Source organism: Hylobates moloch, unplaced genomic scaffold (assembly GCF_009828535.3).
Source record: "Hylobates moloch isolate HMO894 unplaced genomic scaffold, HMol_V3 SCAFFOLD_10, whole genome shotgun sequence".
NCBI classification, from domain to species: Eukaryota; Metazoa; Chordata; class Mammalia; order Primates; family Hylobatidae; genus Hylobates; species Hylobates moloch.
Window position 1 is genome coordinate 37,218,352 of NW_026652285.1, and position 72,089 is coordinate 37,290,440.

The following is a 72,089-nucleotide window of genomic DNA, read 5'->3' on the forward strand; positions in this document are numbered from 1 at the left end:
TATTGTACAGATAGTGCACTTTTTTGGTTAATTACTAGGCATTTAATGTAAATGGGATTACTTTTTAAATTTCTTTTTCAGATTGTTCACTGTTAGCATATAAAAATGCTACTGATTTTTGTATGTTGATTATGTATCTTGTAACTTTACTGAATTTGTTTATCAGGTTCTAATCGATTTTTGGTGGAGTCTTTAGGTTTTTCCAAGTATAACATCAGATTATCTGCTAACAAGGATAATTTGATTTATTTCTTTCTGATTTGGATGCCTTTTATTTCTTTATCTTGTCTGATTGTTCTAATTAGAACTTCCAGTACTATGTTGAATAACAGTGGTGAAAATGGGCAACCTTGTCGTGATACGGATCTTAGACGAAAGGCTTTCAGATTTTTCCTTTCAGTATGATACTAACTGTGGGTCTGTCATATATGGCTTTTATTATTTTGAAGTATGTTCCTTCTATCCCCAGTTTTTTAAAGTTTTTTTTTATTATTATTGTGAAGGGTTGTAGAATGTTATTGAATGTGATTTCAGCATTAATTGAAATGATCACATATGTTTTCCTTCTTTCTATTGATATGATATATCATATTAGTTGATTTGCATATTTGGAACTATCCTTGCAACTCTGGTATAAATCCTACTTGATCATGATGATTGATCTTTTTAATGTGTTGTTGAATTCAGTTTCCTTGTATTTTGTAGAGGACTTTTGCATCAATATTCATTAGTGATACTGGTCTATAGTTTTCTTTGCTTGATGTGTTTTTATCTGATTCAGAGACTGGGGTAATACTGGTCTCACTGAATAAGTTTGAAATACTCCCTTCTCCTCTCTTTAAACGTGTGATAGAATTCAGCAACGAAGTCATCAGACCCCAGGCTTTTCTTTCCTGGAAGAATTTTTTTTTTTTTTTTTTTTTTTTGAGACGGAGTCTCTCTCTGTCGCCCAGGCTGGAGTGCAGTGGCGCAATCTCGGCTCACTACAAGCTCCGCCTCCCGGGTTCAAGCCATTCTCCTGCCTCAGCCTCTCCGAGTAGCTGGGACTACAGACGCCCGCCACCACGCCCGGCTAATTTTTTGTATTTTTTAGTAGAGACGGGGTTTCACCGTGGTCTCGATCTCCTGACCTCGTGATCCGCCCGCCTCAGCCTCCCAAAGTGCTGGGATTACAAGCGTGAGCCACCGCGCCCGGCACCTGGAAGAATTTTTGTTATGACTTCAATCTCATTATTTGTTACTGGTCTGTTTGTGTTTTTGATGTTTTCATGTTTTAATTTTGGCAGGTTTTATCTGTTTAGGAATGTATCAATTTCTTCTAGATTATTTAAATTTATAATTAATTAGTGCTTATAAGTAGCCACAATAATCCTTTGAATTTCTGGTTGTAATATCTCCTGTTTCAGCTCTGATTTTATTTATTTGCTCTTCTCTCTTTTTTTCTTACTTAGCCTGGCTAATGGTTTGTCAATTCTGTTTATATTTTCAAAAAAAAAAAAGTCTTCATTTCATTTATATTTTATATTGTTTTATTCATTTAAATTTCCTTTATTTCTTATCTGATCTTTATTATTTATTTTCTTCTACTAAATTTGGGCTTGTTTTCTCTTGATTTTCTAATTATTTAAGATGCTTGCTCATTGTTAATTTTAAATTTCTCTTCTTTTTTCATGTCAGTGTTTATATAGTTCTTAGTACTGCTTTCACTGTATTCCATAGGTTTTGGTATGTTGTATTTCCATTATCATTTATTTCAAGAAATTATTCAACTTCCTTCTTTTTTAATTTCTTCATTGGTCATAAAGGAGCATATTGTTTAATTTTCATATACTTGTATAATTTCCAAAATTCCTCATTATTGATTTCTAGTTTTATTCTATTATGTTCAGAGAAGACTTTTATATTATTTGAATTTTATTGAGTGTTTTAAGACTTGATTTGTGAATTAACATATCCTTTATCCTTGAGAATCATCCATGCGCTAAGGAAAATAATGTTTATACTTCAGCCATTTGATGAAATGTACTATAAGTATCTATTAGCTATATTTTGCCTATAGTGCAGAATAAGTCTGATGTTTCTTTGCTGATTTTCTGTATGGTTGATCTGTCCAATGTTGAAACTGGGGTGTTGAAGTTTCCAGCTAGTATTGTATTTAGCTTTAATAATATTTGCTTTGTATATGTAGGTGTTCCAGTGTTGGGTGCATATATATTTGAAATTGTTATATAGTCTTGCTGAATTGACCTCTTTATCATTATATAACTACCTTCTATGTCTCTTCTTATAGTTTTTAATCTTGAAAACTATTTTGTCTGATATAAGTGTAGCTACTTCTTTTGTTTGTTTGTTTGTTTCCACTCGAATGGAAGCTGTTTCTCTATCCCTTTATCTTTACAGGTGAAGTAGCTTTCTTGTAGGCAACAAATCACTGGGTCTTGGTTTGTTTGTTTGTTTGTTTGTTTTAATCCATTCAGCCACTCTATGTCTTTTAATTGGAGGGTTTAGTCCATTCACATTCAATGTTATTATTAAGTATGTACTTACTCCTGCCGTTTTGTTACTTGCTTTTTGGTTGCTTTGCGGTCTTCCTTCTTTCCTTTCTTTCTGTCTTCCCATAGTTAAGGTAATTTTCCCTGGTGGTATGATTTAATTTCTTGCTTTTTAGTTTTGTGTATTTTATATATATATATGTGTGTGTATATATATATATATACACACACACACATATACACACACACACATTTATTTAATTTGATGTTACCTTGAGACTTACAAGCACTATTATATAACCATTATTTTAAACTGATAACTGCAAAAACAAACTGAAAAATAGAAAAATAATAAAAACTTTACACCCTAACTTGTTCTCCATATATAGTATGTATGTATATGTGCATTTATATGTATATATGTGTATATATGTATATTTGTATTATGTCTTTAAAAGTTATCACAGTTTTTATTTTTAATTTTTTATGGTTTAGTTTTTCTACTTAAGAGTAGTTTACATACAGTTTACAGTAGCTCACACAACAGTTACAGTGTTATAGTATTCTGTATTTTTCTATCTACTTACAGTTACTAGTGAGTTTTTTACCTTAAGATGATTTATTATTTCTCATTAATGTCTTTTTCTTTGTGTTTGAAGTACTGCCTATAGCATTTCTTGGAGGACAGGTCTGCTGTTGACAAAATCGCTCAGCCTTTGCTTATCTGGAAAAGTCTTTATGTCTTCTTCATCTTCAAAAGATATTTTTGGTGGATATACTATTTTAGGATTTTTTTTTCCTTTAACCTTTTAACTGTATTATGCTACTCTGTCAGCCTGTAATGTTCCCACTAAAGATCTGCTGCCAGATGTATTGCAGTTTTATTTTACGTTATTTGTTTCATTTCTCTTACTGCTTTTGGGATCCTTTTTTTAAATCCTTGAATTTTGGAAGTTTGATTATTAAATGCCTTCAAGTTGTCTTCTTTGGTGTAAGTCTGTTTTGTGTTCTGTTACCTTTTTATAAATAAATGTTGATATTTTTCTCTTATGTTTGGGAACTTTTCTGTTATCATCACTTTGAGTAAACATTCTATCCCTATCTCTTTTTCTAACTCCTCTTTAAGGCCAATAACTCTTAGATTTGACCTTTGGAGCCTGTTTTCTGAATCTTGTCAGTGTTCTTCATTCTTTTTTACTCTTTTTATCATTTGTCTCCTCTGACTGCGTATTTTCAAATGGCCTGTTTTCAAGCTATTTTTTTCTTCTGCTTGATCCACCTTGCTATTAAATGACTCTGATTAATTCTTCAGTATGCCAATTGCATTTTTTAGCTCTATGATTTCTGCTTGATCCTTTTAAATTATTTGAACATCGTTGTTAAATTTACGTGATAGAATTCTGAATTTGTTTGGTGTGTTATCTTGAATTTCATTGAGTTTTCTCATCACAGCTATTTGAATTCTCTTTTTAAAAGGTTACATATCTGGACTTCTCCAAGATCGGTCCCTGGTACCTTATTTCCTTTATTTGGTGAGGGCATGTTTTCCTGGATGATGTTGATTCTAGTAGACTTTCTTTGGTGTCTCAGCTTTGAATTGGTAGGTATTTTAGACTTTACTGTCGGCCTTATTTGTAGGCATCCTTCTTTGGAAGGCTTTCCAAATATTTAAAGAAACTTGGGTGTTGTGATCTAAACCTAATCTTCTTTAGAGGGCACCCAAAGCTCAGTAACACTGTTTTTTCAGACTCATGGAATTACCTACTGCCTTGATGGTCTTGGGCCAGATCTGGGGGAATTCTCTGGATTACTAAGCAGAGACTCTCATTCTCTTTCATTACTTTCTCCCAAACATATAGAGTCCAAACAAACTCACAAATCCCTGAGGTCCACCTGCTCAGAGCCCAGCTCAGCACTAGGAATTGCCTAGGAGTTTCGGTCCGTGTGGCCTAGACTGCCTTTCAAGTTTATTTTATTTAGGCCCTGAGAGTACTTTAATCCATGGTGGCAAGGCTTGTCAAAACTCGGGTTCCAACAACTGGGATGAGTGATTCCTGTCTGGCTAGGGCTGCTCTAAATGCCCCCTCCATGCGTGGACTACACCTGAATTCAGCCTGGTTTTCCTTTCTACTGTGACAGGTCCTTACTGAGTTCAGTGCATAGTCTCCTAAGAGCTGGGGGTGGAGTGACACAAGCACCCTTGTGGCCACCACTACTGTGACTGCGCTGCGTCAGTTCTGAAACCAGTACAGCACTGGGTCTCATGCAAGACCTGATGTAATCAGTCCCTGGCTGCTGCCTATTTCCTTTCCACTATTCTATTCTCCTTCCACAGACAGCGAAGCCTCACCCCATGCCCACCACCACTGCAAGCCCACAGAGGTACTACCAGGCTACTGCTGATGTTCACTTAAGAACCAAGGGCTCTTATGTCAGTTTGTGCTTAATGCTGCCAGGCCAGGGACTCAGCCTTCAAGGCAATGGGCTCCCCTGTGGCCCAGGACATATCCACAAATGCTGGAATGGGGCTTGTGCCACCTCTCCACCAACCGGCAGCAGCATAGCTCCTGACTCCAAAAGAGACCTCTTCTGCTTGAGGAGAGGGGAAAGTAGAGTAAAAAAGACTTTTTCTTGCATTTGGATACCAGCTTAGCCACAGTAGGATAGAAAACTAGTCACGGCTGTGAGGTCCCTATTCCAGGTCTTCCTCTGGGTGACATACCTGGACATACACTGGGCGAGAAAAGAACCCAGTGTCTTGAAGGGAAGGACCCAGATTCATCACCTGCTGACTAAGGAGCTCTTAGGCCCTGAATAACCAACAGTAATACCCACATAGTATACCATGGGCCATGGGTGAGACTGTGAGATGAGTATATTCCCAGTTGTGATGGCTATGGTGAGAGACTCCATCTACTTCAGAAAAGCAGAGGGAAAAGTAAAGGGGCCTTTGTCTTTCACCTTTACTAGCTTACCCACAGTGGGATGGAGCAACAAGCAGGCTCTTGGGATCCCCAATTCTAGGTTTTGTCTCTTAGACAGCATTTCTGGACATCTCAGTTAGTGTCTCAGTGGGTCACATATCCCTGAGGTCCACCTGCTCGGAGCCCAGGGAGCCCAGCTCAGCACTAGGAATTGCCTAGGAGTTTCAGTCCTTGTGGCCTAGACTGCCTTTCAAGTTTATTTTATTTAGGCCCTGAGAGCACTTTAATCCATGGTGGCAAGGCTTGTCAAAACTCAGGTTCCAACAACTGGGATGAGTGATTCCTGTCTGGCTAGGGCTGCTCTAAATGCCCCCTCCATGTGTGGGCTACACCTGAGTTCAGGCTGGTTTTCCTTTCTACTGTGACAGGGTCTTACTGAGTTCAATGCATAGTCTCATAGTTGCTGCAATCTCCCTCTCCCAAGAGCAGACATTCTCTCTCTGCCCCACATGGCTTCTGCTTGGGGATCGAGAAAGTGTAACATCATGAATTCAAGACTGTCTTTCCTACCCTTTTCAGGGCCTTTTTTAGTCATATAAAGTTAAAACTAAGTACTGTGAGTGTTCATCTGATTTTTGGTTCTTATGAAGGTGTTTTTTTTTTTTTGTAGATAGTTGTTAAATTTGGTGTTCCTTTGCTGGGGACAATTGGAGGACTCTTTTCAGTCATTTTGCTCTGTCCCCCTGCTATTGAATACATTTAGTATTTATTGTTAAGTGCTTTGCTCCAGGAGATTTCAAAATCTTAGGATCAAAAGATATATAGGTAAAAATCTAGAAAATACTACTGCCTCTGAGTCTACATTGTCTCTGTATGATATAAATGAATGCATGAATGCATAATTAAATATACAATGAAATATAAATAAATAAAAATAACTTTGCCAGGTTTTGACTGTGTGCAATATTTTAAATAAAAAAAATTAAATTATTCACATTAAACTTAAAAGTTATTATAGGAATAAAATTGTTTGAAAATATCATCTGAGGCCAGGCATGGTGGCTTATGCCTGTAATCCCAGCACTTTGGGAGGCCAAGGCAGATGGATGACTTGAGGTCAGGAATTTGAGACCAGCCTGGCCAATATATATAAATAATACTCAACCAGTTACTGCTTTTAGAGAAAAATAAAGGTCTTTTGAAATTATAGTTGTCTGCATAGTGTTAACTTCATAATATATTTTCCATTATACTTACAATATCCAAAGTTTCTATACATTAATTATTAATTGAAAGTATATTTTTATTATCCAGTTTGGTTCAGGCTCCAGGCATGCTAGAATTTTTTTTTTTGAGACGGAGTCTTGCTCTCTCGCCCAGGCTGGAGTGCAGTGGCAAGCCTCGCCTCCCGGGTTCACACCATTCTCCTGCCTCAGCCTCCCGAGTAGCTGGGACTACAAGTGCCTGCCACCGCGCCTGGCTAATTTTTTGTATTTTTAGTAGAGATGGGGTTTCACTGTGTTAGCCAGGATGGTCCCGATCTCCTGACCTCGTGATCCGCCCGCCTTGGCCTCCCAAAGTGCTGGGATTACAGCCTGAGCCACTGCACCCGGCCTAGAATCTTAGCCACAAAGATTGATGAGGAATGAGAGATAGATGGAACTGGATGGAATTGGCTGGGCTGTTTTCAGCTTCTTAGACCCTGGAAGTATGTACTTAACAACTCAATGGTTCTAGAAAATTAATCCATTCAAAATGTAGACAAGATTAGTTAATTGGGAATATGGGAATAAAATATAGTTTCCTAGAGAAAGAGATTAGATTGGTGTATAACATACTAGGACACTCCTCCAGGGGTCTTAGATTCAGGCAGTAATTTTCACCTAGCAAAAACCTAAAACTCTGTATGAGAAAACTTCACAGAAGCCTAGTTTTATTGTTTGGGTCAATAAGGTGAGGAATAGGAGCAGGCTAATGACTTAGCAGCATGGGGCCATGCAGAGTCCTATACAAATATTATCAATTCCAAACCTAATGTGAAATGTCTTTCAAAGCTTCACCTACCGTGAGGCTAGAAATTCTAATATATTTTATACTCTGACCAGGATTTGTTCTAGAATCTATAGGGCTTAGCATTTGTGTAAAAGCCATCAGTGATGTATAAAGAATTGTGTACCAGGTCAGAGTGTGTCAGGAGTAGTCATACAAATAACATTGGGGTTTTGGAAGAGCATTATGAATTTAAAAACAGAAATTCACCTTGCTATTAAAAGTGGGTAGAGAAAAGGTGAAATTTTTGATAAATGCGTGGTTAAATTCTCAAGGACAGATGCTGGGAATAGTCTATTCATCAAAGCAAAAACTCATTTCTTTCCTCTTCCTTTTCTAATTTCCCCCTCCCCTTTACCCTCCTCCTCCTCCACTCTTTTTATTTTGATTTTGAAGAAAGAAACCAGAGGTTTCTGAATAATATTATGGCCTAAGAAACACTCTAAATAGATCAAATGCTCTCTTGTTAATGTACATGATTTAAGAACATAATAATGTTTTTTCTCTAGATTTCATTTGGAAGTTCATGACATCTAAATGTAAGCACAGTGTAATGCTTTAAATTATTATTACCATATATTACATCTAGCAGCCTAAATATTGCAAGGTTTAAAATTAAAAAATATTAAGTTTGCTTTATGTTCCCTGATTTTTTCATACTTAATGTGAATAAGGATGTCCTTTGTTATCTGTTTTCACATTCATATTCTTTATGCAAAAACATCACTTGTCATCAATCTAAGTACTCAGTATTAAAAAGCAGTCTGTATTTTCATAGTATACAGACTGCTTGTGACTTATAACAGTTGGGCTTAACTTTACCAGGGTTCAAAGTTGGTAATGCATTCAGTATGCTCCTGGACTTATCATGGGCCTGAATCTTGTGTTTGTAGTCCCATCATAATTCAGGGAGCACTTCTATTAATGTTATTATTAGAACATTAACATTTACAGTACTTTGTACTGAAACTTACAACTGAGCATTTCATTAACATTTACAATGATTCCTGTTGACTTTTTTTTCTGTTTCATTCTTTGTTATTTTTTATGGTGTATGTATCAGTTAAGACTCTCCAGAGAAAAGTATATATATATATAAAGATATATATATGCACACAACACACATATATATACTTTATATGCTCTTAAATCATGTGCATATATATATATATAAACTTAAGGAATATTTTCATGCAATTGAGGGGACAGGCAAGCTCAAAGTTCAAAATCTTCACAGCAGGCCTGCAAGCTGGAAACTCACGCAGGATTTAAACCTGCAGTCCTGAGACAGAAGTTCTCCTTCTTGGGAAACCTCAGTTTTTGCTTTTAAGGTGTCTTGACTGATTCAATGAAGCCCACCAACTTTATCAAGAATAACGTACTTAAAATCAACTGATTGTAGGTGTTAACCACATCCATAAAGTACTTTTCGCATCAACAGGTAGACTAGCGTTTGATTAAATAACTTAGTACTATAGCCTAGTGAAATAGGCAAGCAAAACTAACCATCGCTCTGTGCAAACTCCTTTTTGTCATAAAAGGTATGACATGAGAACAGTTTAGAACTTAGTGTGTTACATTAACAATTTTAGAATGTACTCACTCACCCTTTCAAGCATAGAGACTGCTGTAATTGCTTTGAAATGCAACCTTCAAACACAGTAGGGAAATATAGAATCCCAAACCTTCTTAGATACACCTAAATTATTCTCTCTTTAGAGTATAACAGGATAAAAATTATATATCCCTATAACCCCAATTCTCTCTAAGAAATAATATTTTTAAAGCTTAATGATATCAGAAGTCACACACACAAACATTAAGGTTGCATAACATGTGCCAGGTGTCTTTTATGGTAGAAATGATATTAAGGTAAAGCCAATAGTCTTTATACATTACTATCAGCTAATTATAAAATAGAACTAAATAAACAACTATTATCAGGATACAAATATAACTCAAAGGAAAAACTGTGTATAGGTCATCCTAGCACATCAGTTGGGGCTACCAAAATATGGTGAGTTGATTGAATGGCATGTAGAATAAAGGTGGCATTCTAGTTACAGAAAACTAGTTATGCATAATCTACAGATATGAGAAAACACAATACCCTGGAAAGCAGTTTAGTGTCACTGCTAGAACTGGGGACACTTTGAGGCATTGTTGGGAGAAGGGCCCTGCAAGGTTGATGGAGGTCATCCATACAAAGACTTTGCAGGTTCTGTTTAAGAAATAAAACTTACATTTTTTGGATTTGGGGTTTTATTTTTATTTTCTGTGGGCATTGCCACTAATTAGCTATGTAAAACATCTGTTACATTTTTGCATTACAGACACTTTTTGAAATGCAGGTAGAGAGCAATAATTATGCACATTTTTTTAAAGCTGGTAGGCTGGGCACGGTGGCTCATGCCTGTAATCTCAGCACTTTGGGAGGCTGAGGCAGGTGGATCATGAGGTCAAGAGATCGAGACCATCCTGGCTAACACAGGGAAACCCCATCTCTACTAAAAACACAAAAAATTAGCCGGGCATGATGGCAGGCGCCTGTAGTCCCAGCTACTCGGGAGGCTGAGGCAGGAGAATGGCTTGAACCTGGGAGGCAGAGCTTGCAGTGAGCCAAGATCACACCACTGCACTCCAGCCTGGGTGACAGAGCAAGACTCTGTCAAAAAAAAAAAAAAAAAAAAAGCTGGTATATGCTTTCCTACAATGAGGGTTATTTGATGTCATATGGCATTAAATGTAATTCTTTCTCTTTAAAGGTTGGTATCATATATTTATTATACCTTCTTAACCTGTATTGATACTACATTAAGGGGACCAGGTAATATTAATATATTACTGTTGCTTTTAAAAATGACAAGAATACATTTTGTTAGCAAGTCTAATATTTCTTCCTCACTCCAGTGATTTTTAGCTTTTTTCTTTCCATCAACTGATTTTCTTTTTTTAAAAGTAATTTTGTTAGAAGGAATTAATAAACTGTGCTGAGATCTAAATCACTAAGAGAAAACTCAACATTCACTTAGACAGTCATAGCATCTCACAGTCCCATCAAATGAAGTCATGTTGCACCTCTGCCATAGTAAAGAAACTGCCATTTGTGGAACAGAGTGTGATAACCACTGCACTCCAAGATGCTGCTTTAAGTCATGTGTACAAATGATATAAATCATTACTTGTACAAAACTAGAATTTTTGTAAGAAATAGACTTTTATTATTGAAATAGAAATTGAATATCAATTAATTACATATAAAAAGCTCTTTCACACATTAAGTCATTCTTCCTTCTCTTTTTTATTATTATACTTTAAGTTTTGAGATACATGTGCAGAACCTGCAGGTTTGTTACATAGGTATACATGTGCCATGGTGTTTTGTTGTACCCATCAACCCGTCATCTATGTTAGGTATTTTTCCTAATGCTATCCCTAACCTAGCTAGCCTCCCAGGCCCCAACAGGCCCCAGTGTGTGATGTTCCCCTTCCTGTTCATGTGTTCTCATTGTTCAACTCCCACTTATGAGTGAGAACATATGGTGTTTCATTTTCTGTTCCTGTGTTAGTTTGCTGAGAATGATGGTTTCCAGATTCATCCATGCCTAGCAAAGGACATGAGCTCATCCTTTTTTTTATGGATGCATAGTATTCCATGGTATATATATGCCACATTTTCTTTATCCAGTCTATCATTGATGGGCATTTAGGTTAGTTCCAAGTCTTTGCTATTGTGAATAGTGCTGCAATAAACATATGTGTGCATGTGTCTTTATAGTAGAATGATTTATAATCATTTGGGTATATACACAGTAATGGGATTGTTGGGTTAAATGATATTTCTGATCCTAGGTCCTTGAGGAATCACCGCACTGTCTTCCACAATGGTTGAACTAATTTATATTCCCACCAACAGTGTAAAAGCATTCCTATTTCTCCATGTCTTCTCCAGCATCTGTTGTTTCCTGACTTTTTAATGATCACCATTCTAACTGGTGTGAGATGGTGTCTCCTTGTGGTGTTGATTTGCATTTCTCTAATGACCAGTGATGATGAACTTTTTTTCCTATGTTTGTTGGCTGCATAACAAAGACACAGACTGGCAAATTGGATAAAGGGTCAAGACCCATTGGTATGCTGCATTCAGGAGATGCATCTCATGTGCAAAGACACACATAGGCTCAAAATAAAGGGATGGAGGAATATTTACCAAACAAATGGAAAGCAATAATAGCAGGGGTTGCAATCCTAGTCTGTGATAAAACAGACTGTAAACCAACAGAGATCAAAAAAGACAAAGAAGGGCATTACATAATGGTAAAGGGATCAATGCAACAAGAAGAGCTAACTATCCTAAATATATGTGCACCCAATACAGGAGCATCCAGATTCATAAACCAAGTTCTTAAGGACCTACATAGAGACTTAGGCTCCCACACAATAATAGTGGGAGACTTCAACACCCCACTGTCAATATTAGACAGATCAATGAGACAGAAAATTAACAAGGGTATTCAGGACTTGAACTCAGCTCTGGACCAAGTGGGCCAAATAAACATCTACAGAACTCTCCACCCCAAATTAACAGAATATACATTATTATCAGCATCACATCATACTTATTCTAAAGTTGACCACATAAAGAAGTAAAACACTCCTCAGCAAATGCAAAAGAATGAAAATAATAACAAACAGTGTCTCAGACCACAGTGCAATCAAATTAGAACTCAGGATTAAGAAACTCACTCAAAACCCCACAACTACATGGAAACTGAACAATCTGCTCCTGAATGACTACTGGGTAAATAAATAAATTAAGAAAGCTATAAATAAGTTATTTGAAACCAATGAAAACAAAGACACAACGTCCCAGAATCTCTGGGACACAGCTAAAGCAGTGTTTAGAGGGAAATTTATAGCACTAAATGGCCACAAGAGAAAGCAGGAAAGATCAAAAATCAACCTCTTAACATTGCAATTAAAAGAACTAGAGAAGAAGGAGCAAACAAATTCAAAAACTAGCAGAAGATAAGAAATAACTGAGATCAGAGCAGAACTGAAGGAGATAGAGACACAAAAAAAACCTTCAAAAAGTCAGTGAATCCAGGAGTTGTTTTTTTGAAAAGATCAACAAATGGATAGACTGCTAGGCAGACTAATAAAGAAGAAAAGAGAGAGAATCAAATAGACACAATGAAAAAAAAGATAAAGGGGATATCACCACTGATCTCACAGAAATACAAACTACCATCAGAGAATAGTGTAAACAGCTCTATGCAAATAAGCTAGAAAATCTAGAAGAAATGGATAAATTCCTGGATACATACACCCTCCCAAGACTAAACCAGAAAGAAGTAGAATCCCTGGATAGACTAATAACAAGTTCTGGAATTGAGGCAGTAATTCATAGCCTACCAACCAAAAAAAGCCCAGGACCAGATGGATTCACAGCCGAATTCTACCAGAGGTTGAAAGAGGAGCTGGTACCATTCCATCTGAAACTATTCCAAACAATAGAAAAAGACAGACTCCTCCCTAATCCATTTTATGAAGCCATCATCATCCTGATGCTAAAACCTGGCAGAGACACAACAAAAAAAGAAAATTTTAGGCCAATATCCCTGATGAACATTAATGCGAAAATCCTCAATAAAATATTGGCAACCTGAATCCAGCAGCACATCAAAAAGCTTATCCACCATGATCAAGTCGGCTTCATTCCTGAGATGCAAGGCTGGTTCAACATATGCAAATCAATAAATGGAATCCATCACATAAACAGAACCAAAGACCAAAAAACCACATGATTATCGCAATAGATGCAGAAAAGGCCTTTGATAAAATTCAACACCCCTTCATGCTAAAAACTCACAATAAAGTAGGTATTGATGGAATGTATCTCAAAATAATAAGAGCTATTTATGACAAACCCACAGCCAGTATCATACTGAATAGGCAAAAACTGGAAGCATTCCCTTTGAAAACTGGCACAAGACAAGGATGCTCTCTCTCATCACCTCTATTCAACATGGTATTGGAAGTTCTGGCCAGGGCCATCAGGCAAGAGAAAGAAATAAGGTGTATTCAAATAGGAAGAGAGGAAGTCAAATTATCTCTGTTTGCAGATGACATGATTGTATACTTAGAAAACCCCATCGTCTCTGACCAAAATCTCCTTAAGCTGATAAACAACTTCAGCAAAGTTTCAGGATACAAAATCAATGTGCAAAAATCACAAGCATTCCTATACATCAATAATAGAGAAACAAAGAGCCAAATCATAAGTGAACTCCCATTCACTATTGCTGCAAAGAGCATAAAATACCAGGAATACAACTTACAAGGGATGTGAAGGACCTCTTCAAAGAGAACTACAAACCACTGCTCAAGGAAATAAGAGAGTACACAAACAAATGGAAAAACATTCCATGCTCATAAATAGTAAGAATCAATATCGTGAAAATGGCCATACTGCCCAAAGTAATTTATACATTCAAAGCTATCCTCATCAAGCTACCATTGATTTTCTTCACAGAATTAGAAAAAACTACTTTAAATTTAATATGGAGCAAAAAATGAGCCCATATAGCCAAGACAATCCTAAGCAAAAAGAACAAAGCTGGAGGCATCACCCTACCTGACTTCAAACTATACTACAAGGTCAGTAACCAAACAGCATGGTACTGGTACCAAAACAGATATATATATACCAATGGAATGGAACAGAGGCCTCAGAAATAACACCACACATCTGCAACTATCTGATCTTTGACAAACCTGACAAAAACAAGCAATGGGGAAAGGATTCCCTATTTAATAAATGGTGCTGGAAAAACTGGCTAGCCATATGCAGAAAACTGAAACTGGACCCCTTCCTTACACCTTACACAAAAATTAACTCAAGATGGAGTAAAGACTTAAACGTAAGATCTAAGACCATAAAAACTCTGGAAGAAAGCCTAGGCAATATCATTCAGGATATAGGCATGGAAAAAGACTTCACGACTAAAACACCAAAAGCAGTGGCAGCAAAAGCCAAAATTGACAAATGGGATCTAACTAATCTAAAGAGCTTCTGCACAGCAAAGGAAACTATCATCAGAGTGAACAGGCAACCTACAGAATGGGAAAAAATTTTTTGCAAACAAATTTGCAAGAAAAAAACAACCCCATCAAAAAGTGGGCTATACGGGCTCCTTTTTTTTTTGTTTGTTCCATATGAAATTCATGAGCAGTCACTTCTTAAAAGAAGACATTTATGCAGTCTACCTATTTATTATTATTCTATTTCTTCCGCCTTCCCTTCCTTACTTTCTCCCTCTCTTTCCCTCCTTCCTTTTAACCCATTTTCTTCACCATGTCTTCCTTCTTCTTCTTCCTTTTATTCTTTCACGCCTTCTTCTTCTCTCACCAGCATACCACTGATTGAAATGTATCTTACCTTGTAAACTAGATGTAGAGCTTAACCTATAGCTAAGGAATATCTATAATTAAAATATTTAACAATATTTTTTTTCTAGTAAACACTGTGCTGTTAAGAATAACAACAAAAAAAGCAGCAGAGTATAAGTTGAATTTCATATCCAGATGTCTCAGGTTGTTAGAAGAGTGATTCTAGGAATTTATGCAACATTGTTAAAAAAATATAAAAAAATCTATATTATGTGTCCTTTACTTCCAGAAAAACATAATTAAACATTTTAGAAAAATTTCTCAATGGACTAAAGCAAAATGTTTTTGCTTTCCAAGATATTTTAATGTATTCTCATTTCCAAATCTATGACTGAATACACTAGTTATATAGATATTCCATGCATTTCATTTGTGCTAGCAGGAACAATTGTATGTGCTTTATTTCTAACATATTTTTCTCAAATTTCACTAGTTCAGGGTAACATGCACCCTCATCATCATCTTCATTACCAACATCATATTCACTGCCATATTTACAGTAGCTAATTTTAAGCATATTCTCATTTTTATGCACAGATTTCCACATTTATATTCTATATTTTACAAATAGAAGCTCAGTTTTAAATGTCCAATGGTTAAATGACTTGCTCAGTAAAACACAGCCAATAAATATAAATGCTGAATAGATTCAGGTCATGCTTATAAGTAATATGTTTTCCCTGTAATACCTATATCTTTTAATTAAAGTATAATGATAGCAGAAAAATAACTTCAGCCACATCAAAATTAAAAGTAATACCTTTTAAATACCATTACTAAACAAATTATTGCTTGATTTAAATATTTAAATATTTTTTCATAATTTTTGAGAATCTAACAATCATTTATTTTTAGATCCACTTCCCATTCCTTCTGTAATATATATGAAGACCTATAATGCATTGACCTTATTAATCTGAAGTCACTCAGATTTTTCTTAGTTTCCTTCCTTCAGTCCAACACTCTTACAATGGAAACAAATGAGTAAAGGGGCAGGGTGAATTGACAGATTCCTGTAAATTAGTTGATAAGACTATGCATTGGAATAATATGTGTAAAATTGCTCCTAAGTATCCAAAATGGATGGGTTCCAGAATCCCCTTCAGATACTAAAATCTGTGGATGTTCAAGTCCTTAATATAAAATGATAAGAGTATTTGCATATGGCCTATGCACATCTTTCGTATACTTTAAATAATATCTAGGCTACTTATAATATCTAATAAAATGTAAATGCTATTTAATTGGTGGTTATACAGCATTTTTAAAATTTGCATTATTTTTGTTGTTGTCATTTTTTTTTTCAAATACTTTTTTTTTTCTTTCTGGTTGGTTGAATTCACAGATGCAGAACTTGAAGATACAGAAGGCCATCTGCATGTGTGTGTGTCTCTGTGTGTGTAACTGAAATAATTTTTTTATATTTAACCAGAAAATTTCAACCTTTAGTCAATAGTTGGTATGATCCAATGTAGACTATATAAGGCTTGTACTTGTTAGAGATAGCAGGGCAGTATAAGTTTGCTTTATTCTATCTCCTTCATAGAGCTTTCAGTGTTCAACTCACTGTGATGCATTGAGTAATCCACAGCAATCATGATGGTGTCCTATATAGAATAATGAGTTGAACAGTTAATTCAAGTGAGACATAGTCTCTAACGCCCCTACAGTTCAGTTTAAAGAACATATATTTTTCTAATAGCATACATTTTTCTAATAACTTACAAAAAAACTTCTGCTAGAATGACATACTAGAGAAAATATGAAATACAAATTTGGGCAAGTGTGAGATTAATTCTGACCACTAGTCCTAGAAAAGCTAAAACAGAGAGGTCAGCTGTTGGGTAGTTCTTTAAAAACAGCCAAGTTTTTGCATGTATCCTATTATTTAAAAATAATAATATAATAAAATACTCACCGAAAACACCTAATGACTTGCAGTCATTTTCCAATAAAACAAAGTGGCCAAAATGTTTATGTAAGGTGATACACAGAAGACAAGACAGCAATTCAATCCACAGAGAGCTAATTCAGAACAAATACTCTGAGTGTCATTAGAATCAAATGAATCTCTAAAAGACAACAAAGCTACAGTGCATCAAACATTGTAATGAACAAACTTTTGTTTTGATGGCTTTTAGAGAGTCATTAAATATATAAATGTGAATTTCACTGGCAAATGAAATCATGCAGATTAACTAACCCTAGGCATATTATTAGGACTAACCAAGTTGAGTGGTGTATGTCGAATTCTCAGATACCCATATGTATATTAGAGGCTGCTATACAAAAAAACAGTCAAACACTTTAGCACAGTTCACAAATGACCACTTCTCTTTACTGCTTCATTAATATAACTGGAACTAGGACTATTTAGCTCCAGCCAAATGATTTCAAAGGGGCTGATTTTTTGAGTCCCTGGGAACAGCATTTCAAAGCAGAAGAGAGATGTGCAGGAAAAAAACATAACTACTGAGGCAGTTTGAATGACTTTCAAGCGAGAAAATTAAACTTTGATACTAATAAGGTGATTACTGAAGCCCTGCCTTCTTTAATTAGTGGTCCTATGGGCTGCATAGGACCTAGTAGGTTAGCATTATATGCAAAGAGGAAGAAGGATATTTTATTAAAACTTTGCACTTCAAATTAATGTTCTTTACCATAATATATAAACTATAAATACATTGACCTTGATGGGAGGGCTGGGCTTGATTAAAGAAATGTTTAACAGATAATGAGTAACATCCAATAGATGCAGATGCTTTGAAAAGTGCTTTTAGGACAACATACAGTTTTTATTATTTAATCCTTTATTCTTTATTTTAAAAATTTTTAAATAATATTTATTAAATTTATCTTGTACACAATGGATTATTGTGTTAGCAACTGTGGTAGCAGTTTCAATTTCCATTTCTTTCTCGTCCATATGTGTTTTCACCTTGTATTCCTCTAAAATATATTTAAAGTAATATATACATATTCTGCCATTGTATATATATTCATATATGCTCTTCAAAGAACTAACACACACTAATATATAAATATATATACTATAATATATTTATATATGGACTATAAGATAAATTATATATCAAATATTATGCAAATACATATAGTAATAAAATAACATATATATTACATATATTTACATTAATGTACTTTTAGAATGCAAGAATTATGAGGAAGATAGACTCGTAAGCAAATAAATGCAATGCAGAGTGATTATTGTTAGAAAATTACCAAAAGAGTGCACTAGAAGGGTCAAGGAATCTTTCTTGTGAGGACAAAATGAAATCCAGAGCTCATTTTGTAATGAAAGGTAAGTAAAAGTTCACCAGTGGCTAATGGATACAGATCTTATTTTTTCTCTCCCCAAAGGGAAAGCATATATAAAAGACCAGAGAGCATACATAAAGAAACAGCATGGCATTTGGAAAAAAAAATGCAGAAAGAAAATGAGTGAAAGTAACATCATATTGTTCTAAAGAGTAGCCTACTGGGAAAGTTGTAAAAGGTGTTGATTGCACTCTCACATGAACCTATAGTTTTTACTTTATCTCAAACCTTATTGGAGTCAATAAAAAAATTTAAATGAGGAGAGTTGCTGGAATATTTAGCGATATTATAGCCCTTTTATTAATTTTTAAATCAATTTATTCATTCAGTCTTTCAAAAAATATATTTTGAGTACATACTACATGGCTTAGACATCAGTCATTGGTTTAGTTATATATATCTGAATTTGATTTGTTGTTGTGAACAAAGGCATAGACAGTCATGGGAAATAGGGAAGTGATGTCATCAAGATGGCAGAATAGAAGTAACCTGTTCTTATCCCTCAATAACAAGATTTCTGCTCACACAAGGATCTAGAAGGAGACTTGAGTATATAACACAGCTCAGGAGTATGAGCTTCTTGACAAGCTCACCAGCCTCCATCACACAGCAAATTCCAAGGGGGCCCAGTGTCTGCTCTGGCCCCTCTAGCTGTAGTTTGTGAACTATCCCAGCTGTGCTGAGACCTGCTGGAAAACATATAACTGTATGGGGCAACAAAGCAACCTTTCTAGCCTCTGTCCCACAGAAGATCCTGAGGATCCCAATCTCAGGTTCAGCACCCCTGCTGCAATCAGTGAACTATTCTGTCTGTGCAGGGACTTACTGGGAGATGCACATCTGGTCACATTTACTCATATGCAGTCAAAGAACTACGTTATGTTGCAAAGAACTACCCTGCTTGAGCAGGAACTTGCTGGTTGATACATGCCTGTCTGAGACAATAAGATAGACACATCAGCCTCCTTCCCACAGCACATCCTGATGGGGGCTGGTCTCAAGTCCAGCCTGTCTAACTGCATTCAGAAATTCATTCTATCTGTGAAAAGTACTTCTGGGAGGCATGCCTATCCAGGAAACTGAAAGAGTCTTCTGGACTCAGGCACCTGACCCATATTTCCACACAGCCCCAGAACTCTTCTTGGTCTTCTGAAGTGCATTTGAGCCAGAAAGTCACATCAGCATTATAGCCATTGAAAGACTCACAGTGAGTTTGGGCTCAGAGTGTCCTCTAGGGCTTAAATGGCTGCAGTGGTCCTACATGCGGGGAACAAAACTGTCAGTTGGCTTAAATCCTTGGAAGGCTCTCTGAAGAATAGTAGGCACAAATAAAGCCAGATTGTGAAAACTAAAATAAGCACTTAGTTCATCAATGTGCAGATACCATCACACTTTCACAAGCATCAAGGATATTTAGAAAAATGTGATCTCACCAAAGAGATAAAGTAAGGTGCCTGAGACTGATTCCAAAGCAAGGAATATGTGATGTCACAAAGAAAAAAATCAAAATAGATGTTTTAAGGAAACTCAACAAACTTCAAGAATATACAGAGTATCAATTTGGAAATTAATCAGAGATATTTAACAAAAAGATTGACATTTTTAAAATCAAGCAAAAATCTTGGAGCTAAAAATACAATGATGGAAATAAAAAATGCAATAGAAAAACATCAATAGCTGAATTAATCAAATAGAAGAAAGAATCAGTAAACTAAAAGACAAACTATTTCAAAACACAGTCAGAGGCAAAAAAGAAAAAAAAGTAGTGAGCAAACTTATACTATCTATGGGACAACATCAAAAGAGTAAATATTCAGATTACTGGAGCTAAAGAGGTAACAGAAAAAGACAAATAGATAGCTTATTCAAAGAAATAATAACAGAAAACTTTTCAAACCTGGTGAAATGTGTAAATATCTAGGTATGGGAAGGTCAAAGATCACCAATCAGATTCAACCAAATAGAAATACCCAAAGATATACTATAATCAAACTCACAAATGTCAAAGACAAAGAAAGAACCCTGAAAGCTGCAAGAGAAAAGGATCAGATAACATACAAGTCAACTTCTCATAGAAATCTTGCAGGCTAGGATGGAGTGAGATAATATAATCAGAGCAGTAAAGAAAAAGTGTTGGACATCAAGAATATTGTACCCAGCATAACTATCCTTCAGAAATAAAGGATATAAAAAGACCTTCCCAGACAAACAAAAGCTAACATAATTTATTGCTTTCAGACATGTAATACAAGAACTACTAAAGGAATTTCCTCAGACCTAAAGAAAGAATGTGAATGTGATTGTTATACTAATATTGTCATCACAGTGTTTAAATAAATTACATCTTTAGCAAGAAGACTGAGAGACAAGACATTTAAACATTATCACAGGTAAAATATTTTTTAAGAGATAGGCTTTCTACAAATTTTGAACTACTGGGATAGAAGGGAGTTAATATACAGTTTATTTTTTTACTGTGTTTCTTTTTTGTGATGTAATTTGAGATGGCATCAGTTTTAAATACTTGTTATAACTCTATAATGTTTTGTTTAAGCATCATGGTAAATGAAAAACAGTAGAGGTAGCTATACTTAAATAAAATAGTCTTTGCATTAAAAAAACTGTATACAAAGACAAAAAACAGTAATTACATAGTTAACAAGGGGTAGATTCACCAATAGGATATAACAGTAGTAATTATATATACACCCAACAATGGAGCAACCAAATATATAAATCAAATATTAATGGATCTAAAGGGAGAAATAGACTGCAATACAATAACAGTAGGAAAATTTACCATCTCATTTTAGGTGATGGACACATTATCCAGGCAGACAATCAACAAAAACAAAAAAATCCAGGTTATCTGTACTCTAGACTAATGGGTCTAACAGATGTTTACAGAACGTTCCATGCAACTGCTACAGAATACACACTTCATCATCAGCACATGAAAACTTCTTTGGGATAGACCATATGTTAGTTCACAAAACAACTCTCAACAAATTCAAAAGGAGCAGAAACCATATCAAGTATCTTTTTGACTACAATGGAATAAAACTAAAAATTAATAAAAGACGAGCCTTAGAAAATGCCTATCACATGGAAATTAAACAACATGCTCCTGAATGACCAATAGGTCAATGAATAAATTAGGAAAAAAATTAAAAAATAGAAACAAATGAATATGAAAATATGAAAACACATGCCAGCATCTATGAGATAGAGCAGCTACAGTGGTACTAAAAAGGAATTTTGTAGCTATAAATGCCTACATTAAAAAAAATTAGACTTTAAATAAATGAGATTAAAAAATATAAAATTTCAGCAAAATGTTGATTTCTTGAAAAGATTAGCAAAATTGACTTTTAGCTACACAAATGAAGAAAAAATGAGAAAGACCCAAACAGATGAAATTAGAGAAAAAGGAAACATTACAAGTGATACTACAGATATACAAATGTTGTAGTCTCAGCAGTGCACCAAGATGGAAGGGTCTCGGCCTTGTCTGAGATAACACCCAAATTTATTTGTTTTACCTCCAAGAAGACGAAGGAGTGCAGACACAAAGGTGAGGTTACAGTGAAAGTTTAATAAGTGAAAGAAGAAAGCTCTCTGCCAGCAGAGCAGGGGGCCCAAATGGGGTGCCCCCTATAAGGCTGGGGTGTAGGATTTTTGTGGACTGGGAAGGGGAAGAAATGTGCTTAATCAGCAGGCTGTCTTGGAGAATGTGGGACTCAGCTTGGCCGGAGGCGTTGGCCCAGGACCAATCAGAAAGCTTGACTCAGATAGAGGCTGCTCAGCTTGGCCGGGGACCTATCAGGGGCTGAAGTGATGATTCATAGAGGCCTGACGTACAGTCCAAAAAAAGGGAAATAGAATGGCCACAGGAACCCACTGGAGCCCACTGTGCCCATCACCACAAAAGGAGAAGAAACTTTTTCCTGACAGCCCACTGACTATATAAAGGACAAAGGCATTTCTATGCCGGTCCTTGTTCCCTTATCTGAGTGAGCCAGAGGTCCGTGCTAGTTTTTATCCAAAATGGTGGGAGGTTTTTCTGTCTGTGCAGGCGTGGGCGTGTCTCCAAGCACAACACCCTGTAGAGTTGCCTCATTTGTGCCCGCAGCCTGAATTTTTTTTCCCAGGCTGCTTTTTATGTTATGTGGAGATGAGGCACTGACCTGTGGGCCGGCAGCTTTCAGGGGACTCTTTTGCTATCTACCTAAGGCAAGCTAAATAACTCCTTTCACAAGGACAATTAGAAACTTATGGATAATTTTACATGAGCAATTTAGAAAATTTAGAAGAAATGAATAAATTCCTACACACGTGTAATGTACCCAGATTGATTCAGGAAGAAATATTAAACCTGAACTGACCAATAATGAGTAACAAGGTTGAAGCAGTGACAAGAAGTCTCCCATCAAATAAAAGCCAAGCACCTGCTGAATTTACTACCGAATTCTACTGAACATGTAAAGAATAATTAATACCAGTTCTAGTTAAACTGTGTCAAAAATTTGAAGAGGAAGGAATACTTCCAAACTCATTCCACAAGGCCTCCATTGGCCTGATATCAAAACCTGACAAACAACAAACATAAAACAATAAACCAATATATCTGATAAACATGGATGCAAAAGTCCTCCAAAAAAATACTAGCAAATTTAATTCAATGACACATTAAAAGATCATTCATTTTGATCAAGTGGGATTCATTGCAGAGATCCAAAGGTGGCTCAACATGTGCAAATCAATAAAGGTGACATATCACATCAACAAAATCAAGGACAAAAACCAAATGATTATTTCGATTGATGCTGAAAAGCATTATATAAAATTTGATATCCCTTAATAATAAAAACTCTCAACAAACTGAGTATAGAAGGAACAGACCTCAACACAATGAAGGCTATGTATGACAAACCCAAAGCTAATATACTGAATGTGGAAAAATTGAAAGCCTTTCCACCAAAATCTGCAAGACAAGGATGTTCTCACTTTCACCATTGTTATTCAACAATGAAGTCTTGGCCAGAGCAATTAGAGAAGAAAAAGAAATAAAAGGCATCCAAATTAGAAAGCAGGAGGTTCAATTATCCTTCTTTGAATAAGATATGATCTTATATTTGGCAAAACCAAAATACTCTTAGAACTGATAAATTTAGCAATGTTGAAGGATACAAAATTAATATAAAATGTAGCATTTCTATATGCTAACAGTTATCGATCTGAAAAAAAAATCAAGAAAGGAATCATGTTTACAATAGCTACAAAAAACCCTAAGAATCAGTTCAACCAAAGAAGTGAAAGATTTTTGCAATTTATACAATTTTAAAAAATTATAAAACTTTGATGAAGGAGATTTAAGAGGGCACAAAAAATGAAAATCTATCCCATTCTCCTGAAGTGGAAGAATTAATATTGTTAAAATGTACTACCCAAAATTATCTACAAATTCAATACAATCTATATTAAAATACCAATAACATTCTTCAGGGAAATAAAGAGCAATCTTAAAATTTATATGAAACTACAAAAGACCCAACCAATATAAAAAGTAGCATTTCTATATGCTAACAGTGATCTATCTGAAAACAAGAAAGCAATTCCATTTTCAATAATTAAAAAAATCATATTGAAGAGATATGTGCACTGTTAGGTTTATTGCAGCACCATTCACAGTAGCCAAAATAGGAAATCAATCTAAGTGCCCATCAATAGACAAATGGATAAAGAAAATGTGGCATATATGCACAATGGAATATTATTCAGCCATAAAAAATATTGAAATCCTGTCATTTACAGAAACATGAGTGGAACTGGAGGTCATTACGTTAAGCAAAATAAGCCAGGCACAGAAACCGAAATATTGCATATTCTCACTCATATCTGGGAGGTAAAAAAGTAAATCTTATGGAAGTTGAGAGTACATTGGTGGTATCAGAAGCTGTTAAGGAAAAGAGGTGGGGGAGGGATATGAAGAGAATTTGGTTAATTGGTAAACAAATACAGTTAGAAAGAACAGGTTCTAATATTCTACAGTATGGTAAGGAAATCATAGTTACCAATAATTTATTATATATTTCAAAATAACAATAAATGGAAGAATTGTAAATTTTCCAACTAAAATGATAAATGTTTGAGGTAATATCCCAATGACCCTGATATGATCAATATACATTGCATATATGTATCACATGTACTGCCCAAATATTTATGACTATGCTATAGTAATAGAAAATGTGAAATACAAAAAAAAAAAACCGTCATAGGAAGTACAATAAGAAAGGACACAGACAGAGGTCCTAATACACAAACACATACACACAGACACACACACACACACAGACACACACACACATACACACACACACACACACACAGATCCTAATAATACATGCGAACCGATAGTCTTGGGTGGAGGGCACAGGGAAGCCATACATAGCCAAAATTGACTCAATGTTTTTCAAAAATATAATACAGTGCCATTAACTATAGGGACCATGTTATACAATAAAGCTCTTGAACTTATTCCTCCCGTTTAACTAATAACGATGTATCCTTTGATCAACATTTTTTCCAAACCTTTTCCTCCAATCACTCGAGCCTCTGGTAACCACTATTTTACTTTGTACTTCTATGAGATCAACTTCTCTGGATGCCACATGTAAATGAGATCATCCAATATTTGTGTTTCTGTGCCACATGTAAATGAGATCATCCAATGTTTGTGTTTCTGTGCCTGGCTAATTTCACTTATCCTAAAGCCCACCAAGTTCATCCACATTGTCTCAAATGACACAATTTATTCTTCTTTTTTTTTCCCCCATGGTGTAGTAAGATTTTATTGTGTATATATATTGCAGTTTTAATTCATTCTTTTGTTGATGGACACTTAGATTAATTTCATATTTTGGCTACTGTGAATAGTGTTGCAATGAACATGGGCATTCAGTTACCTCTTTTTGGAAACAGAGTCTCGCTCTGTTGCCCAGACTGGAGTGCAGCAGTGGAGTGATCTCGGCTCACTGCAACTGCAACTTCTGCCTCCCAGTTCAAGCGATTCTCCTGCCTCAGCCTCCTAAATAGCTGGGACTACAAGTGTGTGCCACAACACCCAGCTAACTTTTGTATTTTTAGTGGAGAGGTTTCCCCACATTGGCCAGGCTGGTCTCGAACTCCTGACCTCAAGTTATCCACCCACTTTGGCCTCCCAAAGTGCCGGGATTACAGGCATGAGCCCCCAGGGGTGCCAGGCCAGATACTGATTTTATTTATTTTGTCTGTATACCCAGTAGTGGGATTGCTGGATTATATAGTATTTCTACTTTTAATCTTTTGAGAGTAGATGTTAAGTGTTCTCAGCACACAAATAATAACCATGTGGGGTACATTTTTAATTACTAAATTTAACCATTTCACAATATACATGTACTTTAAAACATACTGTTTTATACTATAAACAAAATTTTATCTTTCAGTTAAAACAAACAAAAACAAAATAGCATAAACCTGGAAACTACACATATACCCATCATCAGTAGAATGATCAAATAAGTTGTGGTGTATTCATAAAATTGAAGACAAGAAAGTAGTAAGAATGAATAGTCTCCAAATATATACAAAACTGTGAATCAATTCCATAAATATAATGTTAAAAGAGAAGTCCACAGAAAGTACACACTGGGATTCCGTTTATATAAAGCACAAAAACAGATAAAATAAATCTGTACTGTTGGAAGTGGGATAGTAGTTGCCTGGGGGTAGTAACTGGAAAGGAACATGAATGTTGGGACATGGTCCTGGTGTGCTGGTAATGTTCTATTTCTTGATTTTGTTTCTGGTTGCACAATTGTGCTCATTTATAAAAAAATACTTATCTGTACAATTATGATATATGTGATTTATTTATATTTCAAATAAAAAAAACCCTTTTGCTTTGAAAAAAAGCCAAAATTGAACTCTCCCCCAAACTGAAGATTAATGCATTCTAGGCTAAAATATCTGTGTTTTACATCAACCCATATCTGAATTATAGAGACTGAACATGGCTACTGGAAAGAAATGGTGAAATGAGGAAAAAGAATAACCAACACTGGCAAAATTTATATGTTGGGAGCACAAACTCTGAGGCTTTTCATTAAGTTGGAGTAATGAATTTAAACTGTAGCTACTCGGTAAGATTTAAGGGGCTAAGTTTATAAACTCCTGAAAATTGTTCTCTTCTATTACACAGCATAAAATAGATTATCTTAATAATCACATCATCTCATAATCACTTACAATTTTTAAAATTCTTAAAATCTCACTTTCACGCCTTGATACACACACACATTCACACACACACGCCATATTCATTCAGGCAATCCAAGCAAATTCAAGAAAGGAATGAGCAGAAGTCATAGACAACTTGGCAAAGGGATTATATAGATTTTATGTTCATATCTTGTTTTGTTTCCTTAGTATGCATACAAGTGATCCACAAATTTAAAAGTCGCAAAAGAGTAGAGATGGAAAATAAGATTTTTCTTCTTTTCTGTGTTCAATTCCCCGTGTTGGATGTTGTATCTGTTACTGTTTCCCCTCATTATTTCACCATATTTTAGGTAGATAAAAGTCTAAATATCTCTGTTTTTTAAATACAGAAAATACTCTAGATCTTGAATGTCCCAATGTGTAAATTTTGGAGATAATGTATAGCACCTTTGTTTTTCACTTTTCCCGATATCTGTGTAACCAGTCTTGTGTCAATGGACATTTCAAATGTCCCCAATTTTTGCTATTAATATTAAAATTAATAGCAAAATTATAATAATATTAAATAATATAAATATAAAATAATATTCAAATAATAGTGAGTTATATCAAGCTAGAAGAATTTTTATCTTTCATATATTTAAAAGTATATTTTCATATAAATTTAAACCAAAGAAAAAGAAATCATTATACCAAAAAGATACCTGCGCTCATATGTTTATTGAAGTACTATTCACAATAGCAAAATATGGAATCAACCTAAGTGCTCATTAATGAATGATTGAATAAAGAACATATAGTATATGTATAAAAACAATGCCATAAAAAACAATGAATTCCTGTCTTTTGAAGCAACTTTGATGAAACTAGAGGCCATTATCTGAAGTGAAATAACTTAGAAACAGAAAGTCAAATACTGTGTGTACTCGCTTACATGTGGGAGCTAAATAATGTGTACATATGGACATAGAGAGTGGAATGATAGAGATGAGAGACATTGAATGGTGAGAGGGTGGGAGGGGTATGAGAGATAATAAATTACTTAATAGGCACAATGTACACTATTCAGGTGATGGCTACACTAAAAGCCCAGACTTCACTACTACACAATGTCCTTGTAACAAAAACCACACTTGTACCCACTAAATCTATAATTAAGAAAAATTTTTAAAAAGCTTTAAAAATATTTCAAAAATAGATACACTTAACTACATTTATAGGAAAAAAATTGTAACTCTGCTAACTTGAAAGCATCTATCCTAAACAATTTGCCTGTGCTTTTATCAATGATGGTATAGACTGAATTTTGTCCCCTAAAAATTTATATATTAATTTTTTAACACTCAACGTGATAAAATTTGAGATGAGGTCTTTTGGTGATAATTAGGTTTAGATGAGGTCATGAGGGTGCAGCCCTCATTAAAGGAGTAGTGCCTTTATGAGACAAAATCCCAGAGAGCTTGCTGTTGTGTAAAAACAAGTGAGGTACTGTAAACAGGAAAGACCTTACCAGAAAAGGCCCTGACTCAGACTCAACTCAGAATTTGAAAAAAAAAATATATATATATATATATATATATATATATATCTATTTTGGTGACACCACTTAGTGTATAGCATCTTCTTATGAGCCTGCACTGACTATTAAAAATTACCTTCTCCACTGTCTAGTGAATCTTATCCCCTATACTAATCCGAGAAATTAGTTGTGGGAATATTCCACTCAATTTTTGCAAACCCGTTTTTTTTCTCTCTACTATGTCATTCTAATCAGATTACAGATTTGGGAAACAATTTATTAACATAAAATCATTTTTGGACTCTCATTTTTCTGCTATTATTGAAAACAAAACTCACGTTAAATCAATATTCTTTTTTATTTGTCTGCTAACATTTTAAACAAATTATAGTTCAACGTATTATTTATGTGAAATACTTATATGAGGGTCATATGTTACCTGCATTTAAAACTAATGTAATGAACCTAAATCTAATTACATAAAATATGCTACATCCATTGCTAAAATACTTGAAACTTCTTTGAATATTGTAATATTTAGTCTTTGTTACAATACATTTTCATTTTCAGTCTTTGCTAAAATTAATATAATACACTTTAAAATTTTTATGAATAAACAAATATATTCCTAAATAAAGTTGTCAATTGGTATGTCAATACTTACACTTTCTACTTGACCTCATAAATAATATCTGTTTGTATCATGAATTCTGTTTCGTAAAAAGCACATATTGAGAAACTTCAGGGTTTTATTTTTAATGCCATTCAGTTTCAATAGAAAAACTATTGCCCAACATTTATTTACATAAGTCATTGTCTCCGTATTCGATCAATAAAATATCATGATATCCCTCTGGATTTCAGAACCATAACATGTGCTTATACATAATTACATATATAAATATATTATACATATTATATATGTATATATATTATTAATTTGTAGCTGTTCTCTAATAGTGAGACTATTAGTTCATTGAGGTCAGAGATAGTGTTGTCTGTGTTATACATTCTATATTCAGTTAAATTTAGTAAAAAGTTGCTTTATCTATATTTCAGTTTTAATTTGAAGGACTCATTTTTAATTATTTGCTTAATTTTTCTCTTCTTAGTCTCAAGGGATAAATTGAGGATAAAAGCTATTTTGGTCAAGACATTCTGGAATCATCTCTCCTCAGTAATAATAAGCTCCTTATATTTTAAGTTTCTGTGTTGCTTAAGTGGGTTGCCACTGAGCCTGCAGTGAGTCTCTTTTATTCTCCTTTTACCTTTTCTTAATTAGCTTTCTTAAAAGTAAAAGATATGGAAATATAGATGTCTTACCATTTCTAGGACTCTTGTATACATCCTCTCCAACTTTCAGTCCAAAACTAAAATCATATTTCAATGAAGAATTTTGTTTCAAGGGCTGGTTCTTATAGCAATATTTTGGCAGCCATTATTCCAACAGAAAAATACATATAATGTATAAAAATGATTCCATTTTGGACCATGGTGACTCCTTTGCAATGACATCTTTATTTATGGTCTTTAAAATTTTCTCCAGGAACATCTTAATGTGTCCATTTAGCACATACTTTCATACTGAAGAATATCAAGCTATTAACTGACATCTCTTTTAGACATTCGTGGTCTTTAATGATGAATTGCATGTAGGATTTTTGGTGGAATGGAAATTCTTCTTTGAATACTCTAATTTGCTAGGTCACATATTCCTACCGTTTTTTGCATTTGTTGGTGCATTGGCGGTGGGAGGACACTCAGTTGTATGTCAATTAACATTTTTTAATAAATATATTTTATAAAATATTACTGAACTTGGTATGGCTACACTGAGGGAGTATGTGTAGTAGGAGACAGCTACAGTAGTAGGCAAGCACTTTCAGAGGTTTCAGTCAAACCTCAGATTATCTCAGTACTTAATATTTGATTGAGGTGATACCAAATGAAAGAAAAAAAGTAAGCCAATAGTAGAAATTTAATTGGAAATATCATATTTTAACATTAAAAATAAACTTTAGACAGTCCACACATTACATTTTTTAAAAATACACAAAATAAATTTTAAAGTCTTAGAAAATAAATGAATAGAAAATTTGTGGGAAGCAGCTAAATTATTGCCTTGCAGGAAATTTATAATTTTAATTACATATACTAGAAAAGAAAACAAACCAATTATTTAAAGTCCCATTTCAATAAGATTAAAAACAGTGAAAAAAAAAAACAAAGAAAATAAAAGAAAATATAAATACATATGCCAAAATAAAATTAATTGGAAAACAGAAAATTCAAAGCCCAAGTTGTTTTTGAAAAAAAGTAATAAAATTGACAAAGCTTCAGCCTGATGGATTTGAAAATGTGAAAATACAAATCCTAATACCAATAATGAAAAAGATAATATAATTTTAATCCTTTCTCACATTATAAAAGATAATAGGATATTATAAAAAATTGTGAATACATATTATAACTCGAAAAAATAGATATTATTTTTTAAATAAACATCTTACCAAAACTAGCATTAGAAGAAATTTTAAAATATGAGTAATCTTATAGTTGTTGACTTTTTAACTAAATACTCTCCTGGTCAAATTAGGTGGCTCACATGTGCAATCCCAGCATTTTTTGAAGTCAAAATGGGAGGACTGCTTTACGCCAGACAGTTGAAACCAGCCTTGGCAACACAGGGAGACCCCATCTCTAGAAAAAAGAAATTATCAAGGCATGATGGCACACACCTATAGATACTTAGGAGGCCACTACACTACAGCCTGGACAACAAAGAGAAACCCTGTCTCTAAAAAATATTGATTAAAAAATTTCCCAAAAGAAAACTACAAACATTTAAAGAAAAAGTAATACCAAACTTAAACTCTTTCACAGTTTTGAGGCTAGTATAACTCTGATAGTAAGCCTGAGGCCATTACACAGAAAAGAAAATTAAAGAAAAATATACCCGTAAGCATGGATGCAAAAACTCATGAATAAAACATTAGTGAGTTGAATTTAGTCACAATAAATAGAATAAGTGGGAATTATTCCAGGAATTCTAGGCTAGCTTATTATTTAATTAATCTCTGTGATTAGACATCTAAAGAAAATAAGTTCTAAAATATATAATCACCTCAGAAGGAATAAAAGATTTGATTAAATTAAACAATTATTAAAAGGCATTCAGTAAGCTAGCGATAGAAAGAAACAATCTTAATCTAAAAAATTGCATCTACAAAAACCGATATTATACTCAACGGTGAAATATTAATTGGTTGCTTTGTGAGGTCTGGTGCCAGACAAGGATGTCTGATATATAATTAAGCATTCTGCCACTGTATTGTAGGTGATTATGAGCTATGAAATACCTTATTTAATATAGGAATTAGACCTACACAACCATGGGGGGAACTGTAGAAATGAAGGTCTTTTAAAGGTGTAGTTGGAATATTAAAGATACCAACAACCTATCAATCTGGGAAGACCTGCAAATTCAATAACCAGAGTGGAGCCAGAAAAGGGCGGCTGAAACGGTCGTTCGGAAGAAGCTGTTGCCTCTGAGTTACCATGGCTTTGTTGTGATTTAGATGTTAAATCAACCTTTCATTTCTGTGATAAATGTCACTTGTTCGTGGTACATTTTTATGTCACTGCATTTAGTTTGCTGAAATTTTGTTGGACATTTTTGTGTCTATATTAATAAGAGAACTTGGTCTGTTGTTTCTTTCTTTTCACGTTTTAAAAATCCATCTGGCTAACGACAATTTTTTAAATTTTTTTTAGTTTTGTTTTAAATTCGGGGTCCATGTGCAGGATGTGCAGGTTTGTTATATAGGTAAACATGTGTCATGGGGGTTTGTTGTACAGATTAATTTATCACCCAGTTATTAAGCTTAGTATCCATTAGTTATTTTTCCTGATCCTACCTCCTCCCACCCTTCACTCTCTGATAGGCCCCAGTGTGTCTTGCTCCTCTCTATGTGTCCAAAGACAACAATTTTTATTACTTTTTTCCAAAGCAACTTTTGTGTGGTTTTTTTTTCAGTTTCATGTGTTTTTATAAATTTATTTTGGTCCTTTTTTTCTATTTTGTTGTGCTTTTTTTAATCTATCTTATTGTGATGGGATCTTGAATAATTGATGTCTTTTCTGGTTTGGGTACCAGAGTAACGCTGACCTCACAGAATGAGTGAAGAACTGTTATCATCTCCCGTATTTTTAATTTTTTTGGAAGTGTGTTTTAAGAACTGCTGTTTCTAAAGATTTTTTTTTAAGTTTTGATATTATTTACCAGTGAAGTTCTGTGGGCCTGGGGTTTAATTTGTTGAAAATATTTTTAATTCAATCTTTACACTTAGCATACGTCTACTCAGATTTTCTATTTTTTCTTGAGTCAATTTTGGTAGTTTGTTGCTTTCTAGGAATTTGTCCATTTCATTCAATTTATCTGGTTTGTTGCAATACAATTGTTCAAATTAATCTCTGGTAAACTTTTTACTTCTGTAAGATCGATAATAGTGTATCTTATTTCCTTTTTGATTTCAGCAATTTGAATATTATATGTTTTTTTCTGTATTCAATCTTGCTAAGACTGTCAATTTTCTTGATATTACAAATAACTGAGTTTCAGTTTTCTTGATTTTGTCTATCGTTTTGCTAGTCTTCAATTCCTAATTTCCACTTTAATAGTTATTGTTGCTTTCCTTTTGGCTTAATTTTTTCATAGACTTCTTATTTAAATTTAGGCATCTATGCAGCGGTAATGTTTGAGCTGAATCTTTGTACTTTGTTGTGAGTTCAGGATGGCTGTTAATGAATGGTTTCTTTCCCTAATCTCTCTGGTAAACTAGGAAGTCTAATTTAGCTTCTTGTTCTCACTGAATTAACAGTGTCTTCTTAATTACCACCACCATCTTCGTTTTTTTTTTTTTTTTTTTACATTTTTTAAAGAGCACCCCTAGGCTTCAAATTCTTTTCACTTGTTTCTACATAAATTTATTTCTTTTGTAAACAGCACTTGATTTCTCTCTTTTTTATAGACTGCCAGTATGAGTAAAATCCCTAAGCCACTGCCCTGAAGTTGGATATGGAAGCAGTAGTCTGCTTCTCTCAGAGTGACACATCTGTTTTACAAGCAAGACACTGGTGAGGGTAGTAGATTCTTGTCAACTTGGGTTGCCTCTTTCATTGTAGAACCTCTGCTATGAGGGAACTGGGATGAGGGCAATTCAGGACCTAGCATTCTTGGCTTGCTGTGCTTCAGGTAAAGCTTCTCCCTGAAAGTAAATAATAGGTGGGAGGAAGTAGTCCCAACTTCTTAGCTGTATTCATCTGAAACATAGGTTTTTCACCACAGAGTGAGGACTTACAAAAATTGATTAGTCTGGAGTCATCTTGCATGGCAGATACAAGCGCCCTTGTCTGGAGGTGAGAAGACTGTTATGCCTCAGGTTCTTGGCAACTTTTACCTGAAATGGAGCCTCAGCACATTGGTTAGTCAGGGAAGGGGAATAAGAGCAGTTTGTAGCTCAAGTATCACAGGCTCATTGTTTTCAAAGATTTAATAGATTTTCTTGATAAATGTTTCTCCATTTGTGGTATATTTTCAGGACAATTTCCAGGGACTTCAAAAAATAATTTTTACTAGTTTTAGTTGTTTCAGTGGAATTTGAGTTCATGGAATTCTTAATTCTGGAAGCAGATGCTCTACCACCTAGTATTTTAATTGCTTATTTTCTCATGTGATTTTTTTTTTAGGATGGATTATAAGGTTTTTGGGGGGACAACCAGTAGCTCCCCTTTGAATTACAAAATTTGTCGTATGAAAACTCTATATTAACATCTATGAAAAGAATTAATTAATTCTAAGCAACGTGCTAATTTCTTTTTAGTTAGTACTGTGTAACAGTTTTGGCTTATTAGAGTAAGAAGCTTTGTGTGAGTATTTGTGTGTAAAAAGTAAGAAATATGTGTTACTTCAGCCATTTACACATAAGATTTACATAAGTATAGAACACTTCATTATAAGATGTTTACAATTATTTGATCTCCGTATGAGAGGAAAAGTATTTGAGAAACTGAATTTTCTTCATGTTTTAAATTAACTTAGTTTTATGAATCAAAACTAGAATATCCCAAAATGAAAAAGTGTTAGGATTTTCTCCATCTTTTGAAAAGAATTTCAGTTTTTCCTAGGTTTTGCTATTATATGATTTGTGAATCTAGATTTTCAGCATTATTGTAAGCATTTTTTTTTTCTTTTTTTCTGTCTCTTCATGGGTAATATGGTGAGAAGTTTTGAGTTTCTGGCTGAAAGCTAATGGGTATATTCTATTTTGAACCAAAAACTCAAGTTTTTATAACCATGACATGGTAAAATTATGTATGAATGAATTTACACAAAAGTTATATCCCTGGGAAGTGGACATTATTTATGATAGCTGGGAATACAAAAAAAAAGTTAGAATAAAATCATGAAAAACACAATAATGGGATGGAAGTGCCAAGAAATGTGAATGAAATTCATCAATGTGCCTCAATGTTTGGCAGTGGTAAAATAAATAAATTGTGGTATAATTGTACACTGGGATACTATCAATAATAGGTATGAACAAAATACAGCTGTGTGCGATAACATTGGATGCGTCTCATGTACATAAATTTGAGCAAGAGAGTCAAAAGTAAAATAAATGCATACAGCATGTTTCAATTAATAACATTTTCAAAACAAGGCAAAACTAAACTGTGTGATCTGGAAAGACATTGATACATTATATAAGTAAAAATAAAACTAAAGGAATGATTTCGGATGACCTGGAATGGTGGTCACATCTAGGTAGCAGAGAAGTTATACAATATTCAAGAGAATCAAAGCGTTTCATTACAAAATTTTGTTGTGTTCTCGTATCTATATTTGCTTTATACAATCTTAGTATTTTATTTTGATAATATATTTATTCTTTTAAAAATGTGTTGAAAATGTTTAAAAGAGGAAGTTAAGTCTAACCTTGGAGCCATTTGCAAGAATGCAACCCTGTGAAACTTCAGGACTAATAACATTTTGACACACTACCAGACATTTCTGGATGCAAACAAGGGGGGTGCCAATTCACACTGTGCGTCTGCTTGATTCCCCACTGTGTTAGGTCTTCATTTCATGCCCCATGTGTATTTACAAATACAGTTTTGTTTTTGTAAGTACAATATGGTCTCCATGGTTTTATGCACTGAAGTTAGATCTGTCTTTAATTGTTTTATTTCCTCAGAAATCCATCTGTTTTATGAAATGACGCCACAGTAGTAAAGCATGCATACATGAGAGCTTAACTAGGTAGGCTGTTTGTTTTATAACCATGCTCCCAGGTTGTTCTTGAGAGAATACACCGACCTCTTAAAAATCATTTTCAGAATATTCAATTAACTCAAGAGGCATGACTTTTATTTCTCTTTCTATGTGTGTGTGTATTTCATTTTTCACTGCTTTTATGGCATTGTAATGTCCCCCAACCTAGGGATATGTCATTTTTGTGTGTGTGCGTGTATGTGTGTATTTTAAAATTTATAGTACAATGCCTTGATAATTACAGGGACCTAAGACATGTTGCTTGAATCTTTAGAGACAAAATTAAATAAAAATGCAGAGAGCCATTCACAAAATTCTCTTAGTCTTCCTCTCAAATAATTATTTATCTTCCTAACATAGAGATAAAAAATTTATTTGTGGGCCACAATTGCCTAGAGCAGTTCTAAGTACAAATATATGCTACATATATAATTTTAAAAGTTATTATAGCTACATTTAAAATATTAAAAGGAAACTGGTTCAATTAATTTTAATAACATCATTTGACCTGATATATTCAAATATCATTTTAACAAATCAATATAAAAATTTTAGTGATTTTATATTTTGTATCAAATATTTGAAATCAATGTGCTTTACACCTACATCTCATCTCAATTTGAACACTAAGTTAAACTAACTTTTGCTTTAACTCAGTACTATTAATATTGAATTCCAAAGAGTATTCCAGGAACTGAAAAATAAAGCTAGGTTAATCAACATAAAAAAGCATTTTTGGTGTTTTTTTATTTTAGACTTGCAGCTGATTCATATAATTCTACTGATTACATTAAACATTTTACTGCTTTATCTTCTGGATAATATGCAAAAGTTTTATTATTGATTTGTATTATGAACAGTTTTCATGTCAATAACTTTCTATACTTGTCTAGCTAGGTCAGACACAAGATTACCTTTCCTTAGAGATTCAAATTTAGCTTGCTCATATGCAATGTGACAGTAGTGAGAAAAAATGAACTCCATTTAAATTAACTTCTTTTCTTTTATTATAGTTCACCAACATTCTTTGAATTTCAACAAAATTTTAAATTACAGTTAGTACAGCAAATCTTTATAAAACTTTTATACCTCAACAAAATATTTTCAAAGTTTTTTCTATTTGTTTCTAATTTCATAAACTAGATATGATACCTTGCAATTACATGTCCATATTGAAGAATTTAAACAATGATATTCATGCCCCTTTTTAAACGTGTTCTTTTTATTCTTTTTCTCATAATTTTCTAACAAAACTTATACCTGAAATAATATTTTTAAACATCTCTACATCTGTGATGGTCTTTTTGGCTTTCCAGCTTAGGTAAATCTCTAGTTATTTGATCAAACAATAATCTAGTTGCAGGAGGGATATCTTGCAGATGTAATTAAGGTCATAAATCAGCTGCTTTTAACTAGGGAAAATTATCCTGGTTAATCTTGGTGGACCTGAATAAATCGGTCAGAAGTTCTTAAAAACATGACAACAGTTTCCCTGAGAGAGATAGAGAAAGAAAGACAAGACAAAAAAACTGCCTACAGACAGCAGTTTTGGCTTGTGCTAATTACTATCTGTAGGTTCCAGCTTGCTGGTCACCTTCCTTTACTGATGGCCTGCCCCACAATCACATAAGGAAATAACACAATTGTTTATTCTCTCTCTTTCTCTCAACATACACACACACCCTACTGGTTCTCTTTCTCTGGTTGAACTCTGACCAATATACCATCTAAAAATTCTTTCATTTTTTTTCAAGAATCCAAAATAATTTGTAGCTGACCAATGCTAGAAGCTTAGCTCTTGTCAACAATCGTTTTACATTGTTTGATGGATATTCAATTCTGATTTATTTTTCTTTTCTTTTTTTTTTTAGACAGAGTCTCACTCTGTCGCCAGGCTGGAGTGCAGTGGCTCAATCTCGGCTCACTGCAACCTCTGCCTCCTGGGTTCAAGCGATTCTCCTGCCTCAGACTCCCAGGTAGCTGGGAGTACAGGCGTGCACCACTACACCCGGCTAATTTTTGTATTTTTGGTAGAGACGAGGTTTCACCATGGTGGCCAGGATGGTCTTGATCTCCTGACCTCGTGATCCTCCCGCCTGAGACTCCCAAAGTGCTGGGATTACAGGTTGTCAGCGCTTTTTGTCTATTAAGAGGAATGTTTTATCAAAATCACTGTGTATTTTCTAAAATTTTGTTATTATTTTCACTCTGTTATACATTTCAAATTTGTCTGTAATAATCATAAAGCACTTTTGTTTTTCTCCACTCTCACTAATTTCAATTGCCATTCATAGCAAATTTGTACTTACCTTCTATTGCATTTTCTCTTTGTCTTTCAATCTTAACAGTAGCTATGGCAGCATCACATGGTTCTGCATCCTGCAACTGGTCTATTTTGTTAAACTAAAAAAATGGCTTAAATATACTTTTAATTTTACTGGTAATTATGATTTACATAAGTATCATTGCAATTCATATTATGTGCATAAAATGTTCGAATAAACAAATTACAATGGCATATTACTGCATGCAAAAACATCACTTGAAGTGAACCAAATCATTTACAGTTACTAGTTTTGTGATACGTTTATATGTAATAATAAAAACAATGCATGTTCACTATAATACCACAATAATATCTCACATGATTCAACAGTTAAGGTGAATGTATTTTTAAACAAAATGAGTTAGGTTTAATTTTTAAAAATACATTTTTTCAGTTTTTAAATTTAAATAAATTAAATTATTAATTATGTGCCTTCATCACAATAACTGCTTTGCAAGTATTTAATAGACATATATAGTTACTTGCTAGCGTACTAAAAAGCACTGACCTAGGGAATACAATTCACCTGTTATCACAATGCTGAGTAATTTAACAACTGATTAATTTGATCTTGCAACTTTTTTTTACAACAACTGCAAGTACTATTAAATATAAAATATAAAATCAGACTTCCCAGGACCAAATCCAATCTTCAACTTTTAGGCAAATTCATAAAAAATTATAACCAATGCTTCTGCTACTATTAATGCGCTGACTCATTAGAAGAAGTCAATACAAAAAAGATGTGTTGTAAATATTATATGGGAAAGAACAAATGCCACTAATATAGAAAAAAACTATTGCTCAATAAACAAGTGCTTTAAATGAGAAATCAATAAAGTGATATCAATAATTGTTAATTTTTATTTTATTTCAGACCTAGTTAGAATCATAACAGAGTTTATTCTCTGATAGAAATTGGTAATCTAATTTAAAATCAATTTAGGGATCAAAAGAAACAGTTAAGAAATACAAGGACAGTTTGGAAGAAGGAGATAATAATGATCCACAATAAAAATATATCATTTCGATAAAATGAGAAAATTATATAGTAATGGAATAAAAATGGTTCATTAGATTAATGAACTAGCTCATACATACTGAATTGGATACATGTATGTGTTCAAATTTAGCATATGATCAAGGTAGCCAATAAAATCAATGAGGAAAATATGTATAATGAGAAGGAGTCATTATATTGTAGCAGTTGACTATTTTATTGAGGTTTCTGGGGGAACAATTCAGATTTCTGCCTCATTCCATTACAGACATAAATTTCAAACCAAATAACAAAAAAAATTTAAGCAACAAATGGATGAAAGTATCACATTATGGAAAACTATGTTTAAAGTCTTACAGCAGGCTATTATTTCTTAAAAAACTGAGAAGATATGCATTATTCGTATACTGACAGTAGAAAATTTTATGGGTTTAAAGTATAAAGTTTAATAACAGAATTTGCTTGTAAAATTATTCATATTAACATATTGATAATAACATATAGACATATAAGCTAATGGACAATGTTCAGATTGACAGCCAAGTAAATTCAGATACTTAAGAAATGAAAATGTTGAATTTCTGTGATGAGCAAATAAATCTATATTAAAATAATTATATAATATATACAGATTCACAAATAATTTAAATTTATCAATATTATTTCTGGAAAAAATGATGTGATCCTACATTGTTTTAGAAAGCAAAAATGGGAATAGGCCTTTGGAAGGCAATTTGGCAGTTTAGATTGAATTTTTATAGGCATAAACTTTCAAGACAAATTTAACTCTTCAATAGCAGCTAAATAACCTCTCATGTAAATGAAGAAAAAATGTAATTATGTTTTTAAGAGCAAAAACTAAGAAAATAAATTAATCATTTATCAATATATAATTTTTAGGCAGTTGTATCATATGGGATACTAAAGAGTAGTTAAATAAAATGATGTAGAGCTACCTGTGTTGACATTAATATGAAAATATTCACAAGCCACATTTTCTAAACATTTTATATGAGTATTATAAATATTCTTTTATATTATTAATGTAAAACTGTTCCATTTGCATATATATATTTCAGTGTAAGTACTCAGAAAATGATTTGGGAGAAGAAAAACTGAATTGCAAAGAACAGTTTTATAATTCAAGGCATATATCAATTGAATATATTGATTTATGTGTATTTAGAGAAGAAACAAAAATGTCGGTATGCAGAAGAATCTATATTTCTTTCAATCAGCTCTTCTTGAGATATAGGAGTCTTTGAAGGCTCAGAATATCAGGCACAGTCACCAGAAAAGCAAGAGAAGCATTATTTGAAGTGTTATGTCATCCTGAATTCAAATGATAATGGAATGCATTTTCCCATAGAAACATTATTAAATATTGTTCTCATGAAAATCACCTAAGTTAATGCATAATAGGTAGAGAGATGAATATGTGATCAATAAGTGATAGATAGCTAGGTAGGATGGATATGATTGTACTTTTATTTCATGCATGAAATTTTCTCTTTAAATACTTATTGCAAATTTAAAATAACACTTGAAATTCACTGAATTTTAAGTTAGGGAAAGTATGTGGATGTTAAAATATATTTTTCTATTTGAAGGCTGAGGGCTATTTGAAGGGCGTGAAAATCAGCCAGCATTTATAGAAGTTCACTAAGTGGTTGTACCTTAGTTAACATTTTAGTTCTTGTTTATAACATGTATTTACATACCTCATTACTGTTGAGCTCACTAGAACTTTATAATATTAATGTAGTTTGTTTCAGTAGGCCAAAGTGAGAAACTCCAATTTTTCTATAAATTTTTAATTAATTTGGAAGTCTTAAGTTTTCACAGTGAGGCCAACAGATATAAATTAAATATTTAAAATAGTAGAATGAGAATAGAAATATGACCAAAAATCCTATGCCCACAAATTTTAACTATAGTTCTCAAAAAGCACCTGAAACTTTTTTTTAAATAGAGGAGTGACTTTTAAACAGAGCTGCACATTAATATCAGCTATGAAATTACAAATTCCCCCTCTCATCTCTACATTTAGTGGATTCAGAAAGGAGACTGGATATGTATAATTATGGAGATTTATATATTTATGATGCACTCATGCATTTAGAAAAAGGCATTGTGCATACAAATGAGTGTTAAGACAAACTATGTTTAAATAATGATGATACTTTATCCCTAATGTTAATAGCATAATCAGTACTAATTTAACAGTTATGATGCTATAGTATAGTGTCAGTCAACTTTGTCAATAATAATAATTGCTTAATGTTTACAGCAAAATATTGGTAAAATGTATTTGTTCTACTCATTAGTGAACTGTTTTCGGAAATTTACTTATATTTTCCATTTACATATTTTCATAAAGCTTATGTATTAATTGGTTCAATACAAAAATTTGAATGCTATGTTCCTTCTATTATGTGTTGATTGCAGCAATTTAAGACAGTATGACCCCTGCCCTCAAAGAAAGCATATTTAATAAAAACAGACACAACAAAATAATAAGACATCAATTACTTATATATACTAATGAAAAACCTATAAGGGAAATTCTAGGCTCCTAAGTCAATTTAATAGATTGATATAATTTAGGCTAAAGAATCCCAGACTTTTTCATTGTGAAGTAATATTTTAATTTAACTCTGAAGTATAAATAAAATATAACCTTTGGTGAAGGAGTGGTCACGTACTCTTGTGTTCTCAGAAAGATGTTGTGTAAGTGTTATAGGACTTCCCTGTCTACAATTGAGCAAACAAACCAGTTTCTGTTGTTAATGCCAAGATAAGCTTTGACCAGACACCCTCCCCCTTCCCCACTATTGGCCATTTGAAAGAAACATCTGACAGAGACTCAGAGCTCATCTGCCCTGGCCAATTAGAACTCAATGGTATCAACTCATTAGAGCTCAGGTGTACCAACCAATCAGAACTAACTAAGTTTCAATCCTTCATTTGCATTAATGGGCCTGATTAGGAACTTGGGCAGGAACCTTTGCCATAAAACCTGCATCATTTTTTTGATCCCTGGAACACAGCTTTGTTTAGAACAGAAGGCTGTCTATCCCTGGTTTGCAAACTACTCACAGGAATAAAATTTTCCTCCAAATTTATTTTCAAAAACCTTTTCTTCACAATCAACAAATATGGAAATAAATAAGAAAGGAAGGAAGGGAGGCAGAGAGGGAAGGAAGAAGGAAGGAAAGAAAAAAGGAAGGGAGGGAGGATAGGAGGGAGGAAGAAATAGGGGAAATTTTTTTTTAATATACAGGAAAAAGGGCTGTCATCCAAAATTATAATGTGTTATTTGTATATGTCACATAATGAAAAAGTAGATAAAAGTGAAAGAGATACTGAGATGGGACACATACTTTTGCAGATCTTAAGCTGTAAATCCAATCACTGTATAATTAAATATCTTCCCAAAGATTATTGGTTAGAACAGTAAAATGAGGGTCCTAGATAAAGTCTAATGCAAAGGTCTAGTTTTACATGAGTACATGGCTAGGAAGGAGAGATAGTAAACCATGTTGATAGCCGATTCAGACTTCCAGACTTTCTTAAACTGAAAAAAGAAGCGAGGAGGCACCAAGGGTCAGATAATGACATCAAATGCCTCTGGGTACAAGAGCTTTTCCAGCTGTGCTGAATACTGGGGCACTAAAAATTAAATGAAGATGTCTTTGTAGGACAAAGGAAATCATATTTAGTGAGAGGTTGTTGGATACAACAAATATGAATTGAAACTGTGATTTATCCTCCCACTCTTCGTCATAGTAGATTTCAGGATAATTGCTCCCATTTAAAAAGTCGGTAATAATGACAAAAGAACTTCAGAAAGTGTATGCATTAATGTTGGAGGGAAAAAGGTAAGAACAAGCACTTCAAATGACAGGTGAAAAATAAATTTCTCAAGATGAATTTCAGTGAAATAGGAGCAGTGTTCAAAGAAAATATCTCCATAATTTGAAATAAATTTTAGGCTTTAAAAATATTTCAAAGAAGAGTACATAAACTCAAAATGAGATCCTGAGGGGAAAAAAACAGAGATTAAAAAATGCAATGGTTAAAATATAAACTTGATATGAAAATAAAAATGCAGTTAAGTGTTGAATGGTAGATTAGAGGCAATAAAGCACATATGACTATAATAAGTACAGCCTAGTGCATTATGGAAAAGACAGAGGAAATCATGAGATTTTAAGTGGGAGAGGAAAGACCCAAATAATAATTATGGGGTAGATCATAGATATTGAGGACTATTGGATATAAAATAAATGTGAACCTGCAGCTCTGGAAGAGGAAAGGAACGATAACAGAAAATGATACCTATGTTTAAAGATATAATACAATAATGTTAGAGAGAATGATTAAGATCCTCCAAAAATCCTCTTCTCAATAAAAGCAAGGAAAACTGGCAAAACTCTCATAATGAAGTTTTCAAAATTCAGGAAGTTAATTAAAATTTGCAATAACCTTGAGTGTGTTTATTCAAGAAAATGGCTAACTTGTAAAAATAGTGAGGTCTGTGGCATTGCAACTTTTTTATGCCATCTCCTCTGTCCTCCCTTCTGGGATAACTTTGAAAACCAACAGCCCACAATAATGATAGCATCCAGGAAGCTTATGTAGGAAATAGAAAATGGTTGGAGCTCCTTTAAAGCTGCATTCTCAGAGAGTGGTCATTATTTGAGCTGTCTGTCACTTCCTTGGATAACTCCACAAACCAGGCTTGTGATTATTTGACCTGACTCTGTCATAATTGAGTGTGAACAAGTAATCTTTACCTAAGGTGTGTTTGCTGAAAACAAGCAGTGGCAATTGGATAAACTGTGGCTGCCTGAGATGGAGATAAAAGTTGGGGTAAATTTCAGGCTGACAGATATTTAAAATAAAAAACTGGGGAAGGAGCTGTCCATAGGGTGGTTGAAAAGCTTCAACATATTCCTGGAAATCTAAAGGGCCACATGTGCAAGTCTGTGTGCATGTGCAGTCATGTGGCTTAATGTAAGTAAGAAGTAAAATGTAACAAGAGCTGTAAATTGCTTGCCTAAACATTGACAATGTGTCCCCAAATGCATAGAATCCCTTGGCAAATGCTAAAAGACATATTTATACCAGGCATTTAAGGTAGTATCTATTAAATCATTAGCTGATGACAAAGCTGAGATGAAACTTCAGTAGCTACATGCAACAAAGAATACAGACTTGACAAAATTAATTCAAGAAATAAATGAAAAAAAACAGCAAGAACAAAAAAAAAATTACTACGGATAGAAGAGAATCTGATTACAAAATTTGCCATTATATATTACTCAATATTTTAAATGTTTAACGAAAGACGTATGAGACATGCAAATAAATAAGAAATATGGCTCATATGCAGGAAAAAATAAGATAAATAGAAACCGCACTACAGAAAGCAAAAATATTGGAATTATAGAGAAAACATAAAGTTGGCTATCTAAAGAATGTTCAAAGAACTAAAAAAAATCTTGTCTAAAGAACTATTGGAAATATGAGAATAATACCTCATCAAATAAAGGAAAATATCAAGAAAGATATATATTTAAAAGTTTATAATATAGTCTATAGGGTGAAAACACACAATAATTAAAATAAAACAAATTCACAGGGTGGACTCAATAGAATATTTGAGCTTTCAGAAGAAAGAATGCTTGACCTTGAAGATAGGTCAATTTATACTAACTAGTCTGAGGTACTGAGAGAGAAAAGAATGAAAAAAAGTCTCAGAGACCTGTGAGATACCATCATACATATATATACATAATGAGAGTCACAGAAGGAGAAAGAGAAGGAGCAGAAGGAGCAGAGAGAAGAGAGGAGGAAAAGGGGTAGAAAGAATATTTTAAAAATTAATGTCTGAAAACTTCCCAAATTTTGATAAAAATTGTTGATCTACATGTCCAGAAACTCAGTAAAACCCAAAAGGAATAAACTCAAAAACCCAGACATAGACATATTATAAACTATCAAAAGCCAAAGTTGGAAAGAACCTTTTTTAATTTATATCATTTTTATTCAAACATTTTCATTATATATAAATACATATAATTATTCCATGTTTAAAATTTTCAACAAAAACATGATACATGGCAAAAAAATTTTTAAAAATGTCTTATATACAGGAAAAAGTAAGGTGTATAGAAACTGCTCTACAGGAAGCACAAATTTTGGACTTACAGCAAATAACACGAAGTTGGCAGTTTAAAGTATGTTCAAAGAATTGAAGAAAATCTTGTCTAAAGAATATGAGAATTTATATTCTATAATATATAAATATAATACATATTATATATTAAAATATATTTTATATGATATATAATGAAAATTGTACCTGTATATTAATATATAAGTAATATATAATGTATTATATTATGTATATTTATATAGATATAATTCTCATAATTTTTTAGACAAGATTTCATATATGCATTCCAAAATTTTGTGTATACATTCAAATTGTATATATATATCAAAACATCACATTGTACCTATAGGTACAGTATAACAATATGTACCCATAGGTACAATGTGATGTTTTGATATATGTACTCAATTTGAAATGATTAAATCAAAAAATTACCATATCTATCACCTCACTCATCCTTTTTTTTTTTGAGACATTTGAAATTTGCTGTCAGCAATTTTGAAATATTAGATACATTATTATTAACTGTGGTCACCTTGCTGTGTGGTAGATTTCAAAAACTCCTTTCATCTGTTGAATTAAAACATTATGTCCTTTGACAAACATTTCTTCTGCCAACCCTTGGCCTCTGGTAACCAACATTCTCCTTCCTACTTTGATGAGTGTGACTTTTTTAGATTCACCATAAAAAGGAAATCATGCAATATTTGACATTTTGTGCCTGGCTTACATCACTCAGCAAAATGTCTTCCAAGTTTATTTATCTTATTGCCAAGGACAGCATTGTCTTTTTTATTTTTTAAGGCTGAATGGCTTTCCATTGTGCTTGTATCTAATATTTTCTTTATCTCTTCATCTGCGTAGACCCTTAGGTTTATTCTACATCTTGGCTATTGTGAATAACACTTCAGTGAATATGAATGCAGACATGTCTTCAGTATATTGATTTCAGTTCCATTAGATATATACCCAGAAGTAGGATTGCTAGATCACATGGTAGTTCTCTTGTTCCTCTAGCTGTCTATAATTTCTACAAGACGTTGAGACAACTTTATACCATTTTTCATGGCTGTACTATCTTACATTTCCACTAACAGTGTTCAAAGATTCTGTTTTCTCCACATCATTACCAACATTTTTTAGTTCATCTTTTTTATCATAGTCATTCTAATAGGTGTAAAGTAATATCTCATTGTAGATTTAATTTTAATTTACCTAAAAATTAGAGATATTCAACAAATTTTTATGACCGTTGGCCATTTGTATATCTTTTCTTAAGAAACATCTGTTCAGGCTCTTTTGCTCATTTTTTAGTTGGTTATTTTTCTTATTATTGAGTTGTTTGAGTTCCTTATGTATTTAGGATATTAATCCCTTATCAAATGTATGGTTCTAAAATATTTTCTTCCACTCTGTGGGTTATGTATTCACTCTGTTGTTTCCTTTGCTATGAAAAAGTTGTTTTTAGTTTGATGCAATCATTTTATGTATTTTTACTGTTGTTACCTGAGCTTTCAAGGTCATATCCAAAAAGTTACTGACCAAAACAATGACATGAAACATTTTTCTATGTTTTCTTTTAGTAGTTTTATTTATTTCTGGGTTTTACTTTAAATCCCTAAACCATTTTGTATTTATTTTTGTATATGATGTGGGATGAGAATACAGTTTCATTCTTCTGCTTATGAATATCCACTTTTCCCAATAGTGTCTATTGAAGAGACTATCCTTTTCCCATTGTGTATTTCTGGGATTTTTGCTGCCACTCAAATAACCATAAAGGTGTGAGTTTATTTATGGGCTTCCCACTCTATTCCATCAGTCCATGGGTCTATTTCTATGCCAGTACTATCATCTTTTGATCACAATTGTTTTAAAGTATGTTTGTAATCATGGAGTTTGATATGTTCAGTTTTTTTCTTTTTGCTTAACATTGCTTTGACTATTCGGGATCTTTTGTGGTTCCATATGTAATTTAGAATTTTTTTCTATTTCTGTAAGAATTACCATTGGGATTGTGTAGGGATTCATTGCATCTATAGATTTCTTCAAATAGTATGGACACTGTCAAAATTAATTATTCCAATCCATAAACATAAGTTATCTTTCTATTTATTTGTGTTGTCATCAATTTATTTCATCAGTGTTTTATACTTTTCAGTATACAGATCTTTCACCTCTTTGGTTAAATTTATGCCTAAGTATTTTTGTTCCTGCTGCTACTGTAAATGGGATTGTGTCCTCAATTTCTCTTTCAGAGTTCATTGTTAGTGCATATAAATGCTACTGATTGCTGCATGTTGATTTTGTATCATGCAAATTTACTGTATTCATTTATTAGTTTTAATTTTTTGGTGGGATCCTTAAGGTTTTTGAGCCAATTTCACCTTGTCCTTTCCTATTAGGATGCATTTTATTTCTTTCTCTTGCCTAATTGCTCTGTCTAGTACTTCCAGTACTATGTTGAGAAGAAACAGTGAGAATGGGCATCCTCATTTTGTTTTTTATAATGAAGGAAAAGATTTCAACTTTTAACCATTGATTTATAATGTTAGCTGTCAGCTTATCATATGTGGCGTTTATTGTGTTGAGGTGCATTCCCTCTGTAACTAATCTGTTGAGAGACTTTACCAAGAACAGTTGCGGAATTTTGTCAAATGCTTTTTTTTTGCACTTATTAAGATGATTATGTATTTTTGGTCATTTATTCTGTTAATGTGGTGTGCCACATTTACTGATTTGCATACGTTGAACCATTCTTGCACCTCAGAGATAAATCCCACTTGCTCATAGTGCATAATTCTTTCAATGGGTTGTTGAATTAGGTTTGCTCATATTTTGTTGAGTATATTTGCATCTATGTTCATTAGTGATAATGGCCTGTAATTTTCATGTCTTGTAGTGTCCTTGTCTGTCTTTGGTATGTGAGTAATACATGCCTTAAAAAATGAGTTTGGAAGTATTCCATCTACTTGAAATTTTAGAAAGAGTTTGAGAAAGATTATATTAGCTTTTCTTAAATGTTTGGTAAAATTTAGCAGAGAAGCCATTATGTCTCAGGCCGTTCATTGATGGGGGACCTCTTATTACTGGCTCAATCTCCTTACCCATTATTGGTCTATCCAGATTTTTAATTTTTTTCATGATTTAGTCTTGGTAAGCTGTATGTAATCAGAAATTTATATCTATCTTCTAGGTTATCCAGGTTGTTGGTATGTAATTATTCCTGGTAGTTTATTCGATTTTTTGTGTTTCTATCATATCAGTTGTAATTTTTCTTTATTTCTGATTTTATCTATTTTTTCTCAATTGTTCTTTTGAAGAGTGTTTCAATTTTATCTTTTCAAAAAAACTCTTAGTTTTGTTGATTTTTAAAATTATTTTCCTAGTTTCTAAATTATTCATTTTTGGTCTTTGTTATTTACTTCCTTCTAACGTTGGTCTTAGTTTGTTTTTCCTTCATTTCTCAGATATATAATGTTAGATTGTTTACTTAAGATCCTTCTTTTTCACTGATATAGGCTTTTTTTGCTATAAGTTTCACTCTTAGAGCTGCTTTTGCTGCATCTCATATGTTTTGATATGCTGTATTACCATTTTCAATTGTCTCAAGGTATTCTTTGATTTTCCTTTTAATTTATTTCATAGACTACTGGTTGTTTAGGAGCATGTTGTTTAATTTCAACATATTTTTAAAATTTTCAGGATAACTTCCATTGTTGATTTCTAGTTTCTTGTTATTGTGATTTAAAAAAAAAATGATATAATTTAAATCTTCCAGAGAGAGAATCTTTTTTTTTTTTTTTTGAGATGGAGCAGAGAGAGAATCTGAAAAGCAGCAAGATAAAATAATCTTTTTAAATATATAATGGGTTAAAAATAAGATGAACAGCCAATTTCTAATTGAAAACCATGAAGAAGAGAAGGCAGTCACATGACGTACTCAAAGTGCTGAGGAAACAGCTGTAGACCAAGAATTTGATATGCACCAAAACAAACTTTCAAAATTAAAGGATACATTAAGTCAATCCCAGAAAAACAAAAACAGAGATGATCTGCTGCTACCAGAAAAGCCTTACAAGACATAGTAATGGAAGTCCTCCAGGCTGAAATGAAAGGACACCAAACAAACTCAAAATTACATGAAGAAATGTAGAGCACAAGTTAAAGGTAACTGCATACATAAAGTATAATATAATACTGTTTTTTGTTTGTTTGTAACTCTTTTCTATCCCACCTATGTTAAAAGACCTGTGCATAAAGCAATGGCTTGATTGTAAAAATGTATTGCTGAACATGTAAAGTATTAAGATGTATTTTATGACAATAACAGCACAAAGAAGAGGGGAAAATGAGCTATATAGGAGCAAAGCATATTTATATTATTGAAATTTAATTGCAATATATCTAAACTAAATTTCTACAAGATAAAATATGAATTCTAATAGAAATACTACGATACACTATGGAAACACAAAAATATTTTTAAAAATTGCCAAGAAATTGAAATGACACACTGTAAAATATCTACACCAAAAAAAGAAGGTGGTGGCCGGGCATGGTGGCCCATGCCTGTAATCCCAGCACTTTGGGAGGCGGAGTGTGGTGGATCATTTGAGGTCAGGAGTTTAAGACCAGTCTCGCCAGCATGGTGGGACCCCATCTCTGCTAAAAATGCAAAAGTTAGCCAGGTGGTAGTGGTACACGCCTGTAATCCCAGCTACTGAGGAGGCTGAGGCAGGAGAATCACTTGAACCTGAGCAGTGGAAGTTGCAGTGAGCCAATATCATGTTTCAATCTGGGAGACAGAGTGAGACCGTCTAAAAAAAAAAAAAAAAAGAAGGAAAGAAAAAGAAAAAAAAGAAGGTGGTATTACTGTAAGAACAAAAAATACAGAAGACAGGAAGAAAAGAAATAGTATAGTGACAGAAGTGAACTTCACCTTATATCAAATGCAAATGGAGTAAACACTCTGAAAAAGGCAGAGATTGACTGACTGAGTTTAAATAATGATTCAACTATATGACTATATTCTGCCAGTAAAAAAACACATTTTAGGTTCAAAGACACAAACAGATTGAAAATAAAGTATAGAAAAAGATATAAAGTGCAAACCATAAACCCTCAAAAAAGCCTGAGTAGCTATGTTAATTTAATATCAGACAAAATAGACACTGAAACAAAAATCATTACTGTAAGATAAAAGGATATTTTTTAAACGGTAAAAGTACAAATCAAGAATATTTACCATTTACCACTTTATTTTTTTAATTAATTTTTAATTTTTCCTTTCAAATTTTATTATAGGTTCAGAGGGTTCATGTGCAGATTTGTTATATGGTTAAATTGGATGTCACTGGGGTTTGGTATACAAATTACTTCATCACCTAGGTAGTGAACATTATACCTGATAGATATTTTTTAGTCTCACCTTCATCCCATGCTCCATCCTCAACTAGGCCCAATGTCTATTGTTTCATTCTTTGTGCATATGAATACTCAATTTTTAGATCCCACTTACAAGTGAGAATATGCAGTATTTGGTTTTCTGTTCTTTAGTAATTCGCTTAGGATAATCTCCAGCTATGTCCATGGTACTGCAAAAGACGTGATTTCGCTCTTTTTGATGGTATGTTGTATTTTATGGTGTACATATACCATATTTTCTCTATCTAGTCCACTGTTAATGAACATTTAGATTTATTCCATGTCTATATTAGTCAGGGTTATCTAGAGGGACAGAACTAATAGGATACATATATATATATATGTATATATATGCATATACATACATATGTATTCATGTGTGTGTGTGTGTATATATATATAAATATATATATATATGGAGTTTATTAACTCACATTAATACAAGGTCTTACAATAGGCCATCTGCAAGCTGAGGAGCAAGGAAGCCAGTCCAAGTTCCAAAGCTGAAGAACCTGGAATCCAATGTTTGAGGACAGGAAGCATAGAGCACAGGATAAATATGTGGACTGGGAAGCTAAGCCAGTGTAGCCTTTTTATGTTTTTCTGCCTGTTTTATATCCTGGCCACACTGGCAGCTGATTAGATGGTGCCCAACCAAATTAAGGATGGGTCTGCCTTTCCCAGCCCACTGACACAAATGTTAGTCTCCTTTGGCAACACCGTCACAGACATACCCAGGATCAACAGTTTGCATCCTCCAATCCAATCAAGTTGAAATTCAGTATTAACCATCACAATGTCTTTGCTATTGTGGATATTGCTGAGACAAACATAGATATGCATGTGTCTTTATGGTAGAATGATTTATTTTCTTTTGGGTACATACCTAGCAATGGGATTCCTGGGTCGAATGGTAGTTCTCTTTTACGTTATTTGAGAAATCTCTAAACTGCTTTCCTCAGTGGCTGAACTAATTTACATTCCCACCAACAGTGTGTAAGTGTTCCCTTTTTCAGCAGCTGCAACAGCATCTGTCATTTTTGTACTTTTTAATAATAATGATTCTGACTCTTTTGAGATGGTAGCTCATTGTGGTTTTGACTTGCATCTTTCTAATAATTATTAGATGATTAGTGATGTTGAGCATTTGTCTATATGCTTGTTGGTTGCATATATGGTCTTCTTTTGAGAAGTGTTTGTTTTTGTTCATGTCCTTTGCCCAATTTTTAATGGAGTTGTTTGGTTTTGGCTTATTGGTTTAAATTCTTTATAGATTCTGGATATTAATCCTTTGTCAGATGCATAGTTTGCACTTATTTTCTGACATTCTGTAGGTTGTCTATATATTGTGCCGATAGTTTCTTTTGCTGTGCAGAAGCTCATTAGTTTAATTAGGCTCCACTTGTCAACCTTTTTGTTTTTGTTGCAACTGCTTTTGGCATCTTGGTCATGTTCTAAGTCCAGAATTGTATTTCCTAGGTTATCCTCCAGGGTTTTTAAATTTTCTGTTTTACACTGTATTTCATCCGTCTTGAATTGATTTTTGTATATTGTGAAATGGAGAGTTCCTGCTTCAATCTTCTGAAGATGATTATCTAGTTATCCCAGTATCACTTATTGAATAGGGAGTCGTTTCCTTACTGCTTGTTTTTGTCTGCTTTGTCAAAGATCAGATTGTTGTATATGTGTGGCTTTATTTCTTGCTTCTCTAATTTGTTCTATTGGTCTATGGGTCTGATTTTGTACCAGTACCATACTGTTTTTTATTACTGTAGCCCTGTAGTGTTGTTTGATGTTGGATGGCAACTAAAATCAGGTTGGTCTGTCTTTGTTCCTATTTCTTAGAATTTCTTTGGCTATTCAGGCTCTTTTTTTTTTTTTTTTTAGTTATGTATGAATTGTAGAGCAGTTTTTTCTAATTCTGTGAAAAATGTAATTGGTAATTTTATAGAAATAGTATTGAATCTGTACATTGCTTTGGGCAATATGACCATTTGAAAGATATTGATTCGTCCTCTTTATGAGCATGAAATGTTCTTCCATTTGTTTGTGTTGTCTCTGATTTCTTTCAGCAGTGTTTTGTAGTTCTCATTGTAGTAATCTCACTTCCCTGTTTAGCTTAATTCCTAGATATTTTATTATTTTTGTGGCTATTGTAAATGGTATTTCATTCTTGATTTTGCCCTCAGCTTGGACATTATTGATGTGTAAAAATGTTGCTGATTTTTGTACATTGATTTTGTATACAGAAACTTTCCTGAACTTGTTTATCAGAACTAGGCTCCTTTGAGCAGAGAGTATGAGGTTTTCTAGGTTTTCCTTTTTTTCTACTTCCTCTAGGTGTGAAGCTGAGTTTTTAATTTAAGACCTTTCTACCTTTCTGGTGTGGGTGTTTAGTGCTACTAACTTTCCTCTTCATACTGCTTTAGCTATGTCCCAGAGATTCTGATGTGTTGTATCTTGGTTTTCTTTAGTTTAAAATAATTGTTTTGATTTCTACCTGAAGTTCTACTTAAGTTCCTCAGAAGTCATTCAGGAACAGATTGTTTAATTTCCATGCGATTGTATGGTCTTGAGAGATCTTCTTGGTATTGATTTTGATTTGTATTGCACTGTGGTATGAGACTATAGTTGGTATGATTTTGGTATTTTTATTTGTTGAGAATTTCTTTAAGGCCAAGCATGTGATTGATTTTAGAGAATGTCCGATGTGCAGACAGGAAGAATGTATAATCTGTTGTTTTTGGGTGGAGTGTTCTGTAGAAGTCTGCTAGGTCCATTTGGTGAAGTGTTGGGTTAAGGCCTCAAATGTATTTGCTAGTTTTCCGCCTTGATAATTTGTCAAATACTCTCTTGGGATGTTGAAGTCTCCCACTTTTATTGTGTGTTTATCTAATTCCTTTCATAGATCTCTAAGAACTCATTTTATTAATTGGGGTGCTCCAATGTTGACAGTATATATACATAGGATAGTTAAGTCTCATTTTTGAAGTGAACACTCTAATTATTATGTAATGCCAATATTTGTCCCTTTTTAAAATTAAAGTCTGTTTTGTTTTAAGTGATACTAGTAACCCCAGATCTTTTATGTTTTCTGTTTTCTTGGTAGGTCTTTCTCCATCCCCTTACTTTGAAGCTATGAATGTCATTGCATGTGAGATGTGTCTCTTAAAGATATCATATAGTTGTGTCTTGCTTCTTTATCTAACTTTCTCCTCTGTGCCTTTTAAGTGGGGCATTTCGCCTTTTTATGTTTGATGTTAATATCGATAGGTGTGGATTTTATCCTACTGTCAAATTGTTAGCTGGTTTTTATGTAGACTTTTTTGTGTAGTCGTTTTATAGTGTAAATTATCCATGTACTTAAGTGGGTTTTTGTGGTTACTGGTAATTGTCTTTTGTTTCCATGTTTAGCACTACCATAAGGACCTCTTGTAAGGCAGGCATGGTGGCTACATATACTCCTAGCCTTTGCTTCTCTGAAAAGGATTTGATTTATCCTTCACATGTGAAGCTTAGTCTGGCTGGCTACAAAATTCTTGAATACTTTTTTTTTAGGGATGTTGAATATAGGTCTCCAATCTCTTCTGGTTTATACAGTTTCTGCTGAAAGGTCTGCTGTTAACCTGATATGGCTTCCTTTGTAGCTTACTTCCCCTTCTCTCTAGCTGCGTTAATATTTTTTCATTCATCTTGACTTTGGCAAATTGGATGATTATGTGTCTTGGGGATTGTCACCTTGTATAGTATCTTGCAGGGGTTCTCTAAATTCTCAGAATTTGAATTGTTAACCTCTCTAGTGAGGTTGGGACATTTTTCATGGACAATATCCTCAAATACATTTTCCAAGTTCCTTGCTCCCTCTCTCTCTCTTTAAGGGATGCCAATGAGTCATTGTTTTGGTCTCTACATAATCCTATATTTCTTAGAGGTTTTGTTCATTTAAAAAATGTTTTATCTTTATTTTTGTCTGAGTTGATTCAAAGAACTGGTCTTCGAGCTCTGAGATTCTTTCCTCCACTTGGTCTGTTCTGCTGTTAAAACCTCCAATTGTACAATTACATTCATGTGAGGTTTTCAGTTTTGTGAGATCAGTTTGTTTCTTTCTGAAAATGACTATTTCATCTTCCAGCTCTTGAAATGTTTTACTGGAATCCTTTGATTCCTTGGATTGAGTTTCAACTTTCTCTTGACTTTCAATGACTTCCTTGCCATTCAGATTCTGATTTTGTTTTTTTACTTTTATTTTAAGGTCAGGGGTACATGTGCAGGTTTGTTACACAGGTAAACTTGTGTCATGGAGGTTTTTAGTACAGGTTATTTTATAATTCAGGTATTAAGCCTAGTACCCATTAATTGTTTTTCTTTATCTTATTTTTCTTTCCACCAGACTTGCCTTAGAAGAGACCCTGAACTTTAACAGATTCTAATTTCTATGTCTGTTATTTCAGCAATTTTAGTCTGATCAAGAACCATTGCTGGGGAACTAATGCAGTTATTTGATGGTAAGAAGATAATCTGGCTTTTTAGAGTTGCAAGACATTTTGGACTGGTTCTTTCTCATCTGTGTGAGCTAATGTTTCTTTAATCTTTGAATTTATCCTTTAGACAGGACTTTTTGGTTTTATATTATTTGACGCTCTTAAGAGGCTTACTAAGGTGAAAGTTGGGTTTAGTCGACTGGCTTTATTTCTGGATAATTTTGCAGGGCCAAGGCACAGCTCAGGTCTCTTGGGTTAAATACTGTAACCCTGGAGGATTGGATCAGGCCCACAGCTTTGTTCTCTGGCTTCTTGAGGTTAAGCATCTGCTATAGTGGAAGGGCCAAGGTGTTCCTGTCTTCTGGCAAAAGCACTACAATACGGGGTGACAGCAAAAGCACTTGATCTGGATGATGGCAGTGGGATCAGCATGTGTGCCTTAGCAGCAGCAAGGTGGTGGTGGAATCCACACATGCACATGCCAGATATATAATTTGTAAGCTATAAATATACTTAACACTAGAGACCCAAAATATTTGAAGAAAAGACACATAATTGAAGAGAGAAATAGACAATTAGATATAATTCAATACTCCACATTCAGTAGTGAATAGAATAACTAGGCAGATCAATAACAAAATAGAATACATGAATAATACAACAACAGTATAACATAATGAAATCTACTATACACATAAAGAACATTCCACACAAGAAACAAGAATACACATTATTCTCAAGTGTATGTGGAACTTTCTCCAGGATATACTGTATGATAGGTTATAAAACATACCTCAAGGGTTTTTTTAATGATGTAATACAAAATACTTTCTCAGTCTACAATGAAAGAAAGTTAGAAAGTGATAATAGGAGAAAAATTTGGAAATTCACAATTATGTGGAAATTTTTAAGATAATTGGTCAAAGAGGAAGTCATAATGGAAGTCAGAAAACACCTTGGGAAAAATGAATACAGAATCACAACACACTAAAATTTAGGGGATGCAGCTAAAGCAGTGCTTAGAGGGAAATGTATTTGTATCTGGCTATCTTAAAGGAAATAAATATTTCAAATCAATACTATAAGTTTTCACCTTATAAAATTAGAAAAAGTAGAGCTAACCACATCCAAAATAAATGAAAGGAATTAGTGTACATTAGAACAAAAATGAAATAAAGGATGGAAAATTCAATAAAGTTATCAATAAAACCGAAAGTTACTTCTTAGAAAATATAAACCTTTAATTGACTGATAAAGAGAAAAACACACATATTTGAACAAATAGAATATCTTGATTGCAGATATACGTATCGCTGTATCTTTGATGGTAAGTTGAGGCAGTATATATCTGATCACTCTGGATATCTGTGTAAAATAAAATGCTAGGTGGAGATGAGAATAATACATGGATTTTTTTTATCAGTATAAAACTTCCTCAGTATGTACATGGAGAAATCAGGTATTTGAGTTTTTCCCAAAGTTCTCTCTCTCTTTTTCTTTGATGAGACAAGGTGAGATAAAAGAAGTGATGGGGTAGGCTGAGCGTGGTGGCTCATGCCTGTAATCCCAACACTGTGGGAGGCTGAGGTGGGCGGATCATGAGGTCAAGAGACTGAGACCATCCTGTCCAACATGGTGAAACCCCTTCTCTACTAAAAATACAAAAATTAGCTGGGCGTGGTGGTGCACACCTGTAGTTCCAGCTACTCAGGTAGCTGAGGCAGGAGAATCACTTGAATCCGGAAGGTGGAGGTTGCAGTGAGCCGAGATCACTGTCACTGCACTCCAGCCTGGTGACAGAGCGAGACTCCGTCAAAAAAAAAAAAAAAAAAAAAGAAGTGATGGAGTGTTGTTATTAAGAAAGTTAGGCTTCAGGATACTGATTAACTTGTGTAAGGACAAATAGCTAATAAGTAACAGAGCTAAGATGTAAATCTAGAGACCATCTGACAAAAAGAAAAATTCCATAAACATTTTGCCACTGTTGCTCCCATAGGAAAAGTGACATGGCTTAACATGACAGCTACTGCTCAAATTTCATCATATTTCTTGCTGTATTTCCGAACACAGGTAGGTGATTGTTTTGATAGCATCTTTCAACCTGAGTGTAGAAAACACTTATCTTTATGATGGAGCCAATACAGTGATTCACCCATGCTTGTCCAAGGCCACTTGAGAGTCACGATGCAGAACTCTAAAGCATAAAAGTAATTTTTTGAGCAACAAAGCAAAAGTAAATGAATAAGTATACTACACAGGAATGCCAAAAGATCAGGGACAGCAGATGTGCACAATAGACTATTAAATTTACCTTTGGCATTATAAAATATACTGTAACAGATACAGTGTGCATGATTTTAATTGAATAACAGTAAAAATTAACACTATATGAAACCAGATCCATCTTCTAATATACTCATTATGAGTGTGTTTGTATTTTATATTATTTTCTGAAATCAATTTGCAACAATAAAGTAGTGAGCAAGATTAGCATCTTTAGTTATTGAGTAGGGATGGTTTATAATCCATACATAAAATGTTTCTCTCAGCTTATTAAGTTTTGCATTAAAATAATCAGTAAACAATGGAATTTTTGCAATAAACTATTTTGACGTAGTGATAGCCACAATATAACTATAAATCAATTCTGCAAGCCCTGCTAAAAGAGGCTGAAGAGAAAGGATTTACAGCTCGCCTGTGCAATTATTTATGGGTGAATTGTTTATGTTTCAGCGAAGAAAATAACAAATATTTCAGCGGGAAACTAGACCTATTTCTATTTTTATCCCTGTATTTTAACCAGAGCCTAGAGAATTGTTTGAACCAACATTTTTGTAGAAAACAAACAAACAAACTTTACTAAATATGCACTGCAGGAGTAAATTAGAAGTATACATGATCAATTTGGTGCAAAAACCTCTGAGCTTCTAAATGCATAGATTTCTGCGTTATTTCTTTTTCTTTTTAGAATTGAAAGTCCATAGAGGACTATGGCAGATTGGAATGGAATAAAATTACAATAAACAGTGAAGGCAAAAAAGCATTAGGTATACAATGCACATTCAAAATACCCTGGTGCCTTTGGTATTCTAATATGCACACTTTATATTGTAACACATGAGGATCTCAATCTTTTACACCTGGAAGGATGGTACTATAATCTGTAGTCATCAACTGTTATTTATATCATTAATATATCAATTTACCATTTTTAGTTAAAAAATAACAGCTATTTTGAACTAAATGTTTGTGCCTTCCCCAAATTCATAAGTTTAAACCCTAATCCCCATTATGTTGGTATTTGGAGGTTTGCTTACATAGGAACTGAAGGTGCGGGAGTCCACTCATCCTAATACCTTCCCAATTAAGAAAAAAAAGATAACATTAGGGTAAAATTTACTTAAACAAGAAGACTTCAGGAGAAAGGACCTTAAAACACCATAGCATACTCTTAATGAGAGTGTATTCAGTATACACTGTCATTATCACCTGGTACTTCTCCAAGGGAGAAATTTGGTTTTTTGTTTTACTTAAACAAGAAAACAAACCAAATAAAAACTAAAAATTATAGATACAACATTATTAACTATTACTCTATGATTTTACAGTTTATTGAAATTTGTTAATTATACCTCTAAGCATTCACAACATAATACAGTTGCCAAAATTTTTAGTAATAATCTATAAAAATGAGCTTCATGTTATTGATCAATAATTATAACCTAGTTATCTTCTATTGAATGATTAGGGCTAAAATTTACTTAATAAATAACCCAATTATTTAAAGATAACATTAATATCTCTATCACAAGAACTACAAGTATACTTTTCTATCTCCTGTTAGAGCCTGATATACAATGACTTGTAATTAGTATCAGGAATCTTCTGAAAATAGTTATACTTTTATAGAAGGCAAATGGTGGCATTTTGTGTTTAAAGATTCCTCAACAAGTGCTTTACAAACTGTTTTATCCTCTGCTATTTGACATATTTGTGCATCGGTAAAAAAAAAAAAAAAAAAAAGCCAAACCTGGATAAATCAATTGTAGTAAGCAGTAATGCTCATAAAATTGGCAAAATATTTTGAGTTCTACATAAAATTGTAAATAAAAAATAAAAGTGCAACTCCATTTTCATTTGTATAACTAGGCCAACATTTCAATTGATTTCAACTGAATTATATAATATGCTAATATATTAAAAGAAATATTCAACATCAGTTTTGGGGGGAGTAAAATGACTAAAATGATACCTAACAGATATGTAATCTAAAAAAGAAAACAGCCATTTTAAATCTCTATATGCTTTACTGTAAACTATGGAAATGCAGGTAGAGACACACAAAATCATTTTGACTATGGATGGTGATATTTGAGAAAATCTTCAAAAATGTTTTAAATTGATATAGAGAATATGAATATACATGGTTATCTGGGTAAACTATTAAAACAACAAAAAATGATATACAAAAGAACTTTGAGAGAAGGCTATGAGATTGTTGAGATATAAAGATTTTATATATATAATATATATATAAATAATAATTAATATTATATTCATATTATATATTAATACAATTATATAATATATTAATAATAATAGTAAATCACCATATATCTGACATTGTTTGAAATGTCTTATTTAACTTGAAATAGACATAGGCAAAGACTTCATGATTAAAACACAAAAAGCAATTGCAACAGAAGCCAAAATTGACAAATGAGATCTAATTAAACTGAGGAGCTTCTGCACAGCAAAAGAAACTATCATCAGTGTGAACAGGCAACCTACGGAATGGGAGAACATGTTTGCAATCTATCCATCTGACAAAGGGCTAATATCAAGAATCTACAAGGAAATTAAACAAATTTACAAGAAAAAAACAATCCCATCAAAAAGTGGGTGAAGGATATGAACAGACACTTCTCAAAAGACATTTATGCAGCCAACAAACATATGAAAAATAGCTCATCATCACTAGTCATTAGAGAAATGTAAATCAAAACCACAATGAGATACCATCTCACACCAGTTAGAATGGCGATTATTAAAAAGTCAGGAAACAACAGATGCTGGAGAGACTGTGGAGAAATAGGAACACTTTTACACTGTTGGTGGGAGTGTAAATCAGTTCAACCATTGTTGTTGGTTGAGGAATTGTTGTTGTTGGTTGTTGAAGAAAGTGTAGTGATTCCTCAAGGATCTGGAACCAGAAATACTGTTTGACCCAGCAATGCCATTACTGGGTATATAACCAAAGGATTATAAATCATTCTACTATAAAGACACATGCACATGTATGTTTATTGCAGCACTATTTACAATAGCAAAACTTGGAACCAACCAAAATGTCCATCATTGATAGACTGGAAACAGAAAATGTGGCACATATACACCATGAAATAATATGCAACCATAAAAAAGAATGAGTTCATGTCCTTTTCAGGGACATAGATGAAGCTGGAAGCCATCATTCTCCACAATCTAACACAGGCACAGAAAACCAAACACCACATGTTCTCACTCATAAGCGGGAGTTGAACAATGAGAACACATGGACACAGGGAGGGGAACATCACACATCGGGGCTTGTCAGGGGGTGGGGGGCAAGGCGAGGGAGAAATTAGGACAAATACCTAATGCATACAGGGCTTAAAACCTAGATGATGGGTTGATAGGTGCAGCACACCACCATGGCACATGTATGCCTATGTAACAAGCCTGCACCTCCTGCCCAGGTATCGCAGAACTTACAGTTAAAAAAAAAAAAGAAAAAGAAATAGTACAGCGATGTTGATATTTTATTTTCATTCAAAAGTGTTCGACTGTCACACTGAAAGTGGTAGAGCTAAGACTCCAAAGCCATTGCATATCTCACTATATTATTTGTAGTTTGTATTAAGGAACACCGTTTATGTTAAAAAAACATACTGCACAATATAATTATTAGATTGCTTATTTTAGCTACTTTAAAAATAACAGCAGGGTAGTGATGATAATTATATTTGGAAGTTAATAATAAAACTACAGTTGCTGTGATGATGACAATTAAGATGCAGTTATAATACCTGTGTGGAATACATTCTTACTTCTAAGGCAGAAATACATTTTTGCCATGGAGCAAGTGTGAAGTGAATGCTAAGACTATTTAACAAACAACTTACACTGATTTCTCCTCTCCAATATAAAAGTTATCCTCTCCTTACAACGTTATAACATTAATATACCCAAACGCCCACCAAGAATTAGAGCATTTTAAAAAACTAAAACTAGTTTAGATACAATAGATTCTGTTTTATTCTAGAAGTGAATAGCCTAGTGGTTACAAGGGATTCAAGGTTCGTATGTTCTTCCCTTATCATAAGCAAGCATAGTGCAGAGATTACCTGTGAATGAAATAGGAAGGAATGGGAAAAATGCAATTGCTGTTACCCAGTATTTGAACAGACAGTTGCAATTACATTTCTAATAAGTTTGGACAGAGTCTAAAAGGAGATAGGAACCCTGTACTATATAAGCAAGTACAATATTCTCATAGACAATCATTCTTAGCTCAGGTTCATTGCTTCTTTCATTATTATAGGAAGTCTTTCTCTTTCCATTTGCATCAACATGCTCTCTCCACTTCAGTGATCTGTCCTTGCTCAGCCCAGATTGAATTTTAATGCTTAATTTCTATGACATCAAGAAGCTTTAAAATGGTCCTGTATTCTTTGGCCTGCTTCCCAATAATTTAACATCATAAATAATTTTAAAGCTGGAAGAAAAATACATTTTTAGTATATATTTTAACATAATGCATTTAGTTACTCAGTACTCTGTTTTTCCACATTTTCTGTATGTGTAAAGGAATAGATGTATTGAATTTGTAGAATAGAAAGGCAAACCTCTGAGATAAATTTTGCCTGTATGATCGGTTATAAAAAATACTTGAAATATAGCAATAAGAGGTCTGAATTATAAAAGATTTTTAAATTATTTCAGGTATAAAAAATTATGTAAATAGCAATCTGATTTTTAATTCAGTGTAGGTTACAACAGCAGTGACCCAAAAATATTTTGCTCACTGTTGTATATGCCAGGTTTAGATTTAAGATAATTTGATCAAAAATTCACTATCTAATAAGAAATTACAAAATGAGATTACTTGTGTATTCATACTTTATTGTCATTATAAACTGCAGAAATTTCAACCACAGATCTTGTAATTACAATTTTCTGCTATTAGAAATAGTTTCTAAAATCTAAAAAGAGGCTCTAGAACAAATAAAATAAAGTCCCACTAAAATATTGCATATATGTGCCATACTATATCCCATTCTCATGTAATGAGATTTTTTGTTACTTATCATGTTTTTGGCTGTTTGGGTTATTCATACTATTTACATTAAGCCTGAAGGAAATAAAATGAATAGAAATTCTTATATTATGTTTTACTCACAGGCCAACAAAACATGATAATGATTTCCATATTTAGCACTTCTGACAAATATCAAAAAGTGATTCTACAAAGCATTTATTGTGTATTTCATTTATGTTTTGAATAACAATATATGGAATATCAAGAAAGCATTTACATTAATATATACACTTAGATTTTGTTTTATTTTTATTCTTCTAATTTTTTTTTAAAGACAGGGTCTTGCTCTGTCACTCAGGTTGGAATGCAGTGGCACAATCATAGCTCACTGAAGCCTCAAATGTCTGGGCTCAAGTGACTATCCTACCTCAGCCTCCTGAGTTGCTAGGACTACTGCCACATGCCAACATGTCCAGCTAATTTTTAAATGTTTTGTAAAGATAGCTTTTCACTACGCTGCCCAGGCTGATCTCAAACTCCTGGTTTCAAGTGATATTGGGATTACAGCTATAAGCCATTGCACCTGGCCTAGGGCCAGATTTTATTATACAAGTTTGGATGCGTCATAACAAGACATATTTAGTCAAGTAAATTCTCTAATCTGTATAATGAAAATATTGAATCTGATCATCTTAAAGGCAGATATCTGCTTTAAACTGTGAGTCGTATAAAGAATTTTAGAAATATTTGCACAGATTAATGTACAGATAATTGATAGGAGTATACTTTATAAACACTGTTTTTTAAAAAGTTCACGTCTGATTAAATGGGTCAGTTAATTAAACTATAGTACATGCATATAATTTATTATAATGAAGATATTAATACTTACAAATGTTTACATTTAGTTTTATGTTTATATTATTATTTCAATTTTAACTTCTAAATAGGTACTTAATAATGAGACAATGGTGAGAAGGCTGAAACCCTTATAATCTATATCGTTCACGTTATATCAATCGTTCTCTATGAAGGCACATACACATATTTTATTCAGAAATAAATGTTTGAAATGATATGCACCAAATTTTTTCATATTAAAGTGAATATCCCTATGTTGTGGGAGTACAGCTGATTTTTAAATTGGTTCTTTGTTCAGTTCCATATTGTGTGTATCTCTTACAAAAAACATGTATTGTTTTATTTTAAAATAAAAATAGAGAAATACTAATCAATTAATCTGTGACTTACTTATTTTTCTATAAGGAAAGTAAAAACCTTTTGTGGCTATAGTAAGCATTTAGAAGCATTTAGCGTCTTATTTTGCCAGCTAATTTCAGATAAATGAATTCTCATTTTGTGCTACTTTAACCATTCCCATTACTGAAATGTTGAGTGATAACAGGGTAGTGGCCCACATTTCCTATGTTTGATTAAATTTCCATGCCATAACTAAAGATGTGTATCATGTGTACTAATATTCTTAGTCTATTTTTATTACTTTGGGTTTGTATTACTTTAACATGTTAGTATATAATATGGATTATGGTTTTGATGAAATAACATTTGAAGTGATATGAATGTGGCCTTTAATTGAATCAACTTTGGAAAAGTTTATTATTTTAATTATTATTTTATCAGTGTTAAATCCTCTTCAATTGTGAGTGGACACTACATATCTAGTCAACAAATATTTGTTGAACAACTATATTCCAAGCTTTTTCCTTAATGCTATGTATATAAAAATTAATGAGATTTATAACCTCTTAGCAGAGCCCATAACATCACGGGGAATTTGGTATATAAGCACATGAATTACACTTCATGTGACAATACTGTATTTATGCACAGTTAGAGAGGTTTGTGCGAAGTACAATAGCAAAGTAAAAAAAGTAGATTCTTTTGAAACGTGGTTGGTAGAAGCTAAAGCTCTAAGGAAAGTAGTAGTTACCAAATGTTATTTGTACAGAGGGAAAGCCAATGTATCAAACAACGAATTGTTTAAAAGAAGTTAATGTGAAAAAAATCAGTGTTAACTATTCAATATATGTTCTACTAGTCAACAAGTTACTTTATACCTACGTGTTTGTGGGTGTATGTATTTGGGGGAGTGTGTGTGTTTGCCTGTATGCATTTGAAATTATGTTCATGGACAATCCTTGCACCTAGGACTGTCACAAAAATACATTTTATTGACCTCTTATAGAACATTTCATGCATAATTTTATCCATATAATTTAAACTAAAGTGTTAGAAGTCCTTATAATTTCCAAAGTGAATACATTCCTGTGTATTTACAATTTCCTTTTCAATGAAAGAAATGATGTAATTATCTTACATCATTAGATGTGTGGTACTATGAAAAGTTGTATGAGACAATTCACATAGCTAAAATTATATACTTGTTATACAAAGAATTCTTTGTTAGTAACTTTTCCTTCATAAGTGATAATTCTTGTTTGCTACCATAGTGAACATGTTAAAATTAGTAACATTAATCCATTTATAGAAATAACACAAACATTAGACTGGAATTCAAATTTTATTTATTTTTTCATTTACTAACAAGATGAAATAGATAATGAAAACTGACATTAGGTTGTTTCTAAAAAGACAGTTACTAAGAGCAAATTGATTTATTCTATCCCTGCTTATAAAGAAGATAAAAATAAAATATTTAAGAAAATAACTGGTTTCAAGGAACTAAAATTATTTGCAGATATTGAATGTAAGTTGAAAAGAAGAGAATATATATTGGCAATTTGAAAATGAAATTGCATTGTCTGTGAAAGGCTATCATTCCTAAGCTTAGTAGTCAGTAGTTTAAAGAAACAAGTTACTATAGTAGATATTGAAATTGTAATAATTGCCTTTAATTAATTTATTTACTAATGGTTTTTCTCTAGGAGTAGTTCCACTTCTGTATCTACGCAACATTATAACAGTGTCCAAAAAACAACACCTAATTATTATTTTTGCATATTATGAAGATTTAAAGAGGATGTTTTGGGCTTTACTTTATATTATAATGTGTTTACAGAAAAGTCTACAAATCATAAGTGTAACCAACACAACGAATATTTTTAGCAAAGTGAACATTTTTATACAACCAGTACTTAGAATATTTGCAGCATTCCAGAACATGTCCATATATCCCATCTCATTACTGCTATGCCTCCACCTCCCATTATAATCATTACCTTGCTACTAATAGCCTGGATTCATACTGTGTATTTGAAAAAGAAATAGAATTTAAAAACACAAGTTAAGTAAGAATATGCTTGGTAGAATTAAAGGATGCAAAATCAATTTAGCATTCTTAGGGTGCTACATATTTGTTAAATATGAAATTCATGTAGTACGCTTCTGTGTACACTCTACTCCAAAAAGATAATTCCTTAATTCCCTTATGACAATTCTTGTTAAATTTAAAATTCAAAAAAAAATTATTACACAAACCCCATAGGCAGAGGACAGAAATTGAGTCCCATTCATGCCTGCATTGATTCAGTCATTCATTAATCAAAGCTTAGCAAAAGACCTATTATATGCAAGATTGTATGAGTTATGAAAACATGACTAAAATTCACTTTCTACCCTCGAGAGGTTTAGCATGGAGAGGTCCAGAATGGCAGGTAAATAAATGTTTGCAACTTAAAGAATTGAATGCCTTAATAGTCTAGGGATATGTAGCAGATGTTAGAGGAAAAGAGATAGGTTAGCAGCAAAATGAAACCATAACAACTTTAATTATTTTTATGGATATGCTAATGAGACTAACCTTTTAGATGGAGTGAACTTAAGAAGGATATGAAGTATTAAGGTATGCAGATTACTAATTTATGTGAGTTTTATTCTTATATGCCATATACATTTAAGATTGAAGATAAAAATATCAAAAAGATAAATATGCATAATAAATTATTTTTAAAGCCTACTGATATTTTTCTATCAGCTACATCAAAACAGAATTTTAAAGTTTAAAAAGTCAGAATGGTTTATTTGTCCACTGAGAGAACAAATAAATGAATGCTTTCCCATAAATACTATTTGGACATTAATTGTTAAGAATAAATGAAAAGCATTTTATGGTGAGTGGCTTTTCAGTTGAATGACCATACTTGATTATTACATCAAGCATAATATGTAAGATCCTCTTTAAGAGCCTTAAAAAAAGCATCCTATATTTTCATTCTTTTATTTTTCAGATTCAATTATTATTCTGTAAATATAAGATCATCTAAAAAGCAGCAAAAATGTCAGGAGGAGAAGCTGTGGCTCAAAATAAGAATATGTCTTATATGTTGATGTGTGTAATATAATTCATAAATACATGGTATATACATGCATACACATATTTGAATATATAAATGTACATTTTAGATATAAATTTTTATTTTAACTAATTGTAGATTTACATACAGCTGTAAGAAATAATATAAAGAGCTCCCATGTATACTTTATGGAGTTCCCTCCAATAGTAACAACTTAGAAAACTTATAACACAATACCACAACCTGTATATTGACATTGATAGAATACATGGATATTATTATTTCCCCAGTTATACATGTATGGGTGAGTGTGTGTGTGTGTGTGTGTGTGTATGTGTTGTGTATTTGAGAGAGAGAAAATTAATGTTTAGTTTTTGTTTTTGAGATGGAGTCTCGCTCTGTCACCCAGGCTGGAGTGCAGTGGCATGACCTCGGCTCAGTGCAACCTTTGCTTCCCGTGTTCAAGTGATTTTCCTGCCTCAGCCTCCTGGGTAGCTGGGATTATAGGCATGTGCCACCATGCCCGGCTATTTTTTTTTTTGTATTGTTAATAGAGGTGGGGTTTCACCGTGTTGACCAGGCTGGTCTCAAACTCGTGACCTCAGGCAATCCACCCACCTCGGCCTCCCAAAGTGCTGGGATTACAGGCATGAGCCGACACACCCGGCCTAATGTTTAGGTTTAATATTTAGATCTAAGTATTTTATCACATGGTTAGGTTCAGGTATTCAGCATGACACTCATCATATAGATGAGTTCCACGATCAAAAGTGTCTCTCATGTTGCCCTTTTATAACTACAATTACCTCTCTCCTCTCTCTACTATGCCCCATTCTAAACACTGTAAACCATTAATCTGTCATTTATTTCTATGATTTTGTCATTTCGAGATTATGTAAATACATGTTTGATGTTATGTAACGTTATGTTAGCTTTTGATATTAAATGTTTTAACTTTGCATAATTCCCCACCTATCCATGTAGGTTTTTGTGAATATCAATAGTCCCCTCCTTTTTATTGCTGAGTATTATTCCATTGTTGTATTGTGTACCATACTTTTTTAACCATTTATCCATTAAAGAACATCAGATGTGTTTCTAGTTTGGGGTTGTTTTATTTTATAAGATTTTAATCTTTAGAGCAGTTTTAGGTTCACAGTACAATCGATAAAGATATTCAGATATTTCTCAGAAAACCCTGACCTTCACACATATAGCCTCTTTCAAGTATCAATATCCTCCACCAGAGTGGTAAATTTGTTACAGTTGATAAATGTAATCATATGTAATCATCATAATCACCCAAAGTCTGGAGTTCACTCTTTGTGGTGTACATTCTGTGGGTTTGGACAAATGATAATTACATGTATTTATCATTATAGTATCATATAGAGTATTTTACTATTCCAGAAATCCTCTGCACTCTATCTTTTCAAACTTTTCTCCCTCAACCTGTGACAGCCAGTGATATTTTTAATGTCTCCATAGTTTTACCTTTTCTAGAACGTCATACAGTTGGAATCACATAGAAGTGACTTTTCAGATTGGCTTATTTCACTTATTAATATGCATTTAAGGTTCTTCCATGTTTTTTATGGCTTGATATCACAAATATTTTAGCAATGAATAATATTCCACTCTCTGAAGGGAAAATAGTTTTTTTTACTTCTTTGCCTACTGAACGAAATCTTGGTTGCTTCCAAATTTTGACAATTACGTATTTGTAAGCATGCTATGCACATCCATGTACAGGTTTTATGTGGACATAAGTTTTCTACTGCTTTGGGTAAATACGAAGGAACACAATTGCTGGATTTTATGGTAGTAGTATTTTTTAAGCCGAACTGTCTTCCAAAATGGCTGTTTTTTGTTTGTTTGTTTTTTGTTTTTTGGTTTTTCTTTTTTACCAGTAATGCATATAAGTTCCTACTGCTCTACACAATTGCTAGCATTTGCTATTGTCAGTGTTTCAGATTTCGGCCCTTTGAGTAGGTGTGTCATGTATCTCACAATTACTTTAATTTTTATTTCCCTGATAACGTATGATATGGAGTATCTTTTTATATATTTAATTTCGATTTGTATGTTTTCTTTCATAAGTTAAGTGTCTGTTAAGATCTTTGGCCTATTTTTTAATTGGTTCTCTACTATCTTGCTGTTGAGTTGTAATAATGCTTTTGTGTATTTTGGATAACAGTCTTTTATCAGATGTATCTTTTGCAATTTTTTTTTTTCCAATCTGTGGCTTGTATTTTCATTCTCTTGACATTATCTTTTGAAAAATAAAAACTTTAAGTTTTAATGACACCCAGCTTATCAATTGCTTATTTCATGAATTGTACCTTTAGCATTCTATCTAAAAAGTCATTGCCATATTAGAGTATGATATTTGGATTTAATATATGGATATATTTGGACATGCCTATGACTTTTTAGATAGAACACTAAAGGCACAATCTAAATTTTCTGGGACTTTGACAGTTTTACATTTTATATTAGATCTATGATCCATTTGGTGTTAATTATAATGAGTGTAAGACTCACGTTTTGTCTAGACTCATTTTCTTGGCATGTGGACGTCCAGTTGTTTCAGATACATTCATTTAAAAGACTGTCTTTGCTCCATTTTATTGCTTTTGGTTTTTTGTCAAAGATTAATTTATTATCTTTATATGAGTCTACTGGTGGGAGTCTCTATTTTATTTCACTAATCTATTTGTCTGTTTTGGTTTTAACCAATACCATGCTGTTTTGGTTACTGTAGCTTTATAGTACGTCTTTGCTTAGATAGTGTAAGTCCTCCAACTTTCCTCTTCTTGGGAGTTTTGTCTCACCTCATAAACAAAATAACTTGCTGACATTTTAATTAGGATTGCACTGAGCCTATAAATCATGTTGGGAAAAATTGACATGTTGTAAATATTGAGCCTTTCTTTCCATGAACATGGAATGTTTCTTCTTTTATTTGTTTATCTTTCATTTATTTTATTAGCTTGTAGGTTTTTAAAATACAGATATTATACATATTTTGTTAGTTTTGTACCTAAGCATTTCATTTTTTGGTGCTAACATAAATTGTATTGTGTTTTTAATTTCAAATTCCACTTTTTTTGCAGAAAAACAATTACTTTTTATATAATAACCTTGTATCTTGCAACCTTGCCATAATCACTTATTATTGCTAGGAATTTTAAAATTTCTTTCAGAGATTCTATATAGATAATCATGTCATATTTGAAAAAAGTTTTCTTTCACCTTATCCATATACATTTTTCTTTGCTTTATTTTTTGCACTAGCAAATAATTCCATTAACATGGTGAAAATATGACAAAGAGAACATCTTTGCCTTAGTTCTAATTTTAGTGAGGAAGCTTCTAGTTTCTAATCATTAAGTATCATGTTAATTGTAGAGTTTTTGCAGGTATTCTTTATTCTGTGAAGAAAGTCCCCCTGTATACCTAGTTTACTGAGAGTTTTTATCATTAATGGGTGTTGGATTTTTATCAAATGCCCTTTCTGCATCTCTTGATATGATCGTATCTTTTTTTCTTTGTTAGCCTATTGATATGATAGGCTCTAAAACTTGATTTTCAAATATTGAACCAGTTTTGTGTACCTGGGATAAATCTCACTTCATCATGGTGCATAATTCTTTTTGTATACTAATGGATTTAATTTGCTAATATTTTGTTGAGGATTTTTGCATCTATATTTGTGAGAGACATTGGTCTGTAGATTTCTTTTCTGTTTATGACTTTATCTGGTTCTGTTATTTGTGTGCTGTTCACCTTACATAATGGGTTAGGAATTATTTCTTCTGTCTCCATTCTCTGAAAGAGGTTAGACCATTAGTATAATTTCTACCTTGTTCGAATTTACATGAAAGTACTTTGTTATGTTCAGTTCAATTTTAAATGTTGTTGTGTTTTTTTATTTGTTTTGTGTTGTATTTTGAATTTCAGTTTCCACATGTTTATTATTAACATAAAAATGCAATTGTGTTTATATGTTTTTCTCGTAAACATTGCTGAACTCATTGATTAGTACTAAGAGTTTATTTTTGTAGATTCCCTGGAATTCCTGTGTAAAGAATCATGCATCTGAAAACAGTTTGCATGATTTTTATATTTTTTATTGCCTTATCAAGTTGAAGTCCCCCTCTATTACCAATTGCTAAAGCTTTTATCATGAATGCATGTTGAATATTATCAATTTTTTTCTGCATTCATTTATATGACCATATGGTTTTTCCCATTTCTCTGTTGATAGGGTGGATTACACTGATTAATTCTGAAATACTGAACTTCCTATAATAGATCTCACTTTATTATGGTATATAATCCTTTTAATACATTGCTAAATTCAAATTGTTTATATTATGTTTAAGTTTTTGCATTTAAGTTCATGAGGAATCATGGTCTGCAGTTTTCCCTTATTGTAATATCTTTGTAAAGTTTTCCTATTAGGATAATATTTACCTCCTAAAATGGAAAGTGTCCCCTCCTCTTTTATTTTCTGTAATGGGTTGTATAAAACTGGTATAAAGATTCTTCCAATGTTAAGTAAAATTCTCCAGTGACGCCTTTGTGGCCTGGGGATTTATTTTTCCAGAAATACGTTAGGTATGTTGATTTGGGCCAATATTTGTGGGCTGTAGCTCCAGTAACAATATAGCTTGCTGATCTCTTGCTATGCCACACTGGTTTATTATATTTATCTAGCTTTTCTGGAGCTCGTGCTGAATTCTAGCTGTGTTTGTCTGTAGCAGTAGATTATACTTCCCTGGCCTTCAGGTGTTTCTAGGTATGAGGAGGGATTGTGGGATATCTGGCCTATGAGAAAAGGAAGATTTCCCCTGGCCTGTTTTTCTGACATCTGGTGCCAATGGAATTCTCGTCTTATCTCATTGGCCAGTGCCAATGTGGGAACACCACACCCACTGACCTGAGCTAACTTTTGCTGGTGGTGAGTGAGGGGTGGTATAAGTATGGAAGTAGTTGGGATGGGTTTTCCTTCTGCTGCTAGGTGAAGAGCTAAGTTGGCTGCTGTCCCAGTAGAAGGTTAGAAGACTTGCTGCTGCTTAGGTTTGAGCAGAAGATGGGATGTTCCACCAGTGCTCTGCTGGCACCACCTCTGTAGGCAGAGAAGCCACTGCTGCTGACAGGTGACTTGAGGGGATGGGTCTCTCCATTTTCCCATTAGATAACTGATGTTATTTCTCTTGTCCGCTGTTCTTTATCTGGCTTTAAAAATATTTATATTTCTTTTGAGGGAGATATGGGGAGAGCTGTGTATGTAGGTGGTTGCATGGATCTCTGGTGGACAGTTAAGAATAACTAAGGGTTAAAAGAAAACCTGTGGAATTCAAAGCAATATTGCTGCTTTAAGTTCTGAGATCTCTAACCAGGATGACTACATTCCACTTTTCAGAGCCCTGTTATTATTGTTAATTATTCCCAGAGTATTTGGTTGTGTTTAGAGGGGAAGAGGAGGAAGAGGGAAAGGTGAGTCTGTGCAGTCTTTTCTGGAAATGAAAGTCTTTTTCTTTATTTCTTTTTTTTTCTTTTTTTTTTTTTTTTTTGAGACAGAGTCTTACTCTGGTGCCCAGGCTGAAGTGTAGGTTGCTCACTGCAACCTCTGCCTCCTGAGTTCGAGTGATTCTCCTGCCTCAGCATCCCAAGTAGCTGGGACAATGAGTATGAGCCACCACGCCTGGCTAATTTTTG

At 33.2% G+C, this 72,089-nt stretch overlaps 1 long non-coding RNA gene across 1 annotated transcript; it reads left to right on the top strand.

The window, feature by feature from the left end:
- Positions 1–25,328: 25,328 nt before the first annotated feature.
- LOC116474178 (uncharacterized) lies at positions 25,329–56,179 on the top strand. Its single transcript, XR_004249620.1, has 3 exons — positions 25,329–25,363; positions 54,759–54,812; positions 55,016–56,179. It is a non-coding gene; the product is annotated as an uncharacterized LOC116474178 (long non-coding RNA).
- Positions 56,180–72,089: the final 15,910 nt, after the last annotated feature.